Source organism: Cupressus sempervirens, chromosome 3, assembly GCF_028749045.1.
Source record: "Cupressus sempervirens isolate cs-2001-9-10 chromosome 3, ASM2874904v1, whole genome shotgun sequence".
NCBI classification, from domain to species: domain Eukaryota; kingdom Viridiplantae; phylum Streptophyta; class Pinopsida; order Cupressales; family Cupressaceae; genus Cupressus; species Cupressus sempervirens.
Window position 1 is genome coordinate 765,695,871 of NC_143120.1, and position 72,089 is coordinate 765,767,959.

The window sequence follows — 72,089 nt, forward strand, 5'->3', positions numbered from 1 at the left end:
TTTGCCCTCCATGCAAACTGTTGAAAAGCCCTAGATTTAACAAAACTTTCATCAGTCAAAAATTTATGACTTGCCTGCTCTAACACAGGGTCCAATTCCTTGCCACTATAATCTACTATAGTTAGATCCAAACTTTGGAGGGAAGGTTCTGGAGGGTTACCCTCATCTAATTCTACTTGAGTAAAAAAAATACCTCCCTGTGATTCCATCTGTTCGATCTGTTCACTAGTGAGATGTTCTTCTCCAATCCTCAGAGGGGACTAAGTGGGAGAATATTCCTCAACTTCAGGCCTTTCTTCTGTTATTACCTTCTGCCTCTTAGGACTAGGCTCATCAGGTCTCTCCTCTTGGGCTATACTAGTGGATCCTTTTTTTTTTTTGCCCTTATCTACAGGAACCCTTTTATTCCGAATTATAGTATACCCAGGCCTCTTTTGTACAATTATTTTACTAGCTCCCACATTTGGGGTGAAAGTCAATCTCCTTATGACCTCTCTGGCATTATCAGGATAGGAATCAATAAAAATTTGTTTCTTTTCATTCATGACTTCCATTATTTTAGGGAAGGTATTCATGAGTTTACTTATTTTGTTAGCCTTTGTAACAGCATTATCTAAAGGATCATATTTATTATCAAAACGATGAATGAATTCTAAGACCCGAGAATAAACTCTCCACTTTTCCTTTTTAGTTTCCTGCTCCTACAATGAGAATTCATTCCTTATAATGTCCTCTAGATAATAAGAATCGTGCTTGAACGGTCCCAACTTGATTCTATGTCTCAACATCTGATTGAAAAATCCCTCAGAATCACAAAAATGGGGATGAGAGACAGCCATCATATACTACTCCAAAATTTTATGCAAAAAGAGCCATCCCCCTTTTGTAATCACAAACTGATGGGCCATTGTGTAGGTAGGGAAAATTGACTCTAATTTCCTTTTCAACAAAAACATTTCTTCAACTCCCCCTAACTACCACAAAACTTCAGCCACTCCTACCTTCAAAGGTACTTGGTAAGGAAAAACATGAGGACTCCCTTTAAAACCATATATTCTGAAAATAGCAGAAACAGAGTAAGGGATGATATCTCCCCAATTATGTGAAACTTTCAAGTCACGGGGGTTATGCATAGGCCTAATGAGACTCATTAGTGCTTTAGGGATTCTGGGATTGTCACTCAATATAAGGCACCTCAACTTAGAAGCAAAATATGTATCAAATCTGACAAAACTAGCATTACTTGCATCCCAGGTCATATCTGCACTCCACAACTAGACTGGCAGTATTTCCCCATTCTCCTCTCTGTTTAGCTCCATTTCATTACCAAAATATGTCACTCCTTTGAACAAAAACATATGCATTAATAGAGAGTAGTGACCAAAATTTTTTTCCACCTTGCCCTTCGCAATCCCAACTAAACCAATGTGAATTTCTTTAGCCAAAAAGGAAGCAAAATCAAAAATAACATCTACACCGAAGGAAGCAATCTGAAACATCATGTACATGAAACCAATGGGCATAAGTTCTTGCTCATCTTCACCAAAAACTCGACATAAGGTCTTGTATATCTCTACAGCCCAGGAAGTAAAAAGACTCTTCTTAAAAGGCTCTCTAGAGGCTATTGTAAGTACTGGCAAAGTTCCTATTGTACCAATATGTGCTCTTAGTGCACCTCCCCTGATTACATCCATCTTTGCTTTATATTCATTCTCTAATTCTAGGAGATTGATTTGCACATGGTAATCTAATAATGGTTCCAGGTGAAAAACCTCTCTAATTTCTTTAGGAGTAATCGAGACCAAAGGCACACCATCCTTTCTTCTTACAACCCTGATGGCTTGGTCATAATTCTTAGCAATGGCTTCAAGCAAATCATAATCCATGGAAAAACTTGGGACTACTGACTTTCCCAAATCAAAATTCCAGACATTAGCATGCGGGGCAAACAACTTCCTTTCTGAAAACCACTTTTTAAATAGGATAAGACCAATTTGAGTAGTTGTTGCATCCCTTACCCAATTCCCCTTGTCATATAGGCCATCCACAATTTTAAGCCTAGAGTTTAAGGAAATCAATTTTTTAACTTGTGTAGGCTCTACAGTAGACTCTAGGAGTAATTCTAATAAATCATCATGGACATTCCTATCCATATAGTTAATTTGCCCAGAAAATGGCTTCTTAGGAGGCATTTTGATAGTATTGAGAGAACTGGAATGCCACAGAGGTTATAGTATGAGTACTTACTTGACTTGCTGAACTTGTTCTTCTCTAAACCTCTGTAATTGATCTCGAAGAACTAAGGAATAGTTTTCACATTCTTACCAAGCTTAACACGACGAAATCAATAGGCTCTTGTGCTCAGAAAATCTACAATCTTTGTTTGTATGGGACTAGAATTAATGAAAATCTCCTGTATTATACTCTATTTTTTCCACATGCGAAGCTTTCATTTATCATAAATGCGCAAGATAGAAAAATGGAGTGGTGTCGCATTTCCTTTTTTAAACTTGCGTCGTTGATCCATGAAAAATCCTACGACCTGGGAATGACAACTAGGCTAACTTAGATTTCTTCTTAACACATTGGCAGTCAAACCAATGAAATACCTCCATCTGTACCTTTCCTTCAAGGCTAGTGCTTCAAACTGGGCCCACGGATGACCACAAACACGTGTCATCAACTCGCTAACTCATTATACATAACTCTCGAGCACCTTTCCACAACGGGCTAACGATAACCATTGATCTTACTTTAATCATGTGGTAGATAATTGAAACAACCTCTAAGAATACAATGGTGGGTCCCTTGCTCATTAACTCGCTATACTTATTTATTGCACATCTATTCATAGCAAGTTAACGAGCGTCGCCGATCTAGATTTGATCTTGCGGTCAGTAATTTACTGCAATAGTGGTGGGCCACCACTCACGAACTTGCTATACATAACTTCCAAGCACTTCTTCATAGCGAGCTAATGATGGCCTTTAATCTTGGATCGATCTCATGATCAGAAATCTTTGTACTTTATACATGAGAAGTGGGTCCATGATACTGTTGTCGCTGATTTGGCTCAACATGCTGGCACATATATATATTTTTAAGTCTCTTGATGACATCACATGTCTTGGGCTTTGCCATGTTTATGACTTTTAGGTGGGTCACTATGTCGCTACCGGCAAAAAACAACAACCCAGCTAGCGACATGGTGAGCTAAGATGAATCAAAGTTTTTCGGCTCAAAGATATTTCAACAGGACACCGCCATGTAATTTGATCTGCATAGCTCAGCCTTATCAAGGCCCACCTTTGAGAATTTTTTAGTTACATTACCATTTTCTGAGCAATTGCTACATTGCTACCGACATAAAACCCATAAATCCGGCTAGCCATATGGCGAGTTTCGGTCAGCACTTTAAAAACAATGCCTAGAAAAAGAAACTACAAAAGACAATAACCTACAGAGGGACAAAAGTGAAACGTGCAGCATATCTTCCTCGGGATCCTCAAAATTACTTCTGATCTCAGAAAGACACCGTATTTGGAAAATTTAGGCATTCACTATATCGCCACCGACAAGTCACAAGTGTTTTCAGTTAGCGACTTGGTGAATTACTAGATAAAATTAAACTCCACTGACACCACTTGCAAATATTTCCACATGCCTTTCTTCTTGAAACTGACTGGTCTGGGAAATAGTACATGGTCAATAGATCTACCTGCCAATACATTTCGCAGCACCGAACTCCACTTTTCAGTATCACATAATTCTCCGATGGTCGCTGCCTCGCTATGTGTAACATACGAGCATCTTGCCATAGCGAACATGTGACAACTATAGATTCAAATCAAATCAGACAGCAAAATTAAAACCCCTTTTTCAAAAGACTTAACGATGGCAATCAAGCAGGCGGATAAGAATATTTGCTCCTTGTTGTTTGTTTTTTCTTTTTTTTAAAAAAATTTTTGGGCTAGGAAAAACTTAAAAGGACAAACCTAAGGCTTTTCACAGATTTTTTGAAGGTATCAAAATATACTGTGCCAAAACCTAAAGCCCTATGACTTATCAAAAACTTCTCATCTAATTTTTTTTATGATCCTAAGAAAATTTGATTCGCAAAAAATCAGACCAACATATCTGATGTAGTCATTAAAAGATACTTTGTTCTCAACTGTGGGATCATTTTTGTACAATTTAATGTGAATAGCACACAAATTGCATTGCACATTTATCTGCTACATGTTGGGTACGTTGATTTGACATAATAAATTTCTTAGAGGATATAGAAACTTACTAACTGTAAACAATAGGTATGTTCTTAGAAAAAAAACCCATACTCATTGTAAACAACAGGTATGGACTTAATACATATTTCATGAGTTGTGGTTCATAAAAACCCATACTCATCAACTTGAATTGTTTTTTTAACACCCAATGCATTGAGTTGACACTTACAATTTGAACTCATAACAACTATTTCTCATCACCTTAAATTGTTTGTTTAGCACCCATTGCATTGACGTGACACTTACAAGGTTGAAGTATTGCAACTTCTTAGAAGGTCTTCCTACTCAATTCCATGATGATCCAACTTTCCTTGATCCTTGGGAGAATGATGCAGGAGCATCAAGGTCAAGGTTGAAGGCATAAGAAGACATTAAGGTCTCAAGATAACCAACATGACCATGTTAGAATAGTTGATGTAATAAGACCCTGTGAAAGTCCTTTTTGATATGTTTGTAATCATTTTAGTTACATTTGAAAACATTAATTAACAAAAACCATATGTGCAGATATAAACATTAATCACAACATGTCCAATTTATTTGTAGGTATATTTTCCTATGAAGAAAGACCATGCCTGACAATATGAACCCAGAACAAAATAATGAGACAATGGCTGCATTGTGGGCTCAGTTCCAAAGAAAACTTGATAAATGTTATTGTCCTTGCAAAAAGTGTAAGGGCTTAAAGAATCAAAGAATTCTAATCACAATAGGCCAAAGTCATTGTAGGCAATATGGTTATGTTGAAGGGGGCCACGATTTTCGTCCATTGTTGAATGTGGATTTCCTACTGGAGGAACATGGAGGTGTGAATATCCAAGCTGAGGATAACACTCCCATGGAAGAAGATGATAATGTGCCAGAGGACATGATTGAAGAAGATGGTATTGAGGAGAGTGATGAAGAGGCTCACAATGATGGTACTAGCAAATTTGATAATAATGATGAAGATGGTCTTGATATACCTTTACTTGAGAAGGCACACGAGCCCTTATACAAAGGCTCCCAAACAACTCTACTGTTGGCTATAGTGTTGTTAGTGAACTTAAAGGTTATGAATAGTATATCCAATGTAGCAATGTCACGTATGCTAAGGTATGTCATTTTTGTCATCTTCAATGTTAGCATACAATTACTATTCATTATATTAACAATGCATATTTTTTGTTGTAGGTTGATTAGTGAGTCTTTGTTACCACCATCAAACATTTTGCCTCGTTCATACAGAGAATTATCTAACATTATGGATCAGATTGGAATGAAGTATCAGACAATACATGCATGTCCCAATGATCACATTATATATCATAAACAACATGAATTTGCAACAGAATGCCCTGATTGTCATGTTACTAGATATCGATCAAATCAAATAACAAAAAAAGTGTCTCACAAGGTTCTTCTAAACATTCTCATTATTCTACATCTTGAACGGTTATTCAGGTGCACTAGCTTGGCACAATTTATGGATTACCATGCATGCAATAGAAGCCAGGATGACATTATGCGAATGCCTGCCAATGGTTTTGCATTTAAAGAGATAGAAGAAACATCGTCACACTTTAAAGAAGAACCTCATAATCTGAAACTTTCATTGGCGGTGGACGGTGTCAATCCATATGGAGATATGAGATTTGTTTACTCAGTATGGCCTATTTTTGTTATTAACAATAACATTCCTCCTTGTATGTCCATAAAGAGGGAGCACATAATGTTGTCAATGATTGTGCCAAGTATTTTTTTATTTTATAGTTATCTAAATTAATTTATAAATAGTGCATGAAAATGGTTATAATAATTACGTAATGTTTATGTTCATTCAATTGCTAGGTAAATACTAAGTTAAAGATATGAACGTGTATATTGAGCCCCTAATTGACGAGTTGTTGAAGTTATGGAATAGCATCACTATGTATGACATCTCTAGACCGATAGGACATCAACAATTTCAATTCCATGCAATGCTTATATGGACAATACATGATGCCCCTGGGCTAACTCATTTTTGCGGTATGTTATATTGTTAAGATTACATATTTTTGGTATGTTATAGTGGTTACACATTACTATCAAATTCTTAATTTGTGCATGATCATTTTACATGATCCAATTATACATGATCTTTTAGGTCTTTAGACAAAAGAAAAATTTGCACGTCCAGTTTGTGGTCCGAAGATGAAATGTCATCATTCGAGAAGTTTAGGAAAGCGGGTGTTTGATGAGTTTAGACACTTTCTCCACCATAATCATAAGTATTGAATTGCCAAAAAACATCTTTTCAATGGGAAAGAAGAGACATCATCAAGGCCACAAAGAATGACACCTCATTTATGGAAGTTGGAATACGATCAACTAAATCGTCAAGGTAATGTCCAATTGGTCGTCCGAAGTTTATAATTTGTATTTCGATATTGTCTTATATTTACTAATGTTGTAACTGATGCTCGTGAAGGTCATCAAGGCATCAATGACCAACTTCCTAGAGGAATGAAAAGTTATCCTACTCAATTTAGTAGGTTACCATACTACAAGGATCTCCCAATCACGCATTTGTTTGATGCTATGCATATTGGAAAGAATGTAACAGAGACACTATGGAAAATGTTGGATGGAAGGCATGATAGAGAACAAATTGCTAAAATTTGTACTGACATTCATGAATCTAATCATGTACTAAAAGTTTTCATTGAATCAAATAAGAATGGGGACCACATAAATACAAGTGCCCTTCCTTGGTTATTAACGGAGCAACAAAGTGATGCATTAAAAGAAGTCATAAAAAAAATAAAATTTCCAACAAGATTTGCTACAAATATAAGCACTCTTCTATCAAAGAAAGGTGATTTTGGGCCAAGGTTGAAGACACATGATTGGCATACCTTCCTCAAGGTAAGTCATGTTTTCTATTTACAGTATATTTGTAAGATTGAATGCAGTACCAGTTGCATTATTTAATAATATATTGAAATGATCATTTTTTAATTATTGTAGTTCGTCCTACCTCTATCCCTTCCACAATAGTTTGACAATAGTATTTAAAAAGTTATATATGATCTTGGAAAATACATGAGGTTAGAAGAGTGTTTTTTCTTAGATTTGTAGCTTTTTATTTGAAATCTATTGTATAATTTTATTTGAAATCTCCTCTATGTGTTTTTGCGTGTTGAATCTCTTTTAGGTGGTTATCATCTAAAGAAATTGATAAAAAAGATATAAAATATTGGAAGAGAAAAATTCCATAGCTTATGTGTGGAATACAAAAATGTTTACCTCCAACGTTTTTCAATGCTCAAGAACACTACCTCATACATCAAGTTAAGGAGATTGAATTGTGTGGACTTGTACAAGCTAGATCAATCTGGATGGTTGAGAGGCACTTGAAATTTATGAAGGGCTTGGTTTGACAAAGAGCACGTCCTAAGGGTTCTATGATAGAGGGATATATGATATACCAGACCATGGTGTATATCAGTGAATATCTTCCAAAGTTTGCAGCAGGTATCCATGTAGATCACATTTGGGATCCCAACTGTAATGAAAAATTCAAAAGGAAGTACCTAACAGGAAAAGGTAGATTGAGGAGGGTGACAGGTAATTATAAGATTTTTTTTGTAATTTAACAATTCTTATCCATCATCAATATATATAAGTTGTTTCTAACTGGTGTAATTGTCTTCTTTATAGTGGGTTGTGAGTGGGATGCACTACACTTGTACATTGCAAACAATCTTGATTGGATGATAGTGTGGATTGAACAGTCTCAAGAAAATGGTCGCTCATTAAGATGGGATGGTGTTGCATCGTTGGTTAAAGAAGCTCATTGTAATGGAGATCCCAATGTTATGCCAATGGTACTTGATCTAATATATGGCTTAAGAGATACAAAGGTATGCATAAGATTACTAATCATGAGACATAAGTTTAATATCAACTCATAGATCAATGAGAAGATTCTTGACATGTTTGAATAATTTCAGGTCAAACACCACAAAGCTATGTACTACCATGGGTATAAATTTTGCACAAAAAATTTATATGAAACGAAGAAAACGTGTGATTCCGGGATAAGTGTTGTCTTCGCGGTCACCAATATTTCATCTAAAACTGACATACATCCTCAACAATCTGAAAATTGATACTATGGCATTTTGGATGATATACTTGAGTGCAACTTTGATTCATTCAAAATAGTTCTATTTGTCATCAAATGGTTTAGGTTATGACTAAATTGAAATGATCTTGATAGGACTGTTATTGAACACGATAGTGGATTTACTATGATTAATACAAGGTCATTTGAGCCAGTCAGAGATGAGCCCTATGTTCTTCCAAGTCAATGCGAGCAAGTGTTTTACTTTTGTGTTCTAGACAAACTAAGTTGGTCATTTTTTGTTAGACATGACCCAAGAGGAAGGCCAGTAAAGTATAATGTGATCGAAGAAGAAGATATTGAAGAAGCACAAGAGGAAGTAAATGATTATCAGGAACAACAGTTACCTAGTGATGAATAAGAAGAAGATGGTGATGATTTTGGTCATGCTAATGATAATGGCGATAATGATGATGATGATGCTAATGAGGATCATGATCATGGTGATGAAGATGGTGATGATCATGGCGATGATGGTCATGATGATGATATTGATCAAGAGGATGATGATGGTGATGAAGATGGTGGTGGTGACAACGACGATCAAAGTGAAAAGTTCGATGATGATAATGATGATGATGACATGGATGAAGATCACGATGATCAATGAAATCTTCAGATACGATCAATGTCAACTATGATAAGGTCTTGTATGACCAAATATTTCTTTCCAAACCATATGTGCACATATAAACATTAAGTAGAACATGTCAAATATTTTTTTAGATATAAACATTAGTTATGCTAAATTTTTAACTTAAGACAAATGATTTACATATACAATCTACTTTATTATTAATATTTTTTTTGGTAAGTCTATTACTTTAATTTTGCTGCTGATTTCTAAGACTTACTAATTTTTTTCATAGGGCGATATGGATGCACCATCTCAAACACCTTCAATAGAGGTAAACATTAATTATTGTAATTTTTAATGTTAATATAGAAACAAATGTCATATTATTATGTTCTTTTCGTTATGGCTTTGGAGTTATTTTCATGAAAGTATACGAATATTTGATGTCACAAATGATAGGAAAAAGCTACAATGATCGTTCATCAAATGCAATCTGAAAAATGAGCATCATATCTACATGACATTGGCCTTAGTACTAACCCTGTATTCATCACCCAAAAAATTACGCAAAGATACACTGATGAGCTTGTTAGAATTATCATCAAAGGTGACAAAAATGAGGAGAAAGAGGCACTGAGAATAGAATTGGACTGCAGAATCCAATCTTTGAAAGTAAGCAGTAATAGAAGTTCAATAGTTATTAATCTTTTATAGTATCTTATGGATCATGATCTCTAATTTTATGTGTTCTTTTATAGACATATGTGCCAATTGTGAGGTCACATGGTGAACATGGTCAAGATTGTTGCGCAGTACCTTCGTGTAAGTAACACTTTGTTTATTTTGATCAACATTATAACACTTACCTTTTTTTTGTGGATGTTTCTCGCTAGTATCCCATTTGATATTTATCCATTGAAAATGTCTTTGCTAACAATATTATTTTCTTCAACTCATGATGAAGTGCAGACTCCTCCTTCAGTTGGTGGTCCACTATTGTCTACTGCATTGTCGGCAAAAAGGACCATGCAAACATCATTGTCTATGCCCAGTAGAACTTGTAAAACCTTGTTTTGCTATATTTTGTAATGTGTTGTATTTTGTAATGTCTTTCTACAAGTTGATGAACAATGAAGTAGCATATTAGTGCTTAAATGATGTTTACAGAAGCTTGCATACAAATAAACACATGCATACACACACCACGCATACATACATACATACATACATACATACATACATATATATATATATATATATATATATATATATATATATATATAGCCACACATAAAGAGACATGGAAATAGGCAGGGAGGTAGACCAACAAAGACCAGTACTAAAATTGTCATTTAATTGTATCATGTTTCAGTTCATAGAGTAACAGAGAGCAGTACTACTGAAGTTGATCCATTTCTTGGAGCAATTCGTGTGATTAGTACTGGTTTGTATGGAGGGACATTGTTGCTGAATAAGAGAACTACTGAAGCTGATCCATTTCTTGGAGCAATTCGTGTGATTAGTACTAGTTCGTATGGAGGGACATTGTTTCCAGTAAGAGAACAAAAGCTTCCAGGTGCTTTAAAATTGATATTATTTAAATTGTAAATTTAGTTTACTTTTACATTACTCATTTTGGACTGATAAATCCTTTATGTTTTTGTAGGTAATAATGCTTTCTTTGAACATCTTTTTCATATGACATTGAGACTATTTGGACCCACCATATGTAAAAGGTACGTAGTTTCATATCATTGCTACATAATTTTATTTTTCTTCTATTTATTGTAATATATTAAAGTTATTAATCTAACAATCTATTTGTTTTTAAAAAGGTGAAATTTACAAGCTGTGGAATTAAAAAATCAGCTGATTGCATCCATTGAGGAGAAATTTGGGAAAAATATTTTTGACACTGGCCTACTTCTAAAAAGAGCAGCAAAGCATATAAAGACTGTAAGGGATCAATATAGAAGGGCCCTTAAGGATAGCCCAAACTACGACCATCATCCTATGATTCCACCGATGGAGTGGAATGAAATAATAGAAGATGCAAAGGAGAAAAGGCTATGTGAAGATAGAGATAATAAAGTAGCATAGGGCAAAAAGAGGTATGTCATTATAGTATTAAGTACATTGTAATCATGCACTAATTATTGATAATTGTAAATATATAATCTAAGATGTTTGAAATTGTTCATAGATTACAGGACACATCCATGGCTACAAAAGCGAGAATAGAAAAGGTTGGCCAACACAAACTTGGCTCTGGTGGCTATATGAATCTGCAATCTCGAGTTGTAAGTAGAGCAATGAATTTTGTATTTTTTTTTAATATAATGTTGCAAACAGTTTTGTTTAATGAAACCATACATGGAAAACTAATGTTATCAAGCAAAAAACACAGGGCACAGATTTCAATGTGGAGGTCACAGATGAAGATAGAAAAATTACCTTGAAGGAAGGCTATAAAGTTGTGGTTGCACGCCTACGTGAAGAATCTATAAGCCTTGCCCAACAATCTAGTGCACCAAATGATATCTCATAGGTAAATTGGTCAGATGAAAAGGAAATGAAATTAAATAGTTGAGAAGAATTTTTTTTGGTATTAGTTTTAAATGTAAATTGACTACATAACAATGTGCATAACATTTTACTGCAGCCTTCATATCCTACCACAAAACCTGCTCCTAACGAAGGCCATGATGTGCATTATAGTGGTGGAGGTATTAATTTGCTATTGGAAATTAATTATGCAATTATGAATACAATTTAACATCTTCAATTGGAATTTGATGTGTATCCTTTTTTTGAATATTTCAGAGCATGTTGAACATCATGCTGAAGTAGTGGACCATGTTCCAAGTGTTCAACATGTTGACACAGTGGCAGATCAAAATGTTAATGTAGATTATGTGGCATTGTCAAGTAAGAAAAATGCATTTTATGTTGTACTTGTACTTAATTACAAACTTGTAACAATTAGAAAAAGAAAAAGAGTATGCCAATTTATCGCATTCACTTGTTCTTGCAATAGAGCCCCCTTTAGTGCAGCAACCTCCTACTCCTCCAAAAAGGAGCCATCATAATTTGACATTACACGTGCCAGAAGAGGAGGAGAATGAAGTAGATATGGATGCTCCTATGAGCGCTTTTCTTAAGAGAGCTCAAAAAAACAAAAAAAAGAAATGATGTTTTAAAAATCTTCTTTGATAAACCTTGTTGGATAATGAAAGAACTTTATTTTAAGTAATTTTGCATGAATGATGCGTATTAATAGCAATTTTTAGTTTATGTTAATGAATATTGTTATGTGTTAATGAAGTTTTGATTGGTATTGTGTATTAATGAATTTTATATCATATTAATGAATGTTATGTGATTGTATTGATTGAATATTATAGTTCATAAATGGATGAATGAATGAATGAAGTATGTAATTAAATGATAATGGGTACTTTAGATTGGTGTTAGGGGGAGGGAGGTGAGGCCAGATGAGCTTCCACCTTCACGTGGTTGGCCTTGTTAAGTAAAGAATATTATAGTATTCTTGAAACGAAGTGAAGCTCAAATTTGTTAAGTCTTCAAACACACATCCCAATTCTCTTTAACGAGACTAAATTTTTTTCGCTTGTAATAGTTTCATTGCAGTCATCTTTTGGTTCCTTGAACATATAGTTCTTGCTTAGTTTAAATCCCAATTTTTAGATATTTGTCCACATTGGAGTTAGTTTGGCATAGAAACCTACATATTTTATTATATATATTTAGTCAACTGAAAGCAATGTAGAAAGCATTCACATAGTTGATGTCTAACAAAAGAAGACAAGATGCATATACTATTTAGCATGGAAATCCTTGTAGGTGAATTGTGTGTGTATGTACACACACACACATATATGTATGTATGTATATAACTTCAAACAAATGTGTAGACTCAATTAGAAAGAGACACCAACCTCAAATCCTACAATGCAAAAGGAACTGACCTTTGAAATGCAAGTCAAGCAAATTGGCTTTCATCTCCATTCATGATGGAACTTACAATGATGCATATCCACAACAATCTTTAACTTCTAGCAAACAAGTTAAACCTAAAGATAAGCTGTTTGAAGACCTGGTTGACTTTGCCAAGGCAAAAAGTAAAACTTCACCCAGTAAAAGTGAAAGTTTTTTCAAATTAGAAGTTGTTCTCTGGGATGGTTTGTACTACATATCTTCAAGTACCTTGCTACAAGTGATGGTTTAGGTGTAGCATCAGTTTTATTGAAACCACTGTATAGTCTTTTGTTCAATTGAGGTTTAGTATTCATTATGTGTTATATTATTCCTAGTGCACTGCAATTTAATTTATTTCTTGTTACTTTTTTTTTCTGATATGAAATTCCTTTTAAAGATTTGTATATTGAAACAAACTTATGTTCTTACCTAGAAGGTAAATGAGTTTAGTAACAGTGCCAAAAGATCCACATATATATATATATATATATATATATATATATATATATATTGCAATGTATTACTGAAGCTTGTTCTATTTCAAATCTCAAGTAGTGTGTGAGCTGTTGGTGTTTCAAACTGCTGAAACTATCAAGCAACAAAATGCTTAATATCACAGTGAAATGACTCACACAATCTAGGGATTATCCAATTCCCAATATCAACTATATGAATGAATCACTATAGCCCAACTTCAACAAAACCAAAGGATGGTTTCCTACTCTTCTAGCTCTGCTAAACTAAGGCGGGTATACCTAGGGATAATTCCAATGCAATTGTGTATGAAATTATCTTTGTTTCATTCTGATTCTCATATGTTACCCTCACATACATAAACAGCTCACTTCAATTCTTCAATGCTCTCAAACTTATACACATCCCTTTTCAGCAGATCTGGTCATAATTCTCTTAAAATTTACAAATATTCCTCGAAATAGTAGCTACCTAAGAATCAGGAATTAGATATAAATGTTTTGAGACCAGAATTTATAAGTCTTGAACAGGATTGAAAATAATTTTGATTTTGTAAGATGATTTGATATGTAGCAGCAGAATTCATCCTTGTTTACTTCTAATTTATAGGACCAGTGCCTTATCCATTGGGCAAGAAATTGACTATTGGCGGGAGATCTAATTCAAATCACTTGTATAAGAATTAATCAACTACAATCACCCATCTCCATTTTTATGCAATATCCCTTTTATGAACTCATAAACCCTACTGATTTACTAAAGCATTTATATAATTTCTTGAATTAAAAGCAACAATAAAACCAGCATACAACCCATCCAGACTGCATTCAGTCAAATAAACCTTATTTAAATGACTTCAAAGTAAACAAACCCATAAACTAGACTCAGAAATTGATGACACAGATATAGTGTAAATACCCCTTTGTATTATCCTTTTCAAATGACTAATACAATAACTGATAGAAAACCAATTTAATGCCCAGAATAGATTGCCATTTCTATCATTTCAATTTGCTTATCAGAAAGTACAATCAAAGCAAACTCAAAACCTCTGCATACTATTGGACTGATTGAATATGTACTCTTCTTGAAAGAAACAAAAAATTGCACAAGTCTCGGACCATCACAATGCCTTGAAAACTCATTTATATAGCATGAGTTGCAACAAGCAAAGGGCAACTGTGATCTGACAAGTGTCCAAGGAACAAAGCATCATACAAAAGACAAAACCAATCACAACAGAATGCCAAGCTTATCAAATATTCCTTCAGGTAGGCCCATTCCAGTTTTTGTTGTGAATCATCAACTTCTGGTTTGTCTCTCATTATTTCGGCTCCTCAGAATACGTGGCTACCAAGCTGGCCAAAGAAGGATGATCTTGTGATACCTCCAAATCGATTTTCTCCTGCGAGTTTTCACTTCTTTCACCCTGAGCAGGCATTATTACCTTTTCCCCTTCTTCTTTTTTCAGTTCTGGTGTAGAGGTGTCAATAACCTACACCTCGCCTTCTTGTTTCTCATCATCATCTGAACTGTCCTCCTCTAACTGCTGGTCCAATAGAGGATCTGCCATCCAAGTGTCAAATTGTATATCATCCGGCCAGCTGAACTATAGGATATCATTTTGCTTTTTTAAAATATAACCAGCCTCCTTTTCAAAATCAACAAATTCTTGCTTCAAAGAATCAAAAAATAATTGGACTTTAACCAATTCCTTTGTCATGGTGGCCCACCAGGCATGCCCCTTTTCATTAATAACTTTATTTATCCTTATGCAAAAAAGGTCATCCAATTCTTTACTCCACTCTTCCTTATTTTTCAATTTCTTCTTTATATCCAAGGCACAAGGAAATAGATCAAATTTTTTATTCTTGTACTTATTCAAATAAGAAACAATTTTTAGTTGCAGAGCAAATCTCATGTTATCAAAATCTAACATGTCATTAGCAATATCGTACAATTTTTCAACATGGTCATTGGAAGACTTTATAATTGAATAACATAGAAGGGTGATTTCCTTTTCCCTTCTTCCCCATTTATTAACAATAGGCTTCAGGGTATCATCATGAGTTTTCAATTCCTCCCATATATCTATGACTTTTACCAACTGATCAAAGAATAAGGGCCACTCAATTTTGTCCACTAAATACATTAGAGCCTTTCTAAGCTTACCCTCATACTATGTATTTAACTCTACATGTAAGGCCCATAGTTTTCTCTTCTCTTCTTCAAATTCCTCAGTTGTATAATATTCAGGCCTTTAAGGTGTGTCTGGTATCTCTACAAGGGGGGTGGATTTAAAAGGTTCCACTGGAGGATAGGGGTATGTTATTCTTGGCCTTGTGGATTTCCCCATTGCCTTGTTTTCAAGTTCAATTCTCCTTTTTACCTCCCTATTATAGGTCTCAAGAAGTGTTTCATATTTATTCTGTAACTCAAACATAACTTGTTCCTTCTTCTTAGCAGTGGCCAACCCAAACTTAGAAGAATCCACATTCTAATATGTTGCCTGTACATGTGAAGTGTTAGCAGCCCTTCTTACAAGTATATTTCCCATCAACCCAGACTCATCTGATTGTGATGGTGTGGCTCTAGATCCCTTTTTCAATGACCAACTGACCAATGCAGCTTGATCTTCAATGAATGAAGTGCCTTGGAAGTCTCTTCTATTTAGGTCTTGCAACTCCAATCTACTTGAAACAGAATTGAAAATTAATGCATCTGCAATATCCCAATTGGAAAATAATAAAATGTTAGATGCCTTTATCATTTTCCTCCCCTCCTCAAGGCTTATATTCTACAATTCCTTCATCATTTCTTCTTTAATTTGGTTTTGCATGGAAGTTTCATCCATTTCTAGATGCTCTGTTTTCATCTTTTTACATTTCTCCTCGAAAATGTTCATGTTTGTCCTCCATGCAAACTGTTGAAAAGCCCTTGATTTCACAAAACTGTCATCAGTCAAAAATTGATGACTTCCCTGCTCTAATACAAGGTCCAACTCCCTGCCTCTATAATCAGCTATTGTTAGATCCAAACTTGGGAGAGGAAGTTCTGGAGGGTTACCCTCATCTAATTCTGCTTGAGTAATAAAAATATCTTCCTATGATCCCATTTGTTCAACCTTTTCACCAGTGAGCTGCTCTTCTCCAATCCTCAAAGGGGACTGGGTGGATGAATATTCCTCATCTTGAGGCCTTTCTTCTATCATCACCTTTTGCCTCTTAGGACTAGGCTCTTCAAGTCTCTCCTCTTGGGCTATACTAGTAGATCCTATTATTTGTTTACCCTTGTCTATAGGAACCCTTTTATTCTAAATTATAGTATATTCAGGCTTCTTTTGTACAATTATTTTATCAGTTCTCTCATTTGGAGTGAAAGCCAACCTCCTCATGACCTCTCTGGCCTTATCAGGATATGAATCAATATTTAAAAAATTATTTTCATTCATGACCTCCATTATTTCAGGGAAGGTATTCATGAGCTTACTTATTTTTTCAGCCTCTATAATAGCATTATCCAAAGGATCATATTTATTATCAAAACAATGAATGAATTCTAAGACTCGGGAATAAACTCTCCATTTTTCTTTTTTAGTTTCCTGCTCCTGCAATGAGAATTCATTCCTTATAATATCCTTTGGATGATAAGAATCTTGCTTGACTGGTCCCAACTTGATTCTATGGCTCAACATCTGATTGAAAAATCCCTCAGAATCACAAAAACAGGAATGAGAGACAGCCATCATATACTGCTCCAAAATTTTATGCAAAAAGATCCATCCCCCTTTTGTAATCACAAACTGATGGGCCACTGTACAGGTAGGGAAAATTGACCCTAATTTCCTTTTCAACAAAAACATTTCTTTCACTCCCCCTAACTGCCATTAAACTTCAGCCATTCCCACCTTCAAAGGAACTTGGTAAGGCAAAACATGAGGGTTCCCCTTGAAACCATAGATTCTAAAAATAGTAGAAATAGGGTAGGGGATGATATCTCCCCAATTATGCGAAACTTTCAAGTCATGGGGGTTATCCATAGGCCTGATGAGACTCATTAGTACCCTAGGGATTCTAGGATTGTCACTCAATATGAGGCATCTCAATTTAGCAGAAAAATATCTATCAAATCTGACAAAACTAGCATTACTTGCATCCCAGGTCATATCTGCACTCCACAACTGGACTGGCAGTATTTCCCCATTCTCCTCTCTATTTAGTTCCATCTCATTACCAAAATATGTCACTCCTTTGAACAAAAACATATGCATTAATAGAGAGTAGTGACCAAAAGTTTTTTCCACCTTGCCCTTCGCAATCCCAACTAAACCAATGTGAATTTCTTTAGCCAAAAAGGAAGCAAAATCAAAAATAACATCTACACCAAAGGAAGCAATCTGAACCATCATGTACATGAAACCAATGGGCATAAATTCTTGCTCATCTTCACCAAAAACTTGGCATAAGGTCCTGTATATCTCTATAGCCCAAGAAGTGAAAAGACTCTTCTTAAAAGGCTCTCTAGAGGTTGTAGTAATTACTGGCAAAGTTTCTATTGTACCAATATGTGCCCTTAGTGCACCTCCCCTAACTACATCCTTCTTTGCTTTATATTCATTCTCTAATTTAGGAGATTGATTTACACATGGTAGTCTGATAATGGTTCCAGGTGAAAAACCTATCTAATTTCTTTAGGAGTAATCGAGACCAGAGGCACACCATCCTTTCTTCTTACAACCCTAATGGCTTGGTCATAATTCTTAGCAATGGCTTCAATAAAATCATAATCCATGAAAACACTTGGGACTACTAACTTTCCCAAATCAAAATTCCAGACATTAGCATGCGGGGCAATCAACTTTCTTTCTGAAAACCACTTTTTAAACAAGATAAGGCCAGTTTGAGTAGTTGTTGCATCCCTAACCCAGTTCCCCTTGTCATATAGGCCATAACCAATTTTAAGCCTAGGGTTTAAGGAAATTAACTTTTTAACTTGTGCAGGTTGTACAGTAGATTTTGGGAGTAATTCTAATAAATCATCGTGGACATTCCTATCCATATAATTAATTTGACCAGAGAATGGCTTCTTAAGAGGCATTTTGATAGTATTGAGAGAATTGGAATGCCACATAGGTTATAAAATGAGTACTTACTTGACTTGCTAAACTTGTTCTTCTCTAAACTTCTAAAATTTCTCTTGTACAACAAAAGAATAGTTTCACGTCTTTACCAGGCTTAACACGACACAATCAATCAAGCTCTTGTGCTCAAAAAATTTGCAATCTCTATTCGTGTGGGACTGGAATTAATGAAAATCTTTGTGTTATACTCTGTTTCTCCCACACGTGAAGCTTTTACTTATCATAAATGCGTTGAACAAAAAAACAGTGGCATCACACTTTCTTTTTTAAACTTGTGTCGTTGATCCTTGAAAAATCCTACAATCTAGGAATGACAACTAAGCTGACTCAACTTTCTTCTTAACACATTGGTAGTCAAGCCAATAAAACACCTCCACCTGTACCTTTCCTTCAAGGCTGGCGCTTCAAACCGAGCCCATGGATGACTACGGACACATGTCATCAACTCGCTAACTCGTTATAAATAATTCTCGAGCACCTTTCCATAGCGAGCTAGCGATGATCACTGATCTTACTTTAATCGTGTGGTAGACAATTGAAACAACCTTTAAGAACATGATGGTGGGTCCATTGCTCGTTAACTCGCTATACCTAATTTTTACACATCTCTTTATAGTGAGTCAACGAGCGTCATCGATCCAGACTTGATCTCGTGGATAGTAATTTTACTTCAACAGTGGTGGGCCACACTCGCTAACTTGCTATACTTAACTTTCGAGCACTTCTTCATAGTGATTCAACACCACCCTTTGATCCCAGCTCAATCTCACGATCAGAAATCTTCATACCTAGTACACGGGAAGTGGGTCCATGATATCGTTGTCGCTGAGCTAGCTCAACACTCTGGCACATATATATTTTTTCTAATCTCTACATGACATCACATGTCTTGGGCCTCGCCGTTTGTGACTTTCAGGTGGGTTACTATATCACTACTGGCATAAAAACCAACAATCCGGCTAGCGATATGGCAAGTTCCGACGAATCAAAATAAGTGTGCAAATTTGTGTATTAATTTAGTCCATTCTCTTTGTAATGTTGCATCTTTTAGTTTCAATTTTTTTATAAATTATAATAAATATTTAGCATCTAAGATAAAATTAATTCAATTAAATAATGAGAATATGCAATAATTAGTATTGTAATGATAAAAATAATTTTTAACTTATCTTTATATTAATTTGAGCTACTCATTTTTTTATTATGTGAATAGTTATAAATACTATAATTTGTGTGTTTTATTTTTTTTGCAAATTGATTAATTATATATATTTATTATATATATAAACATGTATATTATCTTAGTTTAATTTATTTTCTTATAGTATTTGAATATTAAATCAATTAAAATAATCTCTATTAGTAATCTGATACACAGTTCCTTACTCCTAACATTTTCTACTAGCCATTCCTAAACTATACTATAACTATCCCTTACATCTTGCTTTACTTCCTACCACCCCTTATCTAATTTTACCACTAATTCCCTATCCACTAGCCATTAACCCTTATATCCTTTAAAAAATAACAATATTTAAGCCAAATCTTTTATTTACTACATTTTACTTTACTTATACATCTCCCCATACAAATAGAATAAATCCACTTAATGTCCCTATAATCCCAACCTGACGCCAACCTTCCCAGAATTCATGTGACATGGGGTCAAGTGAATCATTACTTTTTTTGTTTTGTGTTTGATAAAATTGACTTACTGTAGGGAGGTTTGTCAATAAATATATGATAATACTAAGTCCCATAAAATACTTGAAAACTTCATCCTTAAAATCATTCACTACACATCCATCTCACAATCTATGCATGTAAACTAAAATACCAAATTAAGCATAACTATTCATAGCTTGAAAGTAAATAAACATTCACACATATGACACAAGATATGATTACCCAAAATCCCTCTAATGAGAAGGTAAAACTAGGGTGGGGATGACACCCATACATCTTCACTACTGCATTTATAAAGTATATCCAATGAATGTTACAATGTTTGATCATGAAATATGATCTACCCTATTAAAGGTATGCCTTGTTAAAGGCTTACAAAGCCTATTACATCTTACCCTATTAAAGGATTTCACAACCCTATTAGAAGTGTGCCTAGTAAGAGGACTTCAACTTACAATGAAGTAAGCACCCTATTGAAGGATTTATCTCAGCATGTTAGGACTACTCTGTTAAGAGATTTAAATGATTCACCTATTAAAATGTCTCAACAATGATCCTTTGTTAGCACTCTACTACTTGATGTTAGATCACCTCTTTGCATGTATTCTTGATCCTTCTTTGATTAGATGTATCTCTTCTATCCTCTAACTCCTTTACTATGTTCTCCTCTAACATATTCTATAATTCATGTCTATAGATCACAATTCCTTAGTCACACCTGCATTCTCTTTTTGCATGCACAAAATTCTCTCTCTACTCATCTCCTTACTTACATTCTATATTAGGGTTTACCCTCCTTATGAAGATCTTGGTGGCTTAGGGTTAGGTATGAATCAACGATTGTGATTCACCTATTGCTTAATCCTTCTCTTTTTTCTGATTGGGTACGTGTGTTGCATTGGGATAATCAATCAAGATTCATTGTTATCATCTAGGATCTCAAAATATATCCTTAAGTTGGTTCCAAAATAATTTACATAGGATTTTGTGCCATTACAAACAACTATGTCAAAACTATATAACTTGACACTAGAAGTCCCTGATGCTCAACATCAACTACAACTTCAATGCCAGAACTCAACATCTGAATAACTCAACATCCTTTGATTACTCAGCTCTTGAATCACTCGACATCATCTATCTACTTGACACTTGAGTGGATTTGCACCAACTGTTTACTCAACATACACTAAGAATCTCACTTGATATGCACTATCTGACATGTTATGCTCCAAATGTATTACTTGTTTGACATGAACTAATCTTGTAAATGACTTAAGTGTATAAACACTCATATGTCAAAACCAATTTGAGATTAAAAATCTCCCCCTTTGACATGAGTGGAAAAAACACTTGGTCATGCATGAATATCTTTAACTTATAAGCATAACTTAGATAATCACCATCTTTACTTAGTATAATACAAAATTTCAAAATTTCAAAATTTTGCAAAACTTGACTTTACTATCATACCTCAAAATCTTATAAATCCCCTTGAGTTGATTATTATATCTTGAATCTTGAATCAATACTATTGCTAAGTAAATATGCATATGTTATACTTTGTTTATGTCTTTGCCTCCCCCCTTTATTTTGTCTCCCCCAAAACTATATCTATTCATCACTTGGAGTCAATGTCACTAAAAAACTTATTATGCTCCCCCTTTCTTATTTCTCCTCCTATCTTATTACTCCCCCTTTTTGACACTTATGTCAAAGGGTTATACTTGAATAGTGTGTTTATCCAAAAAATAGTTATGGATCTCAAGTATTAGCTTCAAAGTGACATCCCAATTATCACAACCTACCTCCAATGATTTGATTTGGATGGCCAAATTGGCAACAAGATAAACTAAGCCTTCTAGTTTAGAAAGATGGGGATCTTTTTGCATTAGTGTCTCTACAAAGGCTAGCTCCTTGTGAAGTATTTCCATATGTGGGGTCAACATGGATTGGATGCTAATCAGTGTGGCCAAAATATTTTCTTTGAGCATGCACTAGGTCAACCAATTGACCTTGGGAATTCATCAAATTCTTGAAGTGCTTCTAACTCTAAGCTAGAGAATTGGGTAGAGTAATACCTGTTAGCTTCATGTTTGCCTCCAAATTGTCAATATGGCACTATACTTCTTGTGTGAACAAATTTGTATCACACAAATTGGTGTAAAGTAAGAAAATATTCTCTAAGATTTTATTTACACTTTTAGTCTTGTTTGCTAACTCAACCAAGACTAAAAGTGTAATAGAACTTGATACCTTGTCATTTACCTTTCCTTGAAATTTTCTCTCAGACCATTCGATTAGTTTGACATTTGAATCTAGGTCTGCATCATTGATGTGTTCTACAATGAATACCAATTGTTCCATGATAGGCTTGTCTTCTTTAGGTGTTGGCAGGCTTAATGCATCAATAAATATATTCTTGATGTCTTGCAATGCTTGCTTCTACCTATGCTCCCTTTTGAGTAGCTCTTGATGTTTTCTCCTTGCAAGTGCATCTTGTAGTATGCCCATTTGTTCAATTGTGATTGCTGCAAGGGCAATCTTTGGTAGGACAATCACTTCATCCAAGTTGACATCAATAAATGATGTAACCTCATTACCTTGGATGTACTAGACCTTGGTGATTATAATGGTGTCGATTCTATACTCAATCTTTGAAGTGCTTGACTTGGAAGAGTAGTAGTTGCTGGTAAGGTAACTAGTGTTTTTATTGAGAATTTCTCCTGAGGCTTATTAGAAACAATAGTCCACCAAGATAACTGTGGGGGGGTTGGGGGAGGGGGTGAATTAGTTATCCAATAATTAAAACACTTATCTTCTTTAAACAAACTTAACCATTCAACCAAAGTAAATAAAAACAATAGAAAGATTCACATAAACAAATACACTAGATATGTTGACTAGGGAAACCCTTGATCAGAGGGAAAACCCCAATGGGAATGATGCTCGCAAGATGATGTACTAATATAAATATTCCTTGTTAGAGTATAGACCCTGTTAGGAGTCTGTTACAATATTTAGTAAAATCATTCCCTGTTAGGAGACTTTGAATCCTTGTTAGGAGATTCCAACCCTATTAGGAGTTGTGCTAACCCTGTTAGGAGTTTTGGTACAATGTATGAAAGAAGATCCCATTGCCAAAACATGCAATTTCAACTATGAGAAGAGCTCATTGCTCAAACAACTAATTTACTGTTATTTATCTTCCTTGCTTGTTCTTTCCTCTATCCTATAAACAAGACCAATTACTATTAGACCTTGTAGACCAGGTCATAAATCTCAAATCCAAATACCAAACCTTGGATCACTTAGAAAAACTTTGGCAATGAAGTTTCCTTTACTTTAGCACTGCTTTGCTCAACTTCACATTCCATACTCTCTGCTACTTTCCAAACATTCATAATTCACATATATCCATGCCATGATAAAGGAAAATATACTTCCTTTATACCAAGTCCATTAAAAAATTCCTTGAGTTGGTTGTTAATCCTTCTCAATTAATTATTATAGGACCACATTAAGAGCATGTTACACTTAGTGATAACACAAATCTTCCACCTTGCAACTTGAATAAATTTTTCTACACATAATATTATTACAAGTGGCCTTAGCCATGCCATCCTTAACATGTCTTCTCCAAGTCCTCAACCTTGATCCTCAATATACCAAATCTGCTAAGAGATATAACAAGTTTACCCAAACATTCCTCTATAAACTCTATCTTAGAACAAACATTACCAAAACTTACATAACTTCTTCTAGCCTTAGCCTTTCTACTTCCAATGTTAACTGAATATGTTAGATACTCAAATGTATCTCTCATAACCATGAGTGGTTTTTATGTTCAACTAGTCAAGCATATCAAATTGATCTTTCCATTGTTCTTCTGTCAAATACCACATAGGACATCAAACATGCTATATTGACATCAATGACAAACTCAGTCATGAGTGTTACATATTATCATCAAACCAATATTCCAAAAATCTCTCCAATCTTCCAACAAGGCTATGTAGTCAAGTTTGAATATTCCATCTTTCCTCTTCTTTCTTTTCAATTTCAATTGCATCTTGAACTTGTGTTATAGGTAGATGAGTATCTACCTGTCTTGTTTGAACTTGTGTTCCATCCCGTGCTTGAGTAGAAACTTTTGGTAATAACAAATTTTGCACCAATTTGTTGATGTTAGCTATGGTGGTTGTTTCTTTCCTTTGATACACTACAATGGGTAATGTAGGTTGCATCATAGTAAATTAAGGGGTTTTTGATGTCTCGAGTTTCCACCTCTATAAATGTCTTCTCTGCCTCCTTAAGTTCATCTACACTCACCAATATAGGGTGACTACATAAGTTTTCCTTGGTGGTGGTGTCTAGTAGTATCTTCTTCATGTCCTCCTCTATTAGTGAATTAATGTATTGAGTCATAGTGTCAAAAAAATCCTTGATCTATATGATTTTATTGTCTACTTTTGTCACATGTAGTGGATTGGCACTCAACATTTGTATATCTAGTATACTCTATTCTAGTTGCTACTCATCTTTAGTTATTGCCTATTTTTGTTCCCATTCTTTAGTTCCTTCCATATGTTCATCCTTCTTAGTATCAAATTTAGTAACCTCAATTAATTCTTGCTCATCTTTATCTTCACCTACCTTAATAGGTTTCTCCTCAATTACCTTAGATGTTGTCAGCCCATAAATTACCTTCCAGATTTGGGTACTTTTCTGAACAACATCTTCAATTTTAGTTTGGAGAATATTAAATGCATGATACTTAGGAGAAAATCTCCCTGCATACTTCTTTATGGCTTTAGTCATCTTAGCTTTACCTAAATCTGGCATCACTATTACAAGTGTAGTCTCTCTAATATTCCTTTCTATTGTAAGGCTATATTTCCATCTTTTCTCAACTCTATCATATAAAGTATTTGGTAGAGAGTTTGAAATATCAATTAGAGTCATCTTAAATGTTACCATTATGGCATATACTGACTCTTCTACTTTATCCATTTCTAGCTTTCCAAGTCTATCAAATCCAATATGTGAAAATCCACTCAAATCTACATTATTCTTTATATTTTCACATAGATAATCTAAATCAGAAGGACTGTGACTTACCACTTTAAATTGGCTATTATCATCAAATTCTATCCTCTCTTCATATGATTTATTTGGAGCAATGTACTTTCTCCTTTGTCTCTTCTCAGACACATCAACTTGTATAGCTTTCCTAGCTTTGTTTTTTTTTTGCTTGGCTACTTCTTAAGCTTTCTTAGTAGTAGGTCTTGTGCTATTTTGTGTACCTAGAATTGCAGGCTTAGGTTTTACAACCTTCTTTAATTGTTGACTATGAAGGCTTTATCTTTTCTTTTCTTCTCTATGGCTATAGGTTCTTCACTAACTTCTTCTCCTTTGACACCTTCTTCAAGCTCGACTTCCTCTTCTCCTTGATCTTCTCCCTGACCTTGTGTTAGGGCCAATAGTGCTTGGGCTGGTACTTCTTCTTCATCATTATCATCTTCATCATCTTCCTTTGCCCCTTCACCATATTTTTCTTTCAATTTCTTGACAATCTTGTTCTTCTTCCTTATCACTAATGTTGTCTTTAGATCCATAGTTATCTTTGATTTGGCAACATCACAATTTACAAAGTCAGTAGCCTTATTATCTACTTCTTCTTCTACAAGAAAGGATGCAATTACTATAGATGCCTCATCCACATTGACTTCATATCCTAGTGATCTCAACCATTAATCCTTGGAGCTACAACTTGTACATTTGTGAAATTAGTATCAACTAGAAAGCAAACCTCATTGAAATATTTCTCAACTAGTGACACTAGTATCTTGTGTCTTTGTTTCGTTGACTACTTAAAGTCCTCAAAATAGATAGTCATAATAGACTCAAAGCTCTCTCCCATTTTCTCAATGAATTCTCCTATTTGTACTACAATGGATTTTTTTGTCTTCCATGAAACTTTTCCAAAGGAAGGAAATGTGTTCTACACATAGAGAAATATACATACAAGTATTGATCGAAACTTGCATTGTGAACTCTTGATTTTCATCATAGCTCAGTATCAACTAGATTTCACTCGACAACTTAAGTGAAAATTTTCATGCTTGACAGTAACATGAAAATTGAAAAACTAAAATATTTCTTCAAGATTCTAAACAAAACTTTGCATCTTTCTTCATGAAAACATAATCTTTTCAAAACTAAGTCCTTGCAAATAATTATGATATATTATTTAAATATTTGTCCCACACATACCTCTTGATTTCTTAGTTGGAGGTGGTGTCATCAACTGACCCATTGGGTGAAGAGATCCCATCATAACTTGATGTGCTGCAATCTTCCTTTCTCTTCCATGTATCTTTCATTTCATCTTTGACATTCTCAACATTTGCCTTTTCTTTGCCTTTGTTGAATCACTGCTTGGCACTTTTGACCTTGTTAGGCAATTCTTACTTATGTGACCAATCTTCAACCAACTAAAACATGTAGTTGACTCAACCATTTTTTGTAGTCACTTCTAAAGTGTGTTCTTATGCAATTCTTAGGAACATGTCCATACTCTTGATAGTAGTGACAACTATACCTAGTATTGTAATCCTAATTATAAGATTTTCCATTGCGATTTACCTTTGTCTATTTGTTTGATGACCACTTAGGCTTGGATCTGCACTCATATGCTCTATCTCCATACTTCTGATAGTTATAGGAGTATCCCTCAAATCTTTGTGTGCTCAAGGTCTTGGTTTTGCATTCATGTGCCTGATGTCCTTGTTTGTTGCATTTGTGGCAGTGACCCATGAACTTCTGCTTAGGATTCTAATTTGCAGTCTTGCTCTTGCAAACATTAGTAGTAAACTTGTAATAAATTAAATTTTAAATAGGAAATTAGGATATTTGGCAATAATTTTAGTATTATGAGTTGTTAAAGAGTAGTATCAAATTTTAGATAGGAAAGTTTATTATATAAATTTATTTTTAAAATAATTAAATTTAATAATTAAAGTATAAAATAAGTTTATTAAAGTTTTAGCTAAATAATATATCATTTTTTATTAAAAAAACTATTCACATAGATTCAGCATAGTAGTTCTCCATGAGTTTATATCAATTAAATTTTAGAAAATTTATTTCAAAAATTTCCTATTTAAAATTTAATTTATTACAAGTTTACAACTTCACTATATTAATTATTAGTTTTCTTTTATAAAATTTAATTGAAAATAAGAATTAATAATATTTATATAATTGTCCAAATATATTATAAAGGTAAATAGATAAGCAAATTTATTATTGTGTAAGAAGAGATAATTATATGTTGAATTTGGTCTATAAGATAAAATCCTAAAAAATAAATTAACAATGATACTATTTAATAATACTAACACAACTATGCCTTTAAAGCAATTATATTTGATTCCACTAAAAAAAAATATACTAATTAACATCATTTAAACTAACACTTTATTTAATACAAAACAAACAACTCTATTGCCAAATATCCTAATTTAAAAAATACTAAAAACCTAAATTTTTTTAAAACTATCTAAAATCTAATACTACTCATTAACAACTCATAATACTAAAATTAATAAAAAGTAAAAATAAAAATTAAGACATTAACACTACTAACTTAACTTTCAAACAATAAATTTTCAATGTTTTAAAACATTTAAATTAAACTACCTAACAATTAAAATCTAAATTTTAAACTTATTTTAAATAACTAATCTATCTTTAAACTAAAACTAAATTAAATATCACAAACAATAAATTTAATTAAGAACTAAAAACTAAATTAAATTTATACTAACTTAAAATTAAACTAATCTAATACTAATTTAAATTTAAAACTAATCTTAATTTAATATTAATTTAAATAATTTAAAAAAAACTAACTAACTTAATTCTAAACTAATTTTTAAAAGACACATATTAATTAAATTATATATATATATAAATAAAAACATAATCAAAACTAACAAATATATATATATATAAACTAACTTATACTAAAACTAGAACTTACATTATAACCCCAAACCCCTAACACTAACCACCCACAACCACAAACTTTCAACTTCCAACCATGTAGGCTCAAGGCCCCATAAATATTTTTCCCCACCCTCACGCTGCTCCAGGCCTATTTAAAAGGACACAGTCCAAAATCGTGCAAGGTAATACATTTTGTAGGAGCTGACGAAAGTAAGGGAGATAACAGCATAGGCTATTTAGCTGGTGCATTTTCGTGGCTATTTAGCCAGTATCCGGGCATTCGCTATATCGCCACCAGCAAATTGCAAGTATTTCCCATTAGCGACTTGGCGAATCGCCGGATATTTTTGAACTCCGGTGACACCACTTGCAAGTTTTTTCCCACATGCATTCCTTCTTGAAACTAACAGGTCTGGGATGTATCACGTGGTCATAAGATCATCTTGTGAACACATTTTGTGGCATCGGATTCTACTTTTCAGTGTCACAGGTAATTTTTTGTTGATCACCATCTCGCTATGCATAACATATGAGCATCTTGCCATAGCGAGTATGCAACAATCGTGGATTCAAATCAGATCCGACGATAGGACTAAAACACCTTTTTCATGAGACTCAACCACGACGTCCAAACAGGTGGGAGAAGAATATCCATTCTTTGCCCCTTTTTTCAAAAAGAATTCACGCCAGGGTAAATTGTAAAAGCCAAACCTAGGGTTTTTCATAGACTTTCAACTTGGCAAGCATACTTATATACACCCCACAGGAAGTACATCTGTGTTTCATAGCAAATCGATAGTGCAAGGAAAATGTGGGGTACTTGTCGAGGTGCAAATCTTCAGTTATTTAGCCAATTAAAGTCATTTATCTCAACATATGGCTACTGAAGTTGTTCATCTAGACAACATGATGAAGATGAGTGGTTAGTATGTTCTTCAAGTTCCTTTCTAAATTTTTTACCATGAATTTGTTCCAGTTGCAATACAGTAGTTTTACAAACATATTTCCATGGATACTACATGGATCCTCAAACTTGAGTTTATAGAAGTCTTAGAAAGTGCATCTTTTAAGCTAAATTTCTCTCATGGATCATATGTTACAGCTATCAAATTATATATCAAATTTGTGTGATCTCCATTAGGCACAACTGCACACATTTTTTGGAAATGTTGGAAAAAAGATAATAGGAAAGGACTAACACCATGTTGTAGAAAAACTACATATGTTGGGTTGTTTATTATTTGTTTCTTTTTGTTCATAAGTAAAAATGGATCTGTCATGTAACTGTGCACCTCTAGCACAGTTATTTTATTATTGCTTTTTACTGCATAGTATTTCGTCAAGTTTGATATATTTATAAATATTGTATGTTGTCAACATATTTATTCAATGGTTTTAAATAGTAACACTACCTATGATTATGAGATTCATGCTTGCCTTATAGGTTTTATGAGATTGGTGTTGCAGCTACTCTATATGCAAATGTTGGATATTCTCAATCTAATATATTTATTGCTTTGGCTCACCCAGGATACAGCTCAGCAGGCCTTTTTAATCATTGTATATTTCGGTGGAAATGATTCTTTGGATCCTCACCCCTCAGGATTCGGTCCTCATGTAACACTTCCTAAATACATTGAGAACATTAAGAGAATGGCAACCTATCTCTAGGTACAATTTTCATCAGTATTCTATGTTTAAATTTCTTCAATTTTGTTTGAAAGATACAGATATTTCATTTTTTATGATGACAATTATCTAATTTGAGTTTGGGGTAAACAAATCAGGACCTCTCAGAGTCGACATGCTTGATTTTTTTAAGTTGCCCACCTATTAATGAAGATTTGATTAGTAGTGCTTCAAGGTACTATTCTTCTTGTGTGTGTGTAATGGTTCACAATTTCATGATTCTGTAATCTACCTGTTTGGCCTAACTTTTTTGGATTCTACAATAGTATTTTTGCTCCAATAGTATGGACAAATGAATTGTGTCATTAGTATTCTAAAGCTTGTGTGCAAGTCTGCAAAGAGATGGGTGTCAAGGTTATAGATTCATTACTACACTCAGGAATGGGCTCATCTTCAATCTTCAGAAGATTGAATATGAGCCCATTCCAAACTGTAGTAATGAACCTCAAAGCTCCTTCAGCATGAGCATATCATGTCCTTTGGACGATCTTTCTGAAGCTGCTCTAACATTGTATTCTTCAGACTTTAGTTTATATCTGCCAACAACAAGACTACTTTGTGTCATTAGAATCATAAATAAGGAATGCAGAGGTAAGCTTTTCTAGGTTTTTGCTGAGAAAATGTTGATATTAAAGCAGTGGGGTTGCTTGGCATTTTATGCAAATTTGTTATGCACAAATAGGAATAATATGAGTTTGAAATTATATATATCAGTTGTTATCTCATTTCAAAATGTGGTTAGCTTTAGGAATTCTTTTATAAGATGTTATATGAAATGATTGCTAGCTAACACCTGCCAAGGAAACATAACTTGCTTCTTCCCACAGTGAATTCTGCTCAAGGTTTTTGCATTGTGAAGTGTAGCGCAGTTCTTTATGTGCCAATGGAAATACTGAGAATGCTAAGAGATGGCATGGTTACTCTCACTGATGTTATTTCTTTGTTGCATTATGTGAGATTCATTACTACACTCAGGAATGGGCTCATCTTCAGTCTTCAGAAGATTGAAGATGAGCCCATTCCGAGTGTAGTAATGAATCTCAAAGCTCCTTTAGCCTGAGCATATGATGTCTTTCGGATGATCTTTCTAAAGTTGCATCAACATTGTATCCTTCAGGTGTTTGATTCTTCATCTTTCTTCTTTATTATTCTATAGAACAATTCTTATGGTTTAAGTTTTTTAGCATCAATTTGTAATTTCAATCAGAAATCTCTATATATCTTTTCTTTCCAGATAGGGTTGCTTAGTTTTTATGTAAATGTCTTTGCTTTTGCAGCTTGGACTTGAATTCACCACCAATGTTCTTTATACTCAGCCAACAATATATTTGTACCAAGTATAGTGCATTGTAATGGTATTGTTCATACAATGTTGATGCTTACGCAAGAATACTATTTTTATTTAGTTTTATTTGTCAAGTTTCCTTTTCAGTTTGATTTTGAGCTGGTGATGCTTGAGACTCAAATGCCTTGATCACTAGGCAAGCTCCTAGCTCTTATTATAGTTTGCCTACTGCAATGTCACATCCAGTTTGCATGTGATTCTACTGACCTAAAGGATCCTTAACCACAAACAACAATAGTCTCCTTTGCCCAAGATAATACAACTTTGTTTGGATTTAAATAAGAAAATCACAGCAGCATTATTAGTGAGGATTTGTGTCTACTTAGAAACTTCTTATCTAAGAAAGCCTTTCTAAGGGTTGTGAGCTTGTGTACTTCTCCTTTACATTAAAGGTTCAATGCGAGCATGTTGCTAAGACCCTGCCCAAGGTTACAAATGCAAAGTGAACTAGTTTTTAATGCTTCTCACTAGAAATAAAGCATGTTTTATTAGCCCATTATCTAGTTGGTTCACCTTTGTTTCAAATTTAATGCAGGGACGAGGAGCTTCTTGGTTAGGGTCTTGCATTGAATGATGAATTAGATCATGTGCTAGGGAAACACAACTCCATTACTACAGGGTCTCCTGTTACATGAAAAAGAACAAAAGAGAGTAAACTAGAATAAATTTGGTAACTTTCCACATTTCAAATATGGATTATACCTTTGAACTATTGCATAGAGAGAGAGGGGGGGTAGGGTGTTGTAGAACTATTGCATAGCGAAGGAGACAAAAAAGGAGCCTCCTTGTCTCCCTTACCCCCACATGTGAGAGAGAACACTATTGCATAGAAAGGTATGTAGGCAACAGAGCAAGAACATGCACTAGAGCTTTTCCTAAACTAGGTGTTCCCAAAGGTAAATAACTAAGGCTGTTCCACTTGTTTATTTTCATATTTTCCATTTGAATGTATGCATTAGAATCTATTATCAATAACTTGGCATAATATCTGTGTTGGTGACTTTGTCCATTGGAATTGGAATGTGAAAGACAAGTATGTGCCAACATTCTATTCTATTTGAGAGCGCATGCTTTTCCCTCTTGTTTTATGGTCTATGGAAATCCAAATGACTGTTAGAAAAACCAATCTCAAAGTTCAGAATGGTAGAATGATAATATCTTCATGAGTTTATTTATAATCTTGTGTCGTTTACATTGAAATATAAGTATAATAGGTTAAATTGTAGGTTCAATTTGGGGAGGGGTTAGGGTACATCTTGTTTGTGAATTCTTGTAATTTTCAAATGTAAAGAATTAGTTTCTAGGTAGATTGTTATTCATGATCTTTGCCTTTCCACTGGTATATTGGCAGTTACTTTGCTAACGTGGTGCTTCAGTGCCCGATATACACAAAACCTCTTGCAACCTATCTACTCCATGGATTGCATTCTCAAAAATGTATGTTATCATTTCTCGATAGATTTATCCTTAGACACAGGCATTGCAATATTAGTTGCGGCTTGCAAAAACAATAACCCATACTATTTGTTGGGTCTGCTCAGGTCAGAAGAAAGACTGGTGCTTCATGTGTGAGCTTGAGTTTCTTGTCTTGAGGGTGAGAGCAGGAGATGGTGCCTTATCACCAATTAGAATACTTTCTAGAATTAAAAACATTGGCAACCACCTTGGATATGGAAAATAGGAAGATGCTCATGATTTTTTGAGGTAACATGAATTGCAAAGTGCATAAAGTCTTTCAATTTTTAAATCATACCGACATATATCAAGATAGAAATGCTCATAGAAAGGAGTATTTAAGGATATGCTACAAATTATGTGCACACAAAAATTAATCTCCATTGATGTGCTTAAACATACTTACATGGCACACGCATGCATGCTCGCATGTGCGCACGCACACACAGATTGATATCTTGTTTTTCTTTTTCCTTTTAGATTTGTAGTTTATACTATGCAGTCAATATGCCTTGATGAATCTGGTGGAGAGGAAGCCATTCATCCAATAGCACATGTGACTATGTTCATTCAACAATCATTTGGTGGTTATATTCAGTCAAAGGTGGTGCTAGTATTAACTTTAAAATGCAAAAATGTCAATGAACAAATACACGTGATTTTTAGATTTTGATTATAAAATTTATTTCTATACAAGGAGTTTAGATTAGGGGAGTCGGCCTAGTGAGCTGACATGGTGAGTCGACTTAAAGTGGTGACTTGGTGGGGCAAGTGGGGGTGACTTGGTGAGCTGACCTGGAGAGTTGGCTTAGGGGGCAAACTTGGTGAGTGAACTTAGAGAGTCAACTTGATGAGTGTACTTTAATTGTCAGCTTGGCGAGCTAACTTGGGGAGCCGACCTGGCGATCTAACATGGTGAGTGGGCTTAAAGTGTCAACTTGGTGGGTCAAGTTGGTGAGCTGACTTAGCGAGGCCACTTAGAGATGTGACATGGCGAGCTGACTTGGTGAGCAAGCTCAATGAGCAGACCTAACAACTGACCTTGATGAGGCACTTTGGTGGAGTGACTTCATGATTGAACTCAAAGAGTCAACTTGGCGAGCATACTTGCACTAGTACATTTGGGTTCATTTTTTGACCTTTATTGGTCGAATTTTTTACCCAATTTTTGACCAAATTCGACCAACCCATTGGTCAAAATTTTGACCAACTCACTGTTACATGATTTGTCTCAATCATATAACTATTTATATATTCTTCATATTAGTTACTGTCAGTATTTTTCAGGCATTCTATAAAATAGTTCACATGCCTTGCATATGATATGACATTTTGCATGCATCCTACACTCTCTTTCATCCAGCTAATGATGGATTACGCAAATTCCTCTAAAACCATGATGCTAAAAACCACACAATCAAATCCAAAATGAACTTGCACTACAAATGGATTGTGGAAATCTGATATTGGTAAAATTGCATGCATGTCTACCAAGACAATCACAACTTAAACATACATTTGTCCTACTAGACATGCATGCAAAATTAACAATATCAAATTTCCACAATCCATTTGTAGTGCAAGTTCATTTTGGATTTGATTGTGTGTTTTTTAGAATCATGGTTTCAGATCACTTTGCGTAATCCATCATCAGCTGGATGAGAGAGTGTAGGATGCATGTAAAATGTCATATCATAAGCAAGACATGTGAACTATTTTATAGAATGCCTGAAAAAAATTTACACCTAGTTGTTGCTGGAAATTTCCACCAACGCTTAAATTTTTTTCTACCATTGTTGGTCAAAATTTCCACCAACGCAAAAAAAAATTTCTACCTTTGTTGGTCAAAATTTCCACCAACGTCCAAATTTTATTTCCACCTTTGTTGGTCGAAAATTCCACCTTCATTGGTCAAAATTTCCACCAACGTCTAAATTTTTTTCCCGCCTTTGTTAGTCAAAATTTCCACCAACGTCTAAATTTTTTTCCACCTTTGTTGGTCAAAATTTCCACCTTCATTGGTTGAAATTCCACCAATGCCATAATTTTTTTTTCCACCTTTGTTGGTCAAAATTTCCACCAATGTGCAAACTTTTTTTTACCTTTGTTGGTCGAACTTTCGACCTTCATTGGTTGAAATTTTGACCAATTCCTGTTTGAACCTACACAATGGCTTGGGAAGGTTTTTGACCAATAGGTTGCTCAAAATTTTGACCAACCAGAGAGTTGGTTGAAATTTTGACCAGAAAAATATCGACCAACGGGTTGGTCGAAGTTAGTCGAAAGTTGGTCAAAAATTGGGTCAAAAATTTGACCAATAAAGGTCGAAAAATGAACCCAAATGTACTAGTGAACTAACCATATTACCAATAGTACTTTCACATAAAGTGAAATTTTTATTATGAAGTCTTTGATTTATTCAAAGAGATGGAAGAATTTGAGCACTTGATCCAGTTCCTTTGGTTACTGTAGGAACTCTTCTCTATTTTGTAGTTTATGATAGAGCTTGATTCAATGAGTGGTGACCAATAGTTTGAATTGGATAAGATCTATGGTATAAAATTGCACAACAATTTAAAACATCACTGACATATGTTGATAGAAAAAATCATAGAGAGGTTCTCAATCACCTACGATAAACTTCTTCAATTTTATGAATTTATCATGTCATTTATTTTGTTGTTGTTTAATTATCTCATTATTTTATAGAGTAGAGTTCCTATATTCATGCAACCCATTAACCTGTAGGACCATTTCATGTTGAGTTTGAGTGGGATCAATTTCTAATTCTAAGGTTTGTCAAAGAGTCTTGTGATCAAATTCAATAGGCATCATAGCTAATTTTCCATAAACTAATTAAAAAGGAGTAAAGCTAATATTATTTTTCCATGTTGTTCTATAGGCCCAAATTGCTTTAGGACTGCCGAATATTTCTTGTAGATGGCTAAAAAAAAATTTCAAGATGGCTTTGATTTCCCTATTAGTTATTTTTTCTTTATCATTGGACTGGGGATGGTAAGAAGAAGATTTAACATGCCTAATGGTATGCCCATTCATTAAAGTACTGATCAAATTTGACATGAATTAAGCACCTTGATTAGTTACTAATTCTCTAGGGACATGAAATCTAGCAAAGATAGCTTCATATAAGAACTCATTAACAATATTATTCCTAGAATGTTTCATAGGTTTTTCCTCTACCAATTTAGTGACACAATCAATGCAAACTTGGATATAGGATTTTCCATTTGATGAAGAATCAATAGGTCCTACAAAATCAATACCCCATATATAAAAGGGTGTAACTATTACCTGTGGTTGTAGGGGAATCTCATCTGATTTGGTAAGTCTTCCCATCTTCTAGCATCTATCACATTTCTTGGTATACCTTGCAACATTTTTGTGTAACATAGGCCAATAATAACTCTTGGTCAAAATCTTGAATGTTGTCTCTTTAACTGCAAAATGACCACCGCATGTCTCATCATGACATGCATAAATAATTTCATATGTCTCATTTGTGTGGAAAAATCTATGTATTGAATGATTTGGACCCATATAAAACATGCATCCATCTATCCAAGAAAATTTGAAGCTTTTCTTAGCTAGTAATCGTCTCTCTTTTGAGGATAAATGTGTTGGAGTACTTCCTATAGAAAGATAGTTTTCTATATCTGCATGCCATGGATTCTAAGTTAATATGGAGAAGATATTTTAATCTAGAAAGATATCATCAATTAATGTAAGATCATTAGGAACTTGCAATTGAGAGAGAAAATCTGCATTGCATTTTCCCTTATTAGCTTGTTTATTATCTTTACATCAAATTGATACATGAGAAGCAACCACCAAGATAACCTCCCTAAGATGGCATGTTTGTACAAGATATTTAATTACTACATAATCATTATGCACAAAGATCTCATAACCTATTATATAATACCTAAACTTGTTAAGTGCATAAATAATAGCAAGCAATTCTTTCTCAGTGGAAATATAGTTTAGTTATGCTCCTTGCAAATTTTTTCTAATATAATAAATAGCATATTCTACCACATCATTTGTTTGTCCAAGAAAAATACCTATTTCATAATATGAAGCACCTATGTGAATGTGGAATGGGAGACTTCAATCAAGCCCTTTCAATATAGGTTCTTTGGTTAAGACTTGTTACAAGTTGAGGTCCAAGAAAATATTTCTTCTTTCTTGAGGAGATTATATAATGGTGTTGCAATTTGGTTGAATTCCTTTGTAAATCTCCTATAGTAACCAATGTGTCCTAATTCTGAAATCCTTTCTTCATTTTTTATTATTTATTTATTATTATTATTATTATTATTATTATTATTTTTTTTTTTTTTTTTTTTTTTTTTTGGGGGGTGGGGGGGGGAGGGTAGGTTAGTATTGATTACCTCTATCTTTTTTGGGTCCATTTGAATACCATGTGAAGAAAGATAGTGTCCCAACAAAACTCTCTCCTCCATCATTATGAAACACTTTTCACTATTTAGAGACAATTTATATTCTTAACACCTCTTAAGAACCTTTTTTCTAAATTAGATTCATAAGTAATGAAGTTATCTATATAGATCTCCATATAGTCAATAGAGATATCAATGAATATAGTGATTACAACTTATTGGAAAGTAGCAAGTGCATTACGCAAGCCAAATGGTAGGACTAAATATGCAAATGTACCTCAAGGATAGGTAAAATTTGTTTTAACCTAATCTTTAGGTATTATCTTAATCTGATTGTATCCACTGAAACCATACAAAAAGGAGAAATAAATTTTACTAGCTAAGTTATCAAGCACTTAGTCTATAAAAGGAAATATAAAGTGATCCTTCTTAGAGGTTTTATTTAGTTCTCTATAGTCTACACACACCCTTCATTTTCCCCCTTTCATGGGTAATATAACTAAGGGTGAGATTCATTGGCTATCAAAGATAAGATAGATAAACCCAGCATTAAGTAACTTTTACAACTTAGTTTTGATTATGTCCCTTAGAACTTGATTAATCCTCTTTTGTCATTGTCTAACTAATTTACATTCTAGGATTATGTAGATTATATGTGTGCATATTATAGGATCCAATGCCTTCATGTCTATGTAATCCCATGCAAAATCACATTGGATTTCCTATAGCCACTTGAGAAGATTGTCTAGGGGGGTTGGTGAAAGGTTTTTATTAACATAAAAATCCCTGTCTAGACTAATTTCTACCTTTAACACCTTATATTAATACTTCTAAAAGTTATATGATGGTAACCCATGAGACAGAAAAGTGTAAAGATATTAAGATGTTGTAGGAAAGTTAGGTACATTCATAGGAGGAAGTATTTTCTGAAGAGAATAATTTCTATCATCACATAGTGGAGGATCAACACCATATTCATTGGAAAGGATGGTTGTGAAAATATCACCATCTTCCCAAGAAACCATGAATGGATTATGGAAAATATCATGAGTTGGTTTACTGAGTTAACTTCTATTCCATTATCACCTAGATCTAACCGAAGATCTTGATCAAGTTCTAATTGAGGTTTAGCTAGAACAATAGTGCTAGCTTTTTAGTATGGAATCCATTAGATATTTTCATCCTTCCATAATGGAAGGCTATACAAGCATATGTTGTGTCTAACCATGGTCTACCTAAGATGATAGGATACCCTCCTAAAGTGTCTTTTAGAGACAAAATGACAATATCTACTAGATATTTCCAAGAATATAATTTTATAATCACATTCTCAACTATTACATTAGGTTTGACTATTGGGGAGTTGGTGGAAGAGACATTTTAAAATTGTGAAAAAGGAGGGTCTACATTTTTTCCCCATGATCATTGATGATGTCAACCTTCATTTTTGTTTTAATTGAAATGCATGTGTCATGTTGTGTGCCTTGTGTGATTTGTACTACTTACTTGGTCCCATCATTTTTATGCTCTTTTGTTTTCATAAGTGTAAACCCTTGTGTGTATCTTATGTAATCTGCCCCCAGCCTAGTTTGCTTGTGCCATGCGAGAGTTGAATCATGGTGAGGGAAAAGAAATTATTTTGCAAGATGAAGTTATTCATAGTATGATCGAGAATTCTATTAATAATCGTGAGGGTGGTAAGATGGGCAAACCAAAAGGAAAACTATCGTATAGACAAGTGGTGGCGAATAATTTCTCCAACTTTTTCTACAGCCATGGAGTTTAATGGAGTTTTTTATAAGAAGGCAGTGGAATCAAAACAATGAGGAGGGGAAGGAGGACAATCCATAGCCAATGGAAGTGGACACTCCAGTGGAGGTAGTGCTGAAATTGGTGGAGGTGGAGGAGAAAATGGTAAGTCTTCTTCTCTCGGCCCTAAGATTCTTTCACTTTCTTCTAATGATGACATGGTGTTTGCCATTAAGAATGAGAGATCTAGGCTTAAAAGCATTGCTATTTTCTTTTTTTGCCTAGATAAGAAGGTTATGCCTGCTAGGAAATTTTTTGATTAATGGATTGCTTCAATTTGGGGTAAAAAGCTTGGCATTTATGTTACGTACTACAGAATGATACAGAAAGGATTGTTTGTTATTTTTCTAAAAAATCATAATATGCAAGAAAGGGTTTTGGAGAAGTGGTTTTGGAATGTTGGAAGGTCAATGTTTAGGGTTTACCTATGGTCCCCAAAGGAAAATTTTGAAAAAGTTGTGGCTTGGTCTCCACTGAATTGGTTGGAAATTAAGAACCTTAACGTGGAATTTTGACCTTTCATTCCCCAAATTCTTAAGCCATTTGGTTCTATTTCATAGGTTGAGCAATCTAGGGTGACCTTGTGGTACCTTAATGCTAGGGTTCTTTTGGCTCTGGCTCCTGAAGGTGAATTCCCCAATAATATTTCTCTAGATTTTGATGGAGAAAGGTTTTGTTGGGATGTTGCCCTATTAGGGAATTTAAATGCTTGCTTTCACTATAGGCATAATGAGCATACTAAAAAGGATTGTCCAACTCTGTAACATATTCAAAAGGAGAAATTTAATGTGGTTAATTATAATGAGCATAATAGTAATCCGGTCCCTAGTAAGACTAAGGCTAGTGAAATACCTAATAATGATGTGGATATTGTTAACTAGGCCAAGAGTGTAGGTGTTAATAATTCTTTAGAATTTGATTATAATTCTAGTGTCCAGCCTAATGCCTCTAATTCTATTGATGTTCCAATGAGTAACAGTTTTATCTCATTATTGAACCCTCTCTTTAAAGAGGAATTTGAAGTGGTTCCAGCCAAGTTTGGTATCTTGGATGTTATTCCTTCGTTCATAGCTTCCCACCTGCCAAGAGATCACCTGGGAACTCCCCAAATTAACAACAGTGTCCTGCCATTTTTGAATGCTCAACAGTTAGCTCTCAGGAGTATTAAAGAAAGAGTCATCAAACTTCAACAAGAAAATAAGGAGGTGCTTGTTGTACCTTTGGCTCCTTCCTCCTCACCTAGACCTTTAGCTATTGAAGCTCCTAATCTAGAGGGTCAATTCACTAAAGTTGTTAGGAAGAAGAGGAAGACTACAGAAAGATGCTTGGGTCCCACTGGGGACAGAGGGAGGAAGAATCTTCCAGATTGTTTTAATAAGTTCTACAAGAGCACTAAAACTCCTCCTAAACTATGATGATGATGCATATCCATAGTTGGAATGTCTTGGGGTTAGAGATACCTGATAGAAAATACCTTGTTAGAAGATGGTGTAATAATTTGAAGTTTAAGGATTTTATTTGCTTGCAAGAAATTAAGGTGGTTGGTTTCCAAGCCTATTCCATTTTGAAGTTCCTTTGGGACAAGTCTATAGGTTTTCACTCAAACCATGAGAGAGGGAAAGGAGGTATTGCTATTCTTGTTCACCCCAAATGGGAAAGCCTTATTTAAAGTCATGGGTGTTCAAATTGTCAGAGGATAATTTGGGTTATAGTCAAGCAAGGGGAGAAGACTTTTGGAATATCTAATGTGTATGCCTTGAATAATTATAGAGAAAGAGAAAAACTATGGGAATGGTTTTGCATGCATTTGCCAAAAATCTCATGGGTGGTTGTGGGGGATTTTAATATGGTGGAGCACAGAGTTGATAAATCGGGAGGTTTGGTTCATTCTTGGAAAGGCAATGAGATGTATTTTTGGCATAAATTTAAAAGGAAGTTTAATCTTTTGGACCCTATAGAAAATATGCATGGTAAGTTTCATGATATTTGGTACACTTGGTGCAATAACCAGAGGGGCAAGCAAAGAGTGTATTGTAGGTTGTATACGGTGTATGGAGATGTCTTTGCAGTATTTTTCATTCAGGAAGATATTCATGCCCCAATTCAAGTTGCCCCAGCTTCTCTTTTTGATCATTCGCCTATTCATACTTGTTGTAGGATAGAGGGTAATGATAATACTCAAGGCTTAAAAAGGATATATAACTCTTTCAAGTTTAACTCTGTACTCCTTGATGATCCTGATAATGTTGATGCTATTGTAATGATAAATAAGATTATTAGAATTGGTAATCCTTTCCTAGATCCAATAGAGCTTTGGAACCTAAAGGTTGATGCCTAGAAAAATCTTCTTGAAGTCATTGGTAAAAAGCTGACCATGGATAGGAATAAAGAGGAATCATATTGGCAAAGTAAATTGAACTAGGTGGAGAAAGAATTACAGGACAAAGGGACTAATGAAGATTTGGAAATTCATCTCATCAATATTAAACATCAATTGAGTAGTATCCAGAGATATAAGATTTGACGGCATAGAATTAGAGTGAGGGTGAATTGGATTAATAAAGGGGATAAAGGTTCTGGGTACTTCTTTAATATTATTAAGGCTAAGCACAAAAGAGAATTAATTAGTGAAATTCAGTTATAGGATAGGTTTTCAAGGGATTCTAAAGATATAAACAAGCTTTCTATAGTTTTTAAAGTAATCTATTTTCTTCATAAATGACTCCAGATAGCCTAGTTGTGATGCAAGACTGTTTTAAGCTTATCCCTTGCAAAATTTATGATTTGGAGTAGAATAATCTCAACAAAGACATTTCTGTGGGGGAAATTGAAGCTGCTATTGATGCCTTTCCTAATGGGAAATCTCCTAGTTTGGATGGTTTTCCAGCTGAATTCTACAAGAAAAATAAAAGTTAGATTTGTACCAAACTTTCAAAAGTATATGTAGAAGCCTTCAAGAAAGGTTCACTAAGGGAGACTATAAATAGAGGAGTTGTTAAGATTTTTCCTAAAGTAGGGGATAAGTCTCTGGTCAAGAATTGGAGGCCAATCACTTTGTTAAATCTATCCTATAAAATCCTTGCTAAAGTTCTTGTGAGGAGAATCGCTTCTTTGTTGAATAAGTTTATCTCTTAGACTCAAATAGGTTTTTTTCAAGAGATGTACATTTTGGAGAATCTGATCACCAGTTGGGAGGCTATGAATTGAGCTAAAATAGATGGTCAAGAGGTAGCCATGATTCGTTAGACTTCAAGAAAGCCTATGATAGGATAGAATGGGGGTTTGTCATCAGTATGCTCAAAGATTTTGGGTACCTAGAGATTTATTGTAAATGGATAAATGTTTTATTCAAGGATTCCAATACTGTCATTGATGTGAATGGTATCTTGTTAGAACCTATTGTACTATATAGGTCTATTAGGCAAGGTTGCTCGATTGCTCCCTTGTTGTTTGTCATTGTTGCAAATGCTCTATTTTATATTTTAAGGGCAGAGGAGTTGGGACCTCCTTTAAAAGGCATCTCTTTGCATAATAATGAGGACCTAATAAATGCTCAATTTGTTGATGATACATCCCTATTCTTAGGCCTTTCAGAGGAGAACTTTGATAATGCCTTTAAGAGGATTAAAAAAATTTGTAAAGCTTTGGGGTCCAAAATTTCCCCTTCCAATTCTAATGTGTTGGGTTGGTCTATTGATCCACCGGATTGGTTGATTAGTAAGGGTTGGAAATGGTCTAGACCTAATCAAATTGTCAGGTATTTGGATATCCCCTTCTCAATAGAACCCAACCTCAATAATATGTGGGACTGGGTGTATAGGAAAATCAATAAGAAAACTTAAAACAACAGACTCACTCCTTATCTATTGTTGGAAGATTTCGAGCAGTTCAAAAAATTCTTTCTTCTCATCATATGTATTATGCCTCAGCTTGGTTGTTTCTTAAATCCCATGTGAATATGATAGAAAAAATTCTTCATGATTTTCTTTGATCAGATGGGAAAGGGCACAAGAATAGACATTGTGTTAAATGGGAATGGTGTTGTCAGGTGAGAAGGCAAGGAGGATTGGGTTTGAAGGATCTCAAAGTTCAAGGTATGGCCCTTGCATCTAAATGGGTTATAAAAGCTTTATGGGGTAATGTGCCATGGAAAATTCTCATTAGAAATAACCTTATGAAATTTTTTATTAGAAAAGGTAAACAATGGAAGGATATTCCAGTGATTGACATTTTTTTTGGTGATTTTAAGATGAGACTATTTGGGACAAAGGTTTTTCAAACTTTTTGGAAGGCTTGGATCTAGGTGAGGCAGTTTATTTAGGAAAGAGAAGCAATGGGAGGACCTCCTTATTTTCTTGTTAAAGATAGATCTATTTGGTGGGGGCTTTTGTATAATAATAAACCTCTGGCCCTTACTCAGAGTTGTTCTGCTAAGGCTTGGAATTTAAAGGGGATCTACTTGATTCGGGATATCTTGGTGGGTGGGTAGTTAGGGGAGTGGGATGAGGTAAAAGGAAAATATAACATTCCTAATTCTCAGAAGAAAACCTACACTTTGATTAAGAAAGCTACTAATTTTAATAGCTCTTGTGAGATTATTGATTCTAATGCTTTCCTTGATAAAGTTAAATGGCATGATGGCAACTTGTTGACTGACACCACTACTAAATGGTTGTATCTTTGCATGAAGAATGATTCATCTCTTATTGCTAGGGTGTCCCAATGCTGGGGGTAGATTAATCCCTTTTCTAATTATTTTTGGAAAGGTAAATTTGAACCCAAAAAGATTTTCTTTAAGTGGTTTTTATTGTTAAAAAAATTGGTTGTTGGTCAAGTGCTCTCTTCTATTGGTCTCTCTCCTATGTCTTGTAGTTTGTGTAATGTTGTTGAGTCTTTTGAAGATTTATTTTTTGAATGTGTTTATGCTCGCAAGATGTGGGCTACTTTTCTTGGGTCCCCTCATCTATGGAATTGTGATGATAGTATTTCTTGGAGTGAAATTCTTGCAGAATATGTGGAAAATTTTGATTCTAAACTTAATACTTTTTTGTTTGCTCTTTCAATTGAGGTTTAATGGACTCTTTGGAAAGACAGGAATAGAGAAATCTTTTAGGTTGAGAGAAGGGAACTTATTGAGTTTAAATTTAAACTCACATTTTAATATTATGTCACAGGTTGCTTTGGTATTACACATATCTAGGAGTGATTTCATGGTTCTAATGTGAGAAGGCAATCTAGTCATTAATAAAGATAAAGTGCAGGCAACAAACTATATTGCTAAGTACCAAAAATTTTTAGCTCCAACCAAAATGGAAGATTTGAATAACATGATCAATGAGTTCCAAGCTAATAGTGCATCCAACCAGGGTAATGCTTTGGCCGAAGGGGAAGATGAGGCCCCTACTGATGTGATATAGACTTCTGAAGAGGTTCCAATGGTTCAATATGACCAAGACAGACACAATGATGGCAAGGATTAGATAGCAATATCTTTTATAAATATTTTTTGTTATGCAATAAATGTACAAGGAAGTATAAATCAGTGACTTTGTTTTACTTATAGTTATTTTTCTTTCATCCCCCCAAATTTTTCAACTGTATATGTAATTGGGGGTGTGATCAGGTTGTCTATTCTTAGACCCAGCTCTATACTTGTAACTATTTCTAAACTATCATAATAGAAAAACTATTCCATTAGGTTTAATAGTGGAGCTATCAACAAGGTAAATGATTGTAGGGGTTTCTCTTGGGCCAATTATATTTGGTTGGTACAAAAATTCTTTTTTCATGACATTGATGGCTAATGCTAAATCAACTAAGGTATTTTGGACCTAAACTCTATTGATGTAAACTATAACAATAGGACTTCCAGGATAAAAGTACATAGGTATTACCAACTTATCTAACATCAAATCAAATAATTTCCCAAGGACATCAATAGTCTAGGGAATTTTTCTTTTCCTACTAGTATTTTTGACACAAACTTCTTTAATGGCCTTGGTATAGATTAGTACTTCTTTGATAGCATTTAACATTGATATTTTTATACTTATTTTCTTCAATTGGTTGAGTAATTTAGTAGCTATTATATTTGCCAACTAGAGTAGTGGTTTGAGAAAGCCTCCAAGGAAATGGTGAAGTCTTGGTTGTAGGAATAGATGGAGGTATAGGTGTAGCTTCTTTTTCAGCAGGCTCATCCTTGACAGTTACCTCTATGATGACATGTCCTTTAGGTGCAAGAAGATTACCTAGTAACCTTAAGTGTATATCATTAATATTGATGGAATAGGTTTTCTACTAATTATATTTTATAATATTAGGATTGGATATATGTTGTGTAGGTAACTAAGTTTACTTAGGTGGGTTTCTATCAGTTGTAGGAGGGGGAAGTATTAAATATTTTTGTTGAGGGGGTGGCATTATGGGTTGATGGTTGGGTTGGTTAGACCCCCATTGAGGTGGCTATTTTCAATTACCCTATAGAGGTTTCCATTGATTGGATTGTTTCCAAAAAAAATTAGATCGTTTCTGTTGTGTTGTCATTTTGCACGGTACTTAATGACATAAATCCTTTCGTATCTCTCTCTTGAAAAGATGATCAATGACCAACTCCAAGGTTTTGTATAACTATTTTTCAACTTGTTGGGTAACTCAATTGAAGATAAATGTGTATGTTCACAATGAGGCCTTTGTTGGTACTAACCAATCTACACAGCTCTGTTGAAAATGTAACCACAAAGGAAGATATATGTTTATATTTTATATTTTATGATTAATACAATTTATCATTGAAACTATATGAATTCCTATTTTAACCAAGCATTTGAAAAGAAAATAATAAAGATAGAGTAGCAACATATTTTAAGCAAATTACTAAAGGGGAAATTCCTAATTGACATAAGCCAAAGTAACAACATGTCTGTGAATTAGATTATCAAAAGGATCTCAGTAGGAAACCAATGAAATTAGGAGTAGCACTTCCTCAACTCCACTAATGCAATCATCGATGGGAACTTCTATGTAAACTAAAATATGTTTCATGTTTCATCAAATCACAAGGCCATGGAAAGTGCACTCACATGAGACAAAATGGTATGTAAGAACAAAGATGATCCTTTCTCCAATTGGTCACAATAGTAGAATTCATTAACACAAGGCAAACACTAGAACTAAAATATTGCATGATCATAATAACACAATAAAACCATTGGCTCCATTATAATTCATGAACATGCATTCACAAAAATAACACACTCTATCAAGAATAACTATACTCAGAATGAGAGCACCAATAGCATATATTATTGCATCAAAATAACGGTCTAGGTTATATATTACATCCCTGTATTTAAAAGAAACCCTCTCCTCCATTTGTGTTAGGAGTGAGAGCTCTTCCAGTTTCCTTGTGTGAAGCTAAGATGTATGTATTTGAGATACCTGACTTAACCATTTTCGAGTCTCGATCAGTTATATTGATAACCATTTTTGAGTCTCGATCAGTTATACTTGGATTTCTTTTCGGTCACTTGAGAGGACTGAAGTGTTTGTTATGTTCTTGATGATGTCATGTTTTGACTTGACCATTTTGGAGTCTTCGATCAGTATTGTAATTTACTATTGGGATACTTTCTAGTTGCTCATTGGAGAACCATTGGATTTTGTAATTTATCATTGATGCCTTCAGTTGCTGATAGAGAACTATCGTGATCATATGATTACTTATTGATATTATCTGTTGCTCATGAAGAACTGATGTAGTTTTGTGGCTTATCTTTTATGATGTCTTTTTAGTTGCTTGTATAGGACTGAGGTGGTTTTATTATGATTCTTTGATTTATGATTTCATGAGCCTAGGGTAGGTTATCTATGTGTAGTGTCGGGAAGTGGCTTGCAATGGGGATCGGGGCCCTAAGAGGCTGCCTGGAGTAACCCATTGTAAGTTGTTTTAATAAGTGAAAACATTTACACTAAATAAGGGAAAATGAACCTAATAAGATAATTGTATGTTCTCTCCCATGCCTTGAGTGCTAGTACAGACTAGGATGGGGTAGAGAGAATGCTTGGTTATGACATTGCATTCCATAGTATGCCTCATCAGTACGAGAGGATACTAGTGGCCGCAGGGATCAGAAGGGACCCAAGATTCCTAAGGGATTGCTCGGGTAACTTCTACGTGACTTTTGTGATGACACTTTCTCGCTTGCATATTAGGTTTCCTACGTGTCTTGGTGGTGCCTCTGGGTCTAGATGTCTATCTATGTTGGAACCCTTGAGTTAGTATACTTTTAGGATTTCCAGACTTAGAGAGTACTTGTGTTTTGTGTTTTGATACCTTGTTTGGGACTTGAGACTATCTCCTCAGCGTGGTGGGAGTGGACCATTTAGGTTCCATGCGGTCGGGTGGTAGTGCTTTTTACTCTTACCATTGAGATCCATTCCATGGTCACCGTGGCTAGAGTGTTCATGATTGGCATTTACCTTCACTATGTTCTTGGATTATTATGATGGATGGGTAGATTTTATGATAGATGTTTTATCATTATGGATGTATGGATGTATCAAGTATTGTATATATCTTTACTGTACTTTGTATCATGGATTCGTGTATGTTGATGTAATTCTATTTTTACATATGTATATTCTTTTAAGCCTTTCATACCCTGTGACTTGTACAGTGGATGACTGAGCATTTCGAATTAATTTGCCAAGAGGCATTCGGAACAAATGTATAATATGGACATGGGACTTTTGATTATTCTTTCATATGTATGTGATAGTTGTTAGACTTAGAATTTAATTAAATTTAAACGTGACTCAACGTCTTGGGATCTTTAAGAAATTTAACTTGCAATGTATGTCTGTCGATGATTACATGTTATTGCTTTCGCTACTATGTGTATGTTATACTTTCTTACTTTTAAAAAAAAAAAAAAAAATGTTTAGCTAACTTAGTGAAACTTTAGGTTAATTCTTTTGGATCCCTTGGCGGGGCGTTACACCTTCTGTAATGGCTTGGTGAATATCTCTACAATCTATTCCTTTGTATTCACATATTCAAACAAACCTCCTTGTCTTGCACCAATTCTCTCAAGAAATGGTATTTTATTGCAATGTGCTTGGTCTTGGTATGCATCACTAGAGACTAGATATTAGAGAGATATTTTGTAACTTCTAGGAGAAATATTCCAAGTGGACACATGTCAGATACACAACAGATCCAAGAATTCTTTCTCTTCTATATCATTCTCTTTCTTTCTCCATTGTAGGGGTTCCAATTTTCACTATGAAACCACATGGTTGGTTCTAGTTTTGGAGAAATTTTTAACTACTATGATACCAGGTTGGCAATTTTCAATATGAGACCACATTGTTGGATCCACAACTGTGATTCCACCAAATTCTTTAGCATATTTTCTCTTGTATGAATAGTAGTAGTGAAGATAATATAGCTAATTCTGATATGATAGGCTTTTCTATGTTTAAATTTCATGCATCTAAATGTATAGTTGCAAACAAATGAATACAAATGAGTAGGAATCTCTTTAGTTTCATTTTGATTCTTATCTCCTACCTCTGTAATCTACAATTTCATGTCATTTAAGGACAAATAACTGAGACCCATTTTCATCCCCTTAAGGTTGTATGTCTAATGCATTTTGTTGTTGGAAAAAAGGGCCAAGTAAATGCTTGATGTGTTTGACAGGGTTGTTGGTTATTTGAGAAGGGTATTTCATGAGAATTAGGTCTTTCTGAACACCGATGTCTGATTCACAAAGTGATAAGATAGATATGATATGTGGGTGTATGGAATATACCATTGATATCATAGATGTATGTGTTTAATTTGTGGAATTGCCCAATAGATAAGGCACTGATCAACTACAGGATCAACTTGTTCTTACTGCTACATCTTTTGGGGTTTTTGCTGAAATCAACATTATTAATCAAATGTATTTCTCTTTTATGTTGAAGAACTGAAAAAGATGCCCTCACTTAGCTTAGAAATTTCTTTGGCCATGTTATCAGCTATTTCATGTTTGAGATCTATGCATAAGTGTTAGAATATTAAGGGATTTATCTACTTTGTTAGATTCAAGAATATGTTTTAGCACCGGTACCATATAAATGAATCAGAGGTACGCTCACCTAGGTTTTGTAGAGCCTAAAGTAGAAGGGTCTAGCCTTATAGTTGGCTCGATGTCTAAAAGGGTATGTTAAAAATGGGAAGTAGCTACCCCTAGATGTATATTATTATCATTGGGGTAATTTGAACTGTGTTATTTCAAAACACCAACAAACTCCTCCTTTGATTAGGTTCATTCTCACCACTTAGGAAGACTTTGCAATTAACTAGGACTTCTCCTCTTTTAGCATCTTCATAATGTGATGATTTGGCATCTTCATCAACATGCACAACTCTAGCCTAGCCTTTAGTTCTTCTATCTTTCCTCCCTTGGCACTAGGAACATTCAAATGTGTTATGCCCTTCTTCTCCACAGTGAAAACATTTTCCACAAAAATCTCCTCTTCTAGATCCTTGTCCTATTCCTCTTCCTCTCATATCTCTATTGTTGTAATCATGGAAATGAAAAAAAATATTTCCCCTTTGGTTCTGGGAAATACTTCTAGCCTCATCCTTGTTCTTCTAATCATCATTTTAGCCTTCGTAAGTGATGCAATGATAGATGAATAGCTAGGGCCAAAGGCACACTTAACTATCCAAACACCTTGTTGAGTAAACAAAATGAAAGAAAACACACAGAGAACAACACCAAGGAGAGAGGGAGGGAGGGAGGGAGAGAGAGAGAGAGAGAGAGAGAGAGAGAGAGAGAGAGAGAGAGAGAGAGAGAGAGAGAGAGAGAGAGAGAACAAAACACTTTTATTAATTCATCACATTATTGGCATGCATGCCCAACTATAAGGCCTTCTAGGTTAAGGCTAGATACAAAATACAACTTCAAGATCTATATTCCAACTTCAAATTCACAATTCCAAAAACATCTGCTCTGAACTCTCTAAGTCTTACCCTAAACTAAACCAAATACCTCTACTTATACTTGTCAAAACAACTTACAAAAGATTTTGGATCATTACACAATAGAAAGGTCAACCTTAAAATGGTTTTTACTCATCCCAAGACAAGATCCTATCATTAAATTCATGATCCAAATTAAATATGAAAGTCAGCTCAAACTAAGAACCAATCATAGACAAACTCATTCAAAGAAGGAATTGAATATCAGGAAAATAACAAGTTCACTCAATGCATGAAGGAACACTCGGTCAACATTGGATAGCTTAGTTTACACTAGAGTTTGGTTAATACAAGAACTCGATTATAATTGTTGGTTAACACTAACTTGGTTAACATTGTTGGTTAACACTAACTTGGTTAACCCTGCTAATTAACACTAACTCAATTAACACTGCTAGAACTTACTTAAAATTAAAAGAGTGAACAACTGAGTAGAATTACAAGGAAACCCAAAATTCTCTTGCATCAGGCGAGAAGGGTTAAGAGAAATGATTCTCCTAAATCATGCAAGTGTCACAACCTGAGTTGAATCCAACTTAGATTGAGAAATCCATGTAGCATCTTCAACTAGTCTATTCTTCCACTTCACCAAATACTCATAGTAATATTTTCCTCTTATTTTTTTACCAACTCTATGATCCAATATTTGTTCAACCTCTTCAATCTGCTTCTTAGAATAATCATCTTATACAACAACTTCATCATCTGACTCATGATACTTATACAAATAAACAATATTGAATATAGAAGATATATCCATTTCATCAAGTAACTCAACTTCATAAGCATTACCACTATCAGACTTCCTTAAAAATCTACAAGGTCCAAACTTCTTCATCTTCAGCTTATCATATGTTCCAATAGGAAATATTCCTTTCTTCAAATGAACACTCACCTCATCACCAGCTTCAAAAACATGATATCTCCTAGACTTGTTACCATTCTCCTTATACTTTTGATTACTTTGTTCCAACTTCAACTTCACTTTCTCATGAAAATACTTCATAAAATTAGCAAAATCTTCCCCTTCAACACTTCTCTTCTCTTCACCAACAACATCCCTTAAATATGATATTCCTCTAACTTGCATTCCAGTAAAAATCTCAAAAGGTGTTTTTCTTGTTCTCCTATTCACAGAATTATAATATGCAAACTCAACTTGTGCCAATACCATATCCCAATTGCTCAACTTATCTCCAACTAAACATTTTAACAAATTTACCCAATCTTCTATTTGCAACCTTTGTCTATCCATCTTTCTATAGATGGAATGTAAAATTAAATCTCAACTTAGTACCTGTTGTCACAAAAGTTTGCACCCTTGTCCAAAGTTTTTACCTAAGGACAACCTTGTGAAACATGGAAACAACCTCCAACCTGTGGGACTTGAACTATGAGGTTAAGCCTTCGAAGAAGGCCAGCTTCCTTTACTATTAGGGTGTACCTAACTAATCTTGGAGAGGAAAAAGGGAGAAGGAATGCATAGAAGCAAATCTACCTATTCTAACCTAAGGGGGGTGATGCACCAAAAATAGAGTGTTCAAACCAATCTTTGCCCATACATGCACTGTTGAACCATCATGACACCAAAAGATATACACATCCAAACTTGCTTTAATCTAACAATCACATGCAGATCAAAAAAACCCAAATGAATGACACAAGGAAAGAGAGGATTCACTTATATACCATTAATAGGCCAAAAGAGATATAGTCATGCAAGATTGCAGATATCTACAATACACCAATGAGAGGTAAATAGTTCTTGCACTTCACATCAATGGTTGAAGAAGATAAGAATGTCATACAATTTAGAGGGGGAGGGATTTACAGTGAAATTGCAGAGCAATATCAGAGAAAATAGAGAAGAGTCGACCTCAAAAAAATCTACAAAAATTGCCTTTATAGCTTAGGCATAACTAAGATGTTCTCTAACTGAAGTTACTCCACAACCACTACCATTAAGTCTCTTTAGAGATCTGGAGAAAATCTGATCTGGGCACAAATTTCGATACAATGAAACCTGATATCTTGTTGAAATAGGGCCCTGATAGAAACGTCACCATTAAACCATTCTGACCAAGTAGATGGATAAACTAGGGTGGTGGAGTGTTCTCCTATTATTTATTAGGTTCAGCATTCATTTGAGAGTAGTTGGAATTGATCATGAGGATCAAATCATGCAAGAAAACTCAATTTTCATCATTTCTAGCTCATCAGTCAGCAAAGTCAAAAGTCAACTAAATCTTGCAACCAAAATGGGCCACACGGGCCAATAATTTCATTTCATTTTGCCACCTCATAAAGTCTCCACACAGTTGACCACATCTTCTTAATTAACTAAGCCACCTTCCCAACTTAACCGCAATGTCACATAACCGTCAACCTTAACTGTTAATGCCTTAGCTAGGCCCATAAGGACACATGTCCTTCAGGCACTTTCCCGCATTGTTTAATTATCTTTCATCTTCATAATGTAGGAAAGCATTGATCATTGATCTCCATAAGATCAATGAACATGAAAGATCTTCATTATACTATGCCTTCCCTTAATACTTTTGGGCCCACAAACTATTTAGCATACACCTCAACATGACCTAGCCCCACCTGACATCACCCCATGGCTTATGAAATTAACCTAACCTCATAAAGCCATGCAGCAGTGAGGTTCTTGCACGCATTAGGTAAAGGTAGTGCTTTTTGAGAAAGCGAGAAAGCGCCCACCGTAGATCACAAAAGATCTGATGGTGAGGGAATTGCAAGCAACTAGAAACATTAAAGTGCACAGTCACTTAGAAATAAGGAAATACATTAAGGTTTTATTTCATTTATTTTTGTATTTCCATGGCATTTTGAATACTTAAATATGGAAAGTGACCATTGGGTGGGCTCAAGTATTTGAATTCAAATTTTTGGCAAGAGGAAAATATGGTTAACATTTTCTGCAACTCAAATGGGACGCAAGCTAGCTATGCATATGACTAGTGACCATATGCATCCATTGGGCCATAGAGTCATAAAAAAGGTGGATCTCATGCATTATGAAACCCTAACCCTACCTTTGCAGTAGTAAAACACTAAAAGCTCTGTCTCTACTCCTTTGCAAACTCAGAAAAACACATGTGCTTGTGCACTTCTTGGAAATGCAAAAACTAATAGGAAGAAAACTAAGCTACTTATGTACATGAAACCTCAACCCCTGTTAGAAACGTGGTTTGAGATAGATCCCATTGACTAGGATAGGAAAAATTTCACCACCAAGATTGCTTAATTGAAAAGCATTAGCCTGCTTGCAACTGACAATCACATAGGGACCACTCCATAGTGCATCAAATTTTGAGTGTCTCCCTGGTTTTGCCCTGTCTGCATCCCATTTCAAAACCAAATCACCTCCTCTAAAGATTTTGAACCTAGCTTTCCTATCAAAGCTCCCTTTCACTTACTGTTGATGTGTTTCTAGGGTCTACATGGCCTGACTTTTTTTCTCTTCCAGCTCCATCAGCTCTACCATTCTCACTGTCATGGCATCATCTTCAATTAGCTCCAACTGATGAGCTAGTTCTAGGGATGGGAATTCTAATGAAATTGAAAGCCTTTCTTCTCTTCCATATACCAACATAAATGGTGAATTTCCTATTGACCTCTTAGGTGCTATTCTGTCAACTCACAGTGCAGTCCTCAACTTTTGATGCCAACACCTCTGGTTATCCTCTATAGTTCTTTTCATAATCCTAATCAGGTTTTTGTTGGATGACTCGGCCAAACCATTGCCTTGAGGATAGTAGTTTAAGGATGTGCTCAAGTAGATATTATGGTCAACTGCCCATGCACAAATCTGAGCTCCTACAAAATATTTTGCATTATCTGAAATAATGGTTGAAGGGACACCAAACCTAGTCACAATTATGTCAAGGAACTCAAGAACTAAAGATTCAGTGGTGTCCTTCAATGCAACCACCTTTATCCATTTGGTGAAGTAATCTATAGCAACTAAAATCCATTTGTGACTAGAACTAGAAGAAGGATTGATAGGGCCTATGAAATCCAATCCCCATTGAGAAAAAGGCTAGTCCACCTAAATGGGATGAAGAGGAAGAGCTACAAGTTTTTGCTTACTAGAGAAGAAGGTGCATTTTTCACACTTCCTCACATACCTATGAAAATCATAGAACAAGGATGGCCAGTAGTAACCAACCCTCATGATCTTCATTGTAGTTGTCCTTGCTAAGAAGTGACCACCATCAGGACCATCATAAAGCTCTTTGATCATCCTTTCAACTTGGTCTATGTCAATGCATCTTAATAGGGCTCCATTAAAATATTTCCTGAAAAGGATACCATCAACTATGACATAAGGAATTGACTGCAATCTATATTGTCTCCTTTTAGTTCTATCTAATCCTTGAGGATATATTTTGCCTAATAAAAAATTCCTCATATCATCCATCCAATTCCTTGGGTCATCATTTCTTGTCTCTTGTTGTTCTGTTAGTATCATAGTGACTTCCTCATCAGATTCCTGATATGATATCATCTGTTTACACAACCCCTTCCCTCTTACCAGCTTAGTGGTATGGATGTCAACATCATATTCCATTACTTTAGTAATCCAACAAGCTCTCTTCTCACTAATATCTTTGCTCAAAAGGAAATCCTTCACACTCGTATAGGGTACTAACAAATGAATTTTATTATGAGACAAGAGGTGTCTAAATTTCTTTAAAGCTTTGATGATTACAAGGTCTTGCTTCTCTACATAGCTATATTTGTTTTCATACTCTTTAAGCCCTTCACTAAAGAAGGCTATGGGATGCTCTTCATCTTTATCATTTGTTTGAGTCAAGACAGTGGAAATACTTGACTCACCACCTAGGACATAAAGGATGAAATCTTTTTCAAAATTTGGATTAATAAGAGTAGGGGTTGAGGCTATGGCTACCTTGATCTCTTCAAAACTTTCCTTCCCTTCCTTGGTCCATGCAAAGAACATACTTTTCTTGAGCATAGTCATAAGGGGTTTAACCATGGTAGCAAGATTAGGGATAAATCTTCTCACAAAATTTATCCTACCAAGGAAACTTTGCAACCCTTTCTTATGTTTAGGAAGAGGGAGAGCAAGTATTACTTTTGTTCTTTCAGGATCAATCGTTAAACCATCCTCAGATATAATGTGTCCTAATAGTTTTCCTTAATTGGTAGCAAAGACACATTTGCTTGGGTTAAGGGATACCCCAAACTCTCTACACCTTAAGAACACCTGTCTTAAATGATCAAAATGATCTTCTACATTCTTTGAATACACTGTGATATCATCAAGGTAAACTAATACAAACTTTTCAATCACGTCTTTGAAGGCCATCTCCATTGCCTTCTAAAATGTAGCACTTGCATTGGTTAGTCCAAATGGCATCTTACAATAAGCATAGGTACCCCATTTGGTGGTAAATGCAATCGTGTACCTATCAGACTCTTTGATGATCACTTGATTGTAGCCAAAAAATCCATCAAGAAATGAAAACCTCTTTGAACCAATGACCTTGGACAAAATCTGCTCCATGGAAGGGAGAGGATGGTAATCTTTAAGGGAAGCTTGGTTAAGGTCCCTAAAGTCCACACACAATCTAATTTCTCCATTCTTCTTCCTAACAAGGACAAGGTTTGCTACCCATGACGAGTGCTTGATGGGGAAAAATATATTGGCCTCAATCAATTTGGATAGCTCTTTTCTCATTAAGGGTTCAATTTTGGGATTCACTAGCCTCTATTTTTGTCTTACTGGTTTGACATTATCAATTAAATCTATGGTATGCTAAAACAACCTTGGGTCAAAACCCTTCAAATCATCATATGTCAAGGCAAATACATCATTAAATTCTTGACATAGATGAATAAAACTTTCTTGCTCAATCTCAGAACATACCTTCCCCATGTTTAAGGATTTTCCATTAGCAACCGTGACTGGGGTGTGATCATCTTCGTCAGTAGCTAGGTTCATGACTTTGCCTCTTGCTTGGTCATTAGGATTAAAAACACTCTCTAAGGTAATGAGACCCTTAGGCAATTTTTTGGAACTAAGATTAATGATTTGATCACCATACTAATCCTACAGTCTCGACTAGTTTCTATCTTAAAATTCTACTTCATTCTACAAGAAGCTTACAATTTGTTTATCAGATTCAAACACTTGCCAATGGATGTTGTTGTCAGGGATGGCAAGCCTTACTACCATTTTGATTTGTTTCTTCTTCTTCTCCTCAAGATTCCCTGGCACATCATGAGATGCACCTATTGCTGCAAGTCTATCAGCATATCTATTTTCTTTTCTAGGGATGCTTTGAATATTAAATGCATCGAAACCCTCAAGAAAATCCCATACCCTATGTTTATAAGACTTGAGCAAACCGTTCTTATTGATATTCTAATTTCTCACTTGATTAACCACCAACTCACTATCTCCATACACACTTAAGGCTTGAATTCCTCTTTTCTGAGCAAGTAGGAGACTCTAAATCAACGATTCATACTCGGCCATATTATTAGTGCAACTAAACTGGAGCCTAAAGGAGAAATGGTACCTTACTTGTCTAGGAGAAATCAACATCACACCAGGCCCTAATCCATTCTTATTCCTTGATCCATCAAAGTACATACTCCATATCTCACTTACATCTTCTTTAGTCTCCACAAGATTGGGAACTAGAGCATCCTTCTCTAATATAAAATATGTACTTAGGCCTATCTCAAGGGTTTCTGACATAGGATCAAATTGATATGCATTATCCCATTCATCTAAGAGAAAATTAGGTATCTCTACTAGGGAAGTAGTAGGCTCATTCATTATGTCATTCTCATCCATTTCTAGGATAGTGCAATTCATGTTGATGAGATTAAGGATGTAGGGTTCAGTATGATGGAGGGTTAGAGGCTCTACTCTAATTGAAGCTTTGGTTTGATATCTTGTTCTAAAAGACATATATGACCAATCAAAAGATATGTAACCACCTATTTAGGCAGTGAAGTCTCTCGACAGACAAATGGCAAAATGTGACTTGACTTCAGCAACGGATATATCTTGAGTTACAATACAACCAAGGAATGCATGTAGGGCCATTTCCACATTCCTAAGGATCCCTACAGTCTTGATAGTACTAGTGTCCAATTGTAATACATCTCTAAGAATGGGCTCATATTTCATTTCCAAAACATTAGCAACACACCTAGGCATCATTGAACTACTAGCCCATGAATCAATCATGCAATTGTGGGCTAGTTTAACCCCTATAATTAGAGAAACATAAAATGGAGGGGGTCTAACCTTTTTACTTTTTTCTACCTCCTTTGATGGCTGTACTAGGCTTGTGGCACTTTCCATGCAGGGTGGTTGACCCTTTGGTTCAATACTTTCCAATTCTTCCTGCAGCAACCTCTTTTGCATGGGTATAGTAACAACAACATCCCATATGGAAATATTCACATTTTTCTTTTTCATTTGTTCTACCACACTAAATGGCATAGTAGGTACTTTTGTAGAAGCCTTGGGAGCTACATTTGTAGAAGGTTGAGATGGAACAACTTGAGGATCACTTACATCCTTTATGCCATTATTTCACCTTTTTTGCTGAAAGGTATTTGATTGATCATTTACTGCTTGTTCATGAGGTATTGCATTTTAAGTTGAGACATGATTGGGAGGAGGAGGGGTAGCATCTTCAATAGCTCTTCTTTTTCTCCTAGTGTTGTGAGCAATGGAATCTTGGTTTACATTACAATGTTCCTCCACTTGATGATTCATAAAGGAGCAATCACCTTGTCCTTGCATATACGAGGCATCTTTAAATTGGTCCTCCTTGTATGATTGTCCTATTGCAAGCTCTTGGATGGTCAAAGCCAAATAAGATTTAGCCTTCTAAGACATGCAACGGGCATAAGAGTAGTTACAGGAGGGACAAAAATCTTGATCTTGGGCCATGTTGTTTTGAGGAACTATGGCCCTACTTTGGTTTACATTTGAGGTTGAAGCATGGCTATTCTGCCTATTCTGATCAAAAGAATTGTTCTCATGATTATGATTTGGAGGCTTACCACTATTTAGAGTTTGATAATGTAATTGATGAGCCTTACTACCTTGAGCTTGCTGTCTCTCTAAAGTCACCACCTTGTTGCTCACTTTTTGCATCACAGAGAAGCTATCCTCCAGCTTCTTCTCTTGGCCCTGCAATCTTTTATCTATGTTCTCTATGTCCAGCATCATAGATTGCATCATCTCCTTGATTTCATCTATTCCATTTGAAGATATGGAAGCTTGAGTGACTAGAGCAAGGGATTGTGATGTGGAAGTTGTGGGAAGAGGAGCCATTATTGGTTGGTGATTTGGAACATCAGGGAAGAAAGGCATAGGAGGCCTTGGAGCTAGCTTACCTCCTTGTATTAGGATGTTTTCTGACTTTATTGCTATGTCATAAGCATTAGGAAAGGTATCTCCTCCCATAGTTTGGATTGTAGTGGCAATGTCACTGTTAAAAGCTCTGAGGCAATGCAAGAAGGCATTACCAGGGGTAGGCTTTACTATAGTAGGTATTCTATCCCATGTCTTTTGAAATCTATAGTTGAAATTAGTCATACATTCATGGGGGGCTCTATTTATAGTAGTCAATTATTCTAAAAGTGACAAATGGTCACTTTTGTCCTCAAAGTGTTTGCACAGTCCTACTCCTAATCCATCCCAATCTGTTATAGAACCATGAGCCAAACCTCTATACCATTGTAGTGCTTTTCCTTTCAAGGATGAGGCTGGAAGCCTAACTACAACACCATCTTCTATAATACCATGGATATTGTAGATATTTGCACCTTATTGAACATGTTCTAAGGGAGAGATAGAAGTTTCACCAATAAATTCTAGTATACTTTTGAGTGCAGCTATTGGTATGTCATGTCTTTGGGCTAATAAAAGAGGACTTCCACCATTAAAGGTGGCAAAAGCATGAGCTCTAGGTTGTGCCATATAGACAAGTGATCTATTGATATGTGTTGATGGCAATCTAGGCTGAGATCTAACAGTAGGAGGAGTAGAGATGGATCTTGCAAGTGTATTTGTTACTATTGCATTCCTAACTGGTGATAACGATACTCTAGTCTTCCTTCTTCTAGGATTTGAAAATTAAAGCTCTTGGTACTGAAGTTTACCTCTAGAAGATGCCTTTATTTAAGCTTTGGGCATGAATTACTACAACTTTGGTTTGGAACCAGATTTATTTGAAGCTCAGAGTCACTAAGTACTTGAAGAATGAATCCCTTGAAGGCTTAAACACCAAAGCCAATACTATCTCCTCGGTATTTATTTTGAAATCTTCCTTTTGACACCAATAGACTTGAAATTTTCTAAATACAGTCCCACTAGGCGTGCCAAAAACTGTTGTCACAAAAGTTTGCACCCTTGTCCAAAGTTTTTACCTAAGGACAACCTTGTGAAACATGTAAACAACCTCCAAGGTGTGGGACTTGAACTATGAGGTTGAGTCTCTGGAGAAGGCCGGCTTCCTTTACTATGAGGGTGCACCTAACTACTCTTGGAGAGGAAAAAGGAGAAGGAATGCATAGAAGAAAATCTACCTATTCTAACCTAAGGGGGGTGATGCACCAAAAATAGAGTGTTCAAACCAATCTCTGCCCATACATGCACTATTGAACCATCATGACACCAAAAGATATACACATCTAGACTTGCTTTAATCTAATAATCACATGCAGATCAGAAAAACTCAAATGAATGACACAAGGAAAGAGAGGATTCACTTATATACCATTCATAGACCAAAAGAGATACAGTCATGCAAGATTGCAGATCTCTACAATACACCAATGAGAGGCAAGTAGTTCTTGCACTTCACATCAATGGTTGAAGGAGATAAGAATGTCATAAAATTCAGAGGCAAAGGGGATTTACAATGAAATTGTAGAGCAATATCAAAGAAAAATAGAGAAGAGTCGACCTCAACAAAATCTATGAAAATTGCCTTTATAGCTTAGGCATAACTGAGATGTTCTCTAATTGAAGTTACTTCACAACCACTACCATTAAGTCTCTTTAGAGATATGGAGAAAATATGATCTAGGCACAAATTTAGATACAATGAAATCTGATATTTTGTTGAAATGGGGCCCTGATAGAAACATTTCCATTAAACCATTCTGACCAAGTAGATGGACAAACTAGGGTGGTGGAGTATTCTTATGTTGTTTACTGGATTTAGCATTCATTCGAGAGTAGTTGGAATTGATCATGAGGATCAAATCGTGTAAGAAAACTCAATTTCCATTGTTTTTGGCTCATTAGTTAGCAAAGTCAAAAGTCAACTAAATCCTACAACCAAAATGGGCCACGCGGGCTAATAATTTCATTTCATTTTGCCACCCCGTAAAGTCTCCACATGGTTGACAACATCTTCTCAATTAACTGAGCCACCTTCCCAACTTAACTGCAATGTCACATAATCATCAACCATAACTATTAATGCCTTAGTTGAACCCACAAGGACACGTTTCCTTCAAGCACTTTCTCGCATTGTTTAATTACCTTGCATCTTCATAATGCAAGAAAGTGTTGATCGTTGATCTCCTTAAGATCAATGATCATGAAAGATCTTCATTATACTACACCTACCCTTAATACTTCTGGGCCCACGAACTATTTAGCATACACCTCAACATGACCTAGCCCCACCTGGCATCACCCTGTAGCTTATGAAATCAACCTGACCTCACAAAGACATGCGATAGTGAGGCACTTGGCTGCATTAGATAAAGGTAGTGCTTTTTGAGAAAGCGAGAAAGCACCCACCATAGATCATGAAAGATCTAACGGTGAGGGAATTGTGAGCAAGCAGAAACATTAAAGTGCACAGTCACTTAGAAACAAGGAAATACATTAAGGTTTTATTTCATTTATTTTCGTTTTTCCATGGCATTTTGAATAATTAAATATGGAAAGTGACCATTGGGTGGGCTCAAGTATTTGATTTCAAATTTTTGGCGAGAGGCAAATATGGTTAACAATACCCATTTTCTTCCACAAAGTCCTCCAAAAGTAACCAACAAACTTACCATCTCTATCAGAAATAATACTTTTTGGTAATACATGCAATCTAACAATCTCTTTGAAGAAAATCTTTGCAACATGCACAACATCTGATGTCTTCTTACATGGTATGAAATGTGTCATTTAAGAAAATCTATCCACAACAAAAAAAATATATGGAATCATACCCTCTTGTTTTCTTAGGTAATCCAAGAACAAAATCCATATTGATGCCATTCCAAGGTTTCTCAAGAATAGAAATAGGTGTATACAAACCATTATTCTAACTTACTCCTTTTGCAATTTGACAAATTCCATAACTCATTACAAACTTTTGAATATCCTTATACATTTGTGGCCAATAATACTTATCCCTCAAAAAACTCATTGTCTTCACATTTCCAAAATGTCCATCCAAACCACCACAATGATTTTCCTTAGTCAAATTAACTCTCATAGAACTTCTTGGTATCCATAACTAAATGAATTTGAAAAACATACCTTCTTGGATGAAATAATCATCATACTTATCATGTAATCTAATAGATTTGGTGCTCTGCACTCTCTCCATGCCCTAGAAAAAATAGGATCAGTATCATACAATTGCTTCATTTCATCTAAACTAAGAACTTCAACCTTCATCTCGTTCAACAAAGAATGTCTTCTTCTCAATGCATCAGCAATTCAATAAGTAACTCCACTTTTATGCTTGATCACAAATGTGAAACTTTGCAAGTACTCAACCCAATTCATATGTCTCTGATTCAATTTATGTTGACTTCCCAAATACTATAAAGCTTTTATGATCAGTATACAATACAAACTCCTTTGGAATCAAATAATGTCTCCACTTCTTCAAGGCATGAACAATAGCATAAAATCTTGATCATACATAGATTACTTCCTTTTAGCATCATTCAACTTCTCACTAAAGAAAGAACCACATTTACCATCTTGACTCAATATAGCTCCTATTGCACTACCACTTGCATCACATCCAACTTGAAATACCTTATTGAAATCAACCAAAGCCAATATAGGTAACTCAGCAACTTTTTGTTTCAAAGTCTCAAAACTATTATCACCTCCATGTGTCCACTTAAAATCCTTTTTATCTCCTCTCATTGTCTTAGTCATAGTATTACAAATAGAACTGAAATTCTTTATAAACTTCTTATAGAAACTAGCCAAACCATGAAATGATCTTACCTCCCCCAAATTTTCTAGTGTAGATCATTTGAAAATTGCTTTAGCCTTCTCAAGATCCATTCTCAAACCATTAGCTAAAATCATAAATCTGAATACACAATCTCCTCTTGCATAAAAGAACACTTTTTCAACTTAGTCATCAATTTCTCCTCTTTCAATCTCTGCAATACTTATCTAACATGCTCAACATGTTCTTCCTTAGTCTTACTAAATATCAGATATCATCCAAATAAACAATCACAAACTTACCCAAAAATCTCTTGAGAACTTCATTCATCAACCTCATGAAATTACTAGGTGCATTAATCAAACCAAAAGGCATTACCAACCATTCATAAAAACCATCTTTTGTCTTGAAAGAAATTTTCCATTCATCACCTTCTATGATTCTGATATGATGATAACCACTCTTCAAATCAATATCGGTAAAATACTTTGCTCCACTCAAATAATCCATTATATCATTCATCCTCAACACAGGAAACCTATATTTAATGTCGATCTTGTTAATAGCTATAGAATCAGAAAACATCATTAATTCTCCATTCTTCTTAGGTGCTAATATAGTAGGTACAACACATGGACTCAAGCTTTCTCTAATCAAACCTTTCTACATTAATGCATGCACTTTTTTGATAAGTTATTCATTCTTTGTAGGTGTCAATCTATATAGTGCTTTATTTGGCAACCTAGCTCTATGAATTAGGTCCATAAAATGACTTATACTTCTCACCTATGGTAAACCATTAGGTATATCCTCTACAATAGTTTCTTTATACTCATTAAGCAACCTTTCAATTTCTACTAGCACTCAGGCAATACTGCTACCTTATGTTGTCACTCGGTTACTACTAACCTCTATCACTTGGTTATTATTGTCTGCCACTCGGTCATCACTATTTTCTATCACTTAGTTACTAAAGGCATAACTTGGTCTTCTAGAAATTTTGGCAAAACATATTTGGTTCTTCTTCATTTTCTTTTCAAATTTCTTCCCATTGACCACACAAACTTGAATAGTAGTACAATCAACTTCATCTAGACTTTCAATCAAAGTCAACAATACTTTCTTTCTTCCGTTCACCCAAAGAGTATATTGATTCAATATTCCATCATGCATAGAATATCTATCATATTGCCAAGGTCTACCCAATAGAATATGGCAACAATCCATAGGCATAACCTCACACAGAACTTCATCAAAGTAATTTCCAATCTTGAACTTCATGACACATTGTTCACTTACAATTATCTTATGCTCATCCTTAATCCATGAAACATGATAGGGTTTAGGATACTTCAGCCTCTGTAATTGCAACTTTGTAACCATCTCCTCTGATGCCAAATTTGTTGAACTTCCACTGCCAATGATCACTTTATAGCATTTTCTATCCATCTTACATTTGGTCTTGAAAAGACATCTCCTTAGGATAGGTTTCTTATCAATTCTCTTATTACAAAAAGTTCTTATCACAATCACATTTTCTCCAGCCTCAAGTCCACTTGGTGAACCCTCAAAGTCTCCTTGAATCATAATATTTTTGTTACATTGTTCATTCTTACCAGAGGATCTACACTCAAAGGATATATTCCCTTCTTTACCACATCTAAAATAATTACCACAGAAACCTCCTCTAGAATAAGAATCACCTCTTCCTTGATAAGAACTAGTACCTCCTCAGTAAGAATTACCACCTTTTCATTTAGTATTGCCTTTGTCATCATTTTTCCATTCAAATTTTCCCTTATCTTGCATAGAATTGTCAAATCAGCCACCTTCTCCAAAAGATCTACCTCTATGTCTCTGGAATCTACCACCTCTACCTTTGTGGCTTTGTTCATGCTTATTTGTCAAGATCTCCTAAGCTTTCAAGGAATATTGGTGCTTCTTCCACACTTTCCAATTTTACAAAAAAATTCTCATCTTGAATTCCAAATCTCAATCCATTTAGATACCTTACAATTTTCTCAACCTCATCATCTACATGTCTAGATCTGATGTCCAATCTATAGAATTCCTCACTATACTCCTTCACAGTCATGTCCTTTTGTCTCAAATTTTGCATTTTTCTCAACAAGATAACTTGGTAATCAACAAGAAGGAACTTCTTCACCTTGTTCACCATTTTTTGCCAAGTCCTGATCTTCTCCTTTGTCTATCAGTTTGCAAATGCTCCCACCAAAGTGAGGCATGACCTTTCAACCTAGTGACTGATGAGTCTAATCCAAGGCTCATTTAGTTCATGTTTTATATGCTTTTTTGGTTAAAGACTTAAGAAATTTGTGAGCTTTTGATAAACTTATCTATATTTCTTATAATTATGTTGTTATATGTGTGAGTTTTGATGGGATTAAATATACATACATACATACATACATACATACATACATACATACATACATATATATATATATATACACATATGTATGTATGTATATATATATATATACATATACATATACATATATATATATACATACATACATATGTGTATATATATATATATATATATATATATATATATATATATATATATATATATATATATATATATATATATATATATATATATATATATATATATATATATATATATATATATATATATATATATATATATGTATATGTATATGTATGTATGTATATATATATATATATATGTATGTATATATATATATGTATGTATATATATATATATGTATGTATATATATATATATATATGTATGTATATATATATATATATGTATGTATGTATATATATATATATATGTATGTATATATATATATATGTATGTATATATATAGAATGAAATGATGTATCTTCTTCTCTTGCGTTAATTGGGTAATTTCTCCTGTAGCCATTGATGAGAGCAAAGCTTATGTGAGTAACTTATTATGAATTTTATCTTGAATATGTATTACAGTTGTTGTATGTATGCATTGATCTTTTGTAGGAAATAGTGAGTCAAGCAATGGAGGGAAAAGTAAGCATTAAAGATAAAATGTTGATAAGGAAGATTTTGATTGTTTTGAACTCATTATGATCCCATGACCTTTCAATTGTTAGTTATTGTTGCATGCTAAGTCAAGGCAGTTATAAAGCATCATGGAACAGATCTAGAAGCCATGAATTCTAGAGTTTGTGTGCAAGAAAAGTGCAACTTATTTCTAATTTGAATGATGTTGTTTAATGTCAATCTTGTCATATTCCTAGCATTGAAGGACTCTAGATCTTAGGAGTTCCATTTTATGTCGGTATGTTAAATAAGCTAGAAGTTTAGATTTTCTATATTAAGAGGAATTAATAAGACACTCTTTTGTAATCCAATAGTTAAGATCAATACAACTTTATTTCATGTAGTTCATGTACTTATGAAATTATCATGAATGAAAATGATCTTTATAGTTCTTAATCATTAATTTGTTCATTATTCATTCTTCTGAAGGGGCCCACGCAGGAGGTGAATGTAATTTGTAATTAGGTAGATATTAGTTTTTCATTCCATAAAATAGAAGTACAATTTTAAGAGCTCTATTTTTCCTGTAGCCATATGGTAACAGACCTATTGATTATTTCCTACAGCATAAGTAAATAGTTAAGTTTCATGTTTGTAATTTCACTTGTGAGTGTAGAATAAATTGTCATTTCATTTCCTAGCTAAGTTTCTATTCTAGCAATGACAAGTCAGGAGAATTAGAGCATATACTTTGTGGGCACCATTTCAAGTTTACATTCCCTCATCGATAATTTTATGAGCTTAGTATGAAATTCTATTATATTACTTGGTGATGATCTTATGTAGAACCAATTTTAAGAGGGTGTGCAATCCTTAAATACAGAATCATTGTACTAACCAACCATTTTTGGTGTCATTTCCAGGGATGGTATTGATTTAATTCATGTCTGAAGTCATTATTTTAGTTTAGTTCATGCATTTTTATGCATAGAAGAAGAGATCACCTTGGGAGATTCCTCCTCCAGAATTCTCAATTTGAACTAGAAGATATCTTTAATATTTCACCTGAGGAACCCCAAGTTGGGAATGAAGAAGAAGAAGAATTGTTTGAAAATTTATTTGCTAATGCAAAGGACTAATTACCATGAATTGTTGCACCTAAGTATCAAGAAAATCCATTAGCCCTTGTTGTTTATCCATTCCAACAAGTTCTTCCACCTCCAAGGATGGCTTAACCTACATTTTCTTTTCCTATCCCTTAACTGCATAATAATGATAACTTGAAGAATATACCTACCTCTATGCTTCCCAAGTTTTGTGGCCTTATCACTAAAGATACTAAATCATTCCTTTTTGAATTTTGCATACTTTGTAGGAGCTATGATTATACAATCAATGTGCACAAGCTGAAATTGTTTCCATCTACTCTAAAGGAGACTTCTCTAAGATGGTTCATGGGATTAGGTGCCAATACAATAAGAGATTGGGATACAATGAAATATATTTTTCTTTCTAAATATAAGGAGTATTGTAGGGGTCATGATATGAAGGGATATGACATCTTCAAGATGTCACAAAAAGAAGATGAGACCTTAGAAGACTATGTCTCATGGTTTATGTTTAACTTGCAATGCAACAATTGAATGAGGAGTCTCAAAAACATCTGTTTCTAAAAGGTGTAAGTGATGCAAGTATAGAAGCTTTAGACCTTATGGTGGGAGGAGACATTACTCAAAGGAACTAGAATGATATACAAAATATATGCTCAAACTACTCAAGAGCTACTATGAAGAAGGGTAGAGGACTCAAGGTCATGCCTAATAAATATAATGGTTCAAGAGTATCTAAGGTGGAGTTTTCCAATCTATTGTCTGATCTCAAGAAAGATATCATAAATGATGTTGCTACTTAGCTTGACAACATGCAAGCAAGAAGGCAGAAGGAAGAAGCTGATGTTGTGCTAGTTGAATATCATCTACACTATAGAGAAAGGAAGAGGAATTGCAAATGCAAAACTTTTGCAAGCTTGGAGCCACAATAAATGCCCACAAAATTTAAGGTTGTTTATGAAAATGGAGAGGTTCTCTATGTTTCTCAAAGAAGACCATGGGCTCAAAGATTGAGTATGCCACAAGATCCTCTTCAAAATTTTGGTAATGATAGGCAATGGCAAAATTATCAAAATAGTGGCCCTCAAGGCTTTAGTATTAATACCAGTTGGCATCAACCCCCAGCAAGGTTGGCATCAACCCCAGCAAGGTTGGAAGCAACCCTAGCAAGGTTGGCAACAACCTCAGCAAGGTTGGTAGCAACCTCTACAATGGTCAAACCAATCTAATCAACAAGCCTTAATGCCACCACCTCAGCAACTGGCAATAATGCCTCCTCCTATAGCCAGTAATAATCAAGCTAAGCTAAACCAATTGCTAGCCCAACCTAATCCAAATCCTAACAACAAAAAGCTACCAGCTCAGTAGAAAAGCTATGCTATCTCTTTGAATGGCATCCACTTAAGGTCAAGAACCACTCTTCCATCACCTCAAAAACCTATAATCACAAAGGTTGAGGAACTCTCTATTGAAAAGGAAGATTTGTCTACACAACCAACCTCTCTTGTAGTAGAAGATCCACCATTTTCTCAAAGGCTTATAGACTTAATTATCACTATGCAAAACCAAGTTGTGATGGATTTACTTAACTAGCTAAAGCATATAACTAGTATGATACCATTGCTAGATATTATAAAAGAAGTCCCTATTTACAATAAGGCCATCAAGGAAGCTTACATAATGAAACCAGGGAGAAAAAGGAAAGATCCTAAATCTATTCATATCCTGGTACAATTATTAGACCTTATGTTAGAAAAGTTAATAATACCTAAATACTATGATCCTGATAGTCATGTGGTCACTAGTATTATTCATGGAATTCAAGTACAAAATGCTGTGGTTGATTTAGGTGCATCCATTAATGTAATGAAAAAGGAAGTGTTATCTCACTTGCACATTATTGGCCTTAGGGAAACACCAACTATCTTGCAACTTGCTAACAGTTCTATTGTCAAGCCAGATGGAATTATAGAGGATGTTATAGTTTCACTAAATTCTTAGGAATATCCTATAGACTTTGTTGTTCTTTCCCAAAAATCCAATATGTTTGGGCATTCTCTCATCCTAAGAAGACCTTGGTTAGCTATTGTCGATGCTTATATATCTTGCAGGTCAGGTAAGATGACAATATCTAATGGACTCCATACCAAAAAATTGACATTTTATTCCCTTGCTCAACCCCTTTTCCAAGATGATCAAGCAATATGGTTTGATTTGGGAGATGAAGAATTAGAACTTAATTCACTTCACCATCTTATGATGATAACGAGGGATCCATTTATAACCTCTCAAGAAGATGATGAAGTTATCTCATTAATTGTCACCAATGAATATAGAGTCAATTCTCAAGAGTGTTCCCAATAGGACTATATCGTGGAAACTATTTTACCACCTCTGAATGAACATCAATATTAAGTATCCCCCAAATTCCTTCACTCGTTAATTCCACATGAAACTCATTCAAATCTAGTTGCTGAAATATCCATTATGGAGAAAGTGAAAAAGGTTGCAATGAGCTCAAGAAAAGAACTGAATATTAGTAGTGCTATGTCATCTACATATCAGGAAAGCATACTAAAAGTGTTGCAAAAGAATCAACAATAATTTCCTTGGGATTACATATAAATGAAAGGCTTAGATCCCAAACTTTGTACTCATAGGATCTATATTAGCCCTGAATATAAGCCTTCCAAACAACCTTGGAGAAGAATTAATCATGTCTTAAGGGATATAGTCAAGACTAAATTGCAAAAGTTGTTAAATGATGGTTTTATCTACCCAATCCATGACATTTAGTGAGTTTCACCCCTAGTCATCATTCCAAAAAAAGGTGGGAAATTGAGAGTTTGTGTAGATTACTAAGAACTCAATTCAGCTACCAAGAAAGACCATTTTCCTTTGCCATTCATTGACCAAGTAATTGACAATCTAGCTGGCAAAAAATATTTCTCTTTCCTAGATGGTTTTAGTGGCTACAATCAGATCCAAATAACTCTGGAGGACAAGGAGAAAGCAACTTTCAAATGTCCATGGGGAACCTTCGCATACCATGTCTTACCCTTTGGCTTATGTAATGCTCCAACTACATTCCAGAGAGATGTAATTAATATTTTTTCTAACATATCTGTTAAATGCATAGAAATATATATGGATGATTTTACTACCTATGGGACTACTTTTGAAGAATCTAAAATGAATTTGGAAAAATTCCTCAAGAGATGTCAAGAGTACAATCTTTCCCTTAACAATGAAAATTGTTTCATGATGATGGAAGAAGGTATTCTCTTGGGTCATTTCATTTCATCACAAGGTATCTAGGTGGATCTAGCAAAGATTGAAGTGACCAGTACTTTTCCTACCCTAGAAAAATAAAAGGATGTAAGAAGTTTCTTGGGACATGTAGGGTATTATAGGAGATTCATTAAGGATTTAAGTTAAACTACAACACCTCTTTACAACTTATTAATAAAATACGTTGACTTTTCTTTGGACTCTGAATGTAACAAGTCCTTCCTATAGGCTAAGGAGGTTCTTACAACAACACTAGTACTAAGAGGGCCCAAATGGGGATTTCTATTCAACATTCACACTAATGCAAGTGACTATGTCATAGGGGTAGTACTAGGATAGAAAGAAGTGGTGGAGCATGTCATTTATTTTATCAATAAAAAATTTCAAGGAGCTAAGTTTAATTATACAGTAACTGAAAATTAGATGCTTGTAGTTATTTATGCACTAAATAAATTCAGACATTATATTATGAGTTATGAGATATTTATCCATACTAACCATTCAACTATTAAATACTTGATAAATAAACCTACCATATCAGGGAGGTTAGCTAGATGGTTAGTGCTTATGCAAGAATTTGATATCACAACTGTGGACAAACTAGGCAAAGCCAATATAGTAGCTGACTTTCTATCTCATTTACATGTGCATGAGGATCCTATAGTCATTGTTGATAGTTTCCTAGATGAATATCTTTTCTTATTATCAACACATAATCCATAGTATGTTGATATTATGAATTATCTAACCACGGGAAGGACACCAGTACATTTTTTTCCTAAGCAAAACAAGTTGTTAGTAGAGAAAAGTTCTATCTTTTCTTAGATTGCTAGATTGATGTTTTACATTGGGCTTGATCAAGTAATACGAAGATGTGTCAAGGAGGATGAAACATATGATATTCTTAGGGCATGTCATGATGAGCCCTATGGAGGTCACTTTGTAGCTAAAAGAACAACTTCCAAAATATTGACTCTAGGATACTACTGACCAACACTTCATGAAGATACAGCACAATACACAAGAAAATATGATAAATGCCAAAGCATGGAAAGATCTAAAAAATTAGATGAGATGCCTCTACAACCCTAGGTTGTTGTGACACCCTTTGACAAATGCAGGATTGACTTTGTGGGACCCATAGAACCTACTTCACAATGTAAATCTTGCATTCTAGTTTGTACTGACTATGTTACTAAGTGGGTTGAAGTGAAGCCAATGAAACACCCACAGGATAATAATATTTCCAGATTCTTATATGAATGCATTTTTACTCAATTTGGTGTTCCAAGAGAGTTGGTACCTAATCAAGATCCTCAATTCACCTCCCATCTCATCACTACTCTGATGGAGGAATATAAAATTTAGCAAGGAAAATCATCCTCCTATCATTCTCAAACCAATGGCCAAGTGGAGGTCACTAATAGAGAGCTTGAAGCAAACCTTACTAAAACATTGTTAGTACATAAGAAGGATTGGACTACAAAATTGTTTGAATACATGGAAAACTACAACTAGATCACTTTATTTCAACTTGTCTATGGCAAACCAGCAATGATGCCTGTGGAATTTGAGCATAAAACCTTATAGACAGAATTGGAACTCAATTTGGATCTTACTCATACCCAATATGAGCAAATTTTGACACTTAATGGATTACATGAATAGATAAAACTTGCTTTGCATAACACAAAAATTATTCATCAGCAAAGGAAATAATGATAAGTTCATCAAAGAAAAGCAATTTCAAATTGGTGATTAGGCCCTACTTTATGACTCCAGGTATCAGCATACACCTATAAAATTTCAAACAAGATGGTTAGGACCTTATGAAATTGTTTCTATCTTTCCAAATGGTGCATTTCAATTATCTACAATTGATCCTGTGCATTTCAAATTTCTTATCAATGAGCAACGGCTTAAGCTATATCATAAGCCTCAAAGCAAAGAAGAGTTCCTATAGTAGTTTCATTCCAATGACAATGTGGAGTCTCCTATAGCATCTGGTCTTGATATTTTTTCTCACACCAGTTCTTCTCTTGAAGCATTTCTATCATTTCATAATAAATACTTTCTTTCTTAAAGTACATTCTTCATAATAAAATCCACCTCATCATTCCATCTCATCTCACCCTCTCATCTCACCATTTCACTCCATCTTTACATTTCCACCTCATTGTTCTTCACTGTTAGACAACAACATGTTGCTACCATCACCAATCTGCTAGCTTCATACATACTATCCACGATAGTTTTTCATTGTTTGTTTACTTTATTGGCAATGCTATTGTCACATGTGCAATTGTGGGACCAATTGCTCAATTAAGTGGAGGGAAACTTCTTCTTTTTTATGATTGTATTGTTA